Below are 72,089 nucleotides of genomic sequence, written 5' to 3' on the forward strand. Positions count from 1 at the left end.
GCTCCCTACACTTGAAAAGCTTGTAAAGTCACTATCATCTACATGTCAAGGTTATTTTGGCAAATGTGATTTTAAATAGTTTATTTGAAAATGAATATACGTTAGGGAGATAAAATGTAGGTTATCATTGGTTTGAGAATGACAACATTTTTACACTACAGAACCTAGTTTTACTGAACTATCAGTGTTTTGAAGCACTGAGGATCTTCCCAGTTAATGCTATTCTAAATTATATTTGACCTCTAAATCAAGTATTCCTAGCCTTGGTAGACCAATTATGTATCTATTATTACAGAAACTATTTTTGGGGGGTTTGTCCAGTCGTGGGGCCTGAACTCTGGGCCTGGGCACTGTCCCTCAGCTCTTCAGCTCAAGGCTAGCGCTCTACCACTTGAGCCACAGCGCCACTTCCGGCTTTTTTCTTTTTGCTTATGTGGTGCTGAGGAATCAAACACAGGGCCTCAGGCATGCAAGGCAAGTGCTCTACCACAGAGCCACCTTCCCAGCCCTACAGAAACTATTTTTTTGGCTGCACTGAAATCTTTCATTAATGATTAGGAGAGGAGTACTAAAAATAATCGTGTTCATTTGTGATTTTGTTCACTCATATTACAGTACTTTCAGATTTTGTGATCTCATCTTTCATTTTAAGTTGCCTTGCATTTCACAATTGATTTCTGCTAATTCTTGTAAAGAATTGGGGTCCTGAAATAATGTAGGAAATGAGAAATTGAGATGAGTCTTCAATTATTTTGTAGAAAGATTCACTGTGTGAAATTTAAAATCAGCACCTATAAATATAAGATATATAAGCATATATAAAATAAAAATTGTTTTGCATTATTGTGTTGTGGTTAGGGAATCAAAAGAAACTCTGTTTTAAAATATTATTCGTTTATCTCTACCTCAGTTTTTGGTAGACTTAGACTTAAAGCTTTAACATTTGTAGATTTACAGCCTAGAGCTAAGAGGAAAAACTATGATTGAAACATTACCAATTTAAGGCCTAATATCAAGGAGAAACATATGGTCTTCTCCAGGAGCTATGGAAATATTTGGTGATAGAAAGTCAGTAGTGTAAATTCCTGCCAGGTTGGATGATAGACAGGCTAGAACAGTAGGTAATCATGCATATGAACAATTTTTTCACCTTCTTGGCTTTAGCTACTTTTGAAATGATAAGTATAATAAACAATTATATTTTGATAAAATACCTTCCATTCTGAACAATTCTGTCTGAACTGTTCATCTCTCTATGATCCCTTGTAACTAAGATTAGTTTTGTTCCAGTAAGACAATCTATGCTGTCAGGGTAAGATATTCTGGTTGGTCTGTTCCTACATGGAAGAAGGGTAAAGGTTCAGGTAGATATTTGTCCCAGCAAGACCTCATTTGGGAAATTTTAAGCTGCAGAAGTTTAGAAGTAGCTCTTAAGTAAGGCTTACTTTGAATCCATTAGCTCTACAAAGCTAACTGAGTTGATAAATAAGTACCTGAAAAGCCATCACCTTTGGACTTAGTTGAAAAGGTTTCAAAGTATGATCAAATTTAAACTGAAAATGACAAAATAGACACTGAAAAAAATTGTAAATGTGAGTAATTGACCAAACGATATGTTTTTTCCACTATACACAGAATTTTAGAGAAATAAGATCAATAGCATTTTTAGGAACATTAAGAGTTCCTAGTTACAAATAGGGAACCATGGATATATGACTGTATAAAGATTGCAACATTAAGTACTTAAATTTAGAGGGTACTGCATGCTTCAGAAGCAGGTCTACCCAAATTACGATACAGAGTTTAACATGGCACTTGCACAAAGATGATATGAAAATTTGTGAAGTATTCCATAATTTTCATTATTCTGATGCAAGAAATGAAAAACAGTTATTAAAAAGTTAATTACAAAAAAACAAATGTAAAAATACATGTAATTTATAGAACTAAAGGTTAGTTTGACATCAGTGTATTAATTCTTCACCTTAGAAAGGCCTTTACATAGCATAACCTTTACAAAAATTGAAATTAGATAACATTGTAATTTTATCCCAAAGAAATAAAATAATTTAAGGACCTAGGAAAAAAAAGAAATCTTAAATTTCTTCTATATGGAATGCAATGTGAAAGGACACATTTATTAATGAACCTATACATTATATAACAATGTAGAATTCCAAGTATTATATCTAGGAGCGAATGAAATAGATTATGGATATTATACAAACATAGATATACTTTTTTCAGAAAACTACGAGGAAAAACTTTAGTTTCTATACTATTCATTTCAACAGATAAGTTAAAATTATTTCTGATTTAAAAAAATCACAAACTGCAGAAATCATTATAGATGTATACAAACAACTCTTGAATACATTTTGACATCAAAGTCAGGCAATTCACTTGGAAGAATACCATGGAATCCATGAATTTTTAAAGTAAGATACTGCTGTTACTTTGTATTGTGAAAAAAAATTAAGGGACACAAAGGATGGACTGGCATTTTTGAAATTTAAGAAACTTAACCAAACCATTATGACTTAGGAGAACAATTTGTACAGCCTTCCACAACTTCAAAGAGGTAGTGATACATACTTATCCTTTTGGCAATATTAAATGCAGTTTCTTCCAAGTTTTTCTTCAGACCTGGTTTGATATAATGGTTCAAGAGAGTATCTTTTCTATTTCTATTCCCAGCAGCAAGATGCAATGCAGTCAAGAGGCCTTATTTTGGGTATTGGTATCTGCATCATGATGAATTAAGAAAGAAGCCACTCTAATATTATTGTACATATAAGCACTGTGCAGGGTTGTCAGCCATTCAGAGTTATTGCATGAATATCTGCCTTGCGCTACCAACTCATGGACAATGTCTAAGTGTCCACTCTAGGCTTACCAATGAAGAGGGTTATACTCATCCTCATCCCTAGTATTCATCTGAGTGGCCTTTTTGGAAAGTAGTCTACACACGGTAGTAAGCCAATTAATTTCAACATCCCAAAGAATAAATTTGCTTGGATCCTACACCATATTTTTTTTTTCTTGCAATTGATACCATTTCTCACTTTTTCATCTTCTTCCTTGTCTTCGTCAAAATTTCCTAACCAGGGACTTTGAGTGCAAGTGGGAATGAGATGTCCACGTATTTCACCAAGAGTTCACAATGGTTGAACTGGTCAGAAAAATCTGGTGAATTTCCTGCATATGATTTTTCACCATGATTTATTTTCTCTTTTTCCATTTTTACTATTTTAAATTATTCGAACTGCATAGTAGGGAATTGATAGAGAGCAGAGGAAAGATTTTCCTCAGTATTCAAAAGTAGAGGCTGAAAATGAGGACCAGTGGGGTCTTCATGTGTAGCTTATTTTAGGAATGAGAAAATAGGAAACAATGCCTTCTATGTCAATGATTTGGGAAATACCATGTTATAGTGTAAAAGAACTCACTATTCAACATAAAGGCTTTAAGAGCTTTCTAATAGCTTTCTAATGTTGGTATCCAACATTAGAAAAAAATGTATAATGCAGTAGTAAAATAGAAGTCCTTTGTATGACTACCTAAATTCTTGTTTTTTTTTTAAATAGCTATACAACTCTGAATTTTTTAAAAAATTTTTATTGTGAACATACTGTACAGATGGGTAACAATTACATGGGCAAGATAATGAGTACATTTCTTATCAAGCATTGTAGCCTCTTCTTTGTTTACACTTCACATCCCTTCCCAGCCTCCCCCTGCCTCCCACCCAATCCTCCCCCCACAGCAAAGTTGTAAAGTTCATTTTCGACATGACAACATGTACTTCTCATTGTTGCACCTGATCCATCTGTATCCTTATTTAAACGAATTGTTTTTCCCCATCCCCTCCTCAAATTATACCAACATCAAATAGAGTGAAAGCAAGGGTTATACTGTAGGGGAGGGACATACAAAGCAACAAAGAAATAATCTTTTATATGCGTTAGAAACAAATGCATGAAAGAAAAAAAATTTTAAATATATATCTAAGGGTTCATTTTCCTAACATCACACTATCTGACCTCTGCTTGACTCATACATATACTAGATATTGAAAATAAGGGAAACCATGGGACCTATGTTTATTTGAGCTTGGCTTATTTCAGTTAATATAAATATTTCCAAGTCTTTCCATTTCCTAACAAATGGGGAAATGTCATTCTTTCTGATGGAGGCATAGAATTCCATTGTTTATATATACCACATTTTCTTGATCCATTCATCTACTGAGGGACATCTGGGTTGATTCCATATCTTAGCTATGATAAATAATGCTGCAATAATCATAGTTGTGCAGGTAGATTTAGTGTGGTCTTGTTTGTAAACATTTGGGTAAATGCCCAAAAGTGGGATTGCTGGGTCATAGGGGATCTCTATGTGAAGTTTTTGAGGAACCTCCATACTGCTTTCCAAAGTGGTTGAACAAGTTTACATTCCCACCAACAATGAAGTAAGGTTCCCTTCTGTCCACATCCCCTCCAGCATCTGTTGTTGTTAGAGTTCTTGATTTTTGCCATTCTAACTGGGGTGAGGTGGTATCTCAATGTTGTTTGGATTTGCATTTCTTTTATGGCCAGGGATGTTGAGCATTTCTTCATTTGTCTATTGGAAATCCTTCTTTCTTATTCAGAGAAGTTTCTCTTTAAGGCTTTCGCCCACTTATTTAATGGGCAGTTGTTTCTTTGAGGATTTGTTGTTGGGGGATTTAATTTTTTGAGTTCCAAGTATATTTTAGATATGAGACCCTTGTCTGTTGTATGGCTAGTGAAGATCTTCTCCCAATCCGTGGGCTTTCTGTTGATCTTGCTAGCTATGTCCTTTGCCATGCAGAAGCTCTGCAACTTCATGCAATCCCATTTGTCCAACCTTTCTTTGATTTGTTGTGTTTCCAGGTCTCTATTAAGAAAAATTCGGCCTGAGCCAAGGAGACCTAGGGTTTCTCCTATTCCATCCTGTAATGTTTTCAGAGTTTCTGCACTGACTTTGAGGTCTTTGATCCATTTCGAGTTGATTCTGGTGCAGGGTGATATATAAGGAACTAGCTTTAGTTTTCTACAAGTAATTAACCACTTTTGCCAGCACCACTTACTGAAGAGGCTGTCCTTCTTCCATTCTATTTTTTAGCTCCTTTATCGAAGATTAGATGGCTATAGGTCTGTAGGTTCATTTATGGGTTTTCAATTCTATTCCATTGGTCCTGAAGTCTGTTCTTATGCCAATACCAAGCTGTTTTGATTACTATGGCTTTATAGTAGAGTTTGAAATTTGGTATTGATATTCCTCCAGCAGTGTTCTTTCCGTTGATGAGCGTTTTTGCTATTTGGGGTCTTTTATTGTTCCATATGAATTTTTGGATTGCCTCTTCTATTTCCTTGAAGAATGAGGTTGGAATTTTGATAGGTATCGTGTTGAATTTGTAGATAACCTTGGGAAGTATTGCCAGTTTCATGATGTTAATCATTCCAATCCAGGAGCATGGGAGATTTTGCCATTTTTTAAGTTCTGTGTTGATTTCCTTTTTCAAGATTTTGAATTTTCATCATAGAGGTCCTTCACTTCTTTAGTAAAGTTAATTCCTAGGTATTTTATTTTTTGTGGGGGTATTACAAATGGAGTTGCTTTCCTAATTTCAGCCACACTTTCCTCATTGCTGGCATACAGGAAAGCCATTGATTTTAGGGGATTAATTTTATACCTTTCTACTTTGCCAAAGATTTGAATCAATTTGAGTAATTTTGGAGTGGAGTCTACGGGATTCTTTAAATACAAGATCATGTTGTCTGCAAAGAGGGAAAGTTTTATTCTTCTTTCCCTATTTGGATACCCTTTATGTCTGCATATTGTTTTACTGCTGTAGCTAGAAGAGAAGTGGAGAGAGTGGAGATCCTTGTCTTGTTCCTGAGTTAAGAAGAAATGGCTTTAATTTTTCACCATTATGTATAATGCTGGCTGTAGGTTTGTCATATACAGTCTTTGTTGTGTTGAGGAATGTTCCATGGATTCCTAATTTTTCCAAAACCTTCATCATAAAGGGGTGTTGGATCTTGTCGAATGCTTTTTCTACATCTATTGAAATAACCATGTGGTACTTACTCTTGCCCCTGTTGATGTGATGAATAATATTAATTGGTTTGCGTATATTGAACCAGCTTTGCATCCCTGAAATGAATCCTATTTGATCGTGGTGTATGATTTTTTGGATGAATTTTTGAAGTCGATTGGGCAAAATTTTGTTGATAAGTTTTGCATCAATGTTCATCAAAGAAATGGGTCTATAGTTCTCTTTCTTTGATGAGTCCCTGCCTGGTTTTGGGATGAGGGTTATGCTGGCTTCCTAGAATGTGCTTGGTAGTGAACTTTCTCTTTCAAATTTATTGAAGAGTTGGAGGAGAATTGGTGTGATCTCTGCTTTGAAGGCCTTGTAGAATTCCGCTGAAAAACCATCTGGTCCTAGACTTTTCTTAGCTGGTAGGTCTCTTATTGCTGTTTCTAATTCAATGCTTGATATGGGCTTGTTAAGCTGGTTGAATTCATCTTGGTTTAGTTTTGGGATGTCAATATTTTCTAGGAAAAGGTCCATTTCTGTCAAGTTCTCAAACTTATTAGCATAAAGTTTTGAGAAGTATTCTCCTATAATGTTCTGAATCTTGGTTGTTTCTATGGTGATGTTTCCATTCTCATCTCTGAGTTTATTTATTTGGGTGTATTCTCTTTTTTTTCTGATAGATTTTCTAAGGGTATGTCATTTTTGTTAATTTTTTCGAAGAACCAACTCTTTGTTTCATTGATTCTTTCTAAAGTTCTTTTGTATTCTAATTCATTTAATTCTGATTTAATTTTAATTATTTCTTTCCATCTAATGGATTGGGGTTTATCTTGCTCCTCTTTTTCATGGAGGGTTAAATGTGTCACTACTTTGTTGGTTTCAGATCTCTCCAATTTGATGATGTAGGAGTTCAGAGCTATAAAATGGCCTGAGTACTGCTGTGTCCCAGAGGAGCTGGTTATTTGTGTGCTCATTTTTGTTGAATAGCATGAACATTTGAATTTCGTTTCTAATCTCTTCCATGACCCACTTGTGATTCAGCAGTGAGTTGTTCAGTCTCCATGTGATACCGGACTTTCTTTGGTGGCATTTGGTGTTGAATTCTAATTTTATTCCCTTGTGGCCTGAGAGAATGCAAGGTATAATTTCAATGTTTCTGAATTTAGACAAGTCTGCTTTGTGTCCTAAAATGTGGTCTATTTTCGAAAATGTTTCTTATGCTGCTGAGAAAATCGTGTATTCTAATGCTGCTGGGTGAAATATTTGGTAGATATCTGTTAAGTCTAGTTGATATATGCAGCTGTTTAGGTCTGTGGTTTCTCTGTTGAGTTTTTGCCGAGTTGATCTATCTAGTGGAGAGAGTGGTGTGTTAAATCCCCAACAATTAATGTCTTTTGATTTATATGGGATTTGAGGGAAAGTAGTGTTTCTTGCATAAATGTGGGTGCTCCATTGTTTCGCGAGAAGATATTTAGAAGTTAATATCATCTTGAAGGAGAGATCCCTTAATTAATATGTAGCAACCTTCTTTATCTCTTCTCACGAATTTTAATTTGAAGTCTATTTTATCTGATATTAGGATTGCAACTCCCGCCTGTTTATGGGGGCTGATTGCTTAGTAGATTTTGTTCCAACCTTTAATATTGAAAATTTGTTTGTTTTTACGGGCAAGATGTGACTCCTGGAAGCAGTAGATAGAAGGATCTTGTTTTTTATTCCAACTAGACAGTCTATGTTGCTTAATTGGAGAGTTAAGTCCGTTAACGTTAAGAGAAAGCACTGAGAGGTATTTGGGAGTTCCTTCCATGTTATCTACCTTCTTGGGGGCTGCAAATACTGGATTCTTTCTATGGTTCTTGGATTCTCAGTTTAGGTGCAGTTTCTTGGCCTTTATTGTGGTCTCCTTGGTTTTCTATGTGTAGGACATTTTTAAGAATCTTTTGTAGGGCTGGTTTGCTAGAGATGTATTGTTTCAATTTTTCTTTGTTATGGAAGGTTTTTATTTGGCCTTCAATTATGAAGGAGAGTTTAGCTGGGTACAGTATTCTTGGTTGATAGTTGTTTGTTGTTAGGGCGTGGCATACAACATTCCAAGCTCTTCTGACTTTGATTGTCTCTGCTGAGAAATCTGATGTGATTCTAATTGGTTTCCCTTTATAGGTGATTAATATTTTTTTTGACAGCTTTAAGGATCTTTTCCTTGGTCGGTGTTGATCCTGTGGATTATGATGTGATGGTGGGATGTGCTATTCTGGTCTGGTCTGTTTGGAGTTCTAAAACCTTCGTGTATCTGAATAGGCCTATCTTTTTGTATGTTTGGGAAGTTCTCTGCTAGGATCCTGTTAAACAAATTTCCTAGGCCATTAACTTCTGTTTCTAGGTGCTATAATATCTAGGCTGTCTTCAATCCCTGAGATTCGATCTTCAGCATGGTATAACCTGATGTCCAGACTTTCTAATTTGTTTTTTTATTTCTTTTGCTTCTAGTTAGTCAGCTTTGATGGCTTCAAATTCTTTGTTGAAGCTTTGTTTTAGATCTTGTATGAACTTCTTTACCTCCTTAATATGATGTTCAGTGTTTATTCTCAGATAACTTAGTTGTTTGGTTATGGTTTCCTTGGATTCCCATTCCTTCTGTTGGGTTCCATTGAGCATTCCCTTTGTGGTATCCCTGACTTTCTTCAGCTCTTTGTTAATGGATTCCATGTATGCCTTTAGTGATCTTTTGTATTCTCTTCCTGCTGTCTCAATTCCTGTATTACTCTTTGATTAGCTTCCTCCTGTTCGTGCAATTCCTGTAGTTCTCTTTGAGTGTTCTCAGCCTGCTAATGCCGTTCCTGCCTTTCTCTTTGAGTATTCTCAAGCTGCTTATGCAAATCCTGTATCAGTTTTTGAGTAGCTTCCTCACGCTTATGATATTCCTGTTTGAACTTTTGGATTGCCTCCTCTCTCTCCCTACACGCTCATACAGAGTCCTTTCTATGCTTTCAATCTTTTCATTTATCATGTTGCCAGCAGTGTTTGTAGAGCTATTTGTGAATTCTCCTCTAGATTATTCATTATCTGTTCTGTCCCCTGATTATCACGATTGGGAATTGAGATAACCGGATTTGCAATTTTTCTTGTTTTTCCGGTTTACTCTGCACATGTGAGATAAAAATAACACCAGTTTTGTGCTAGAACACTATGCTAAGGCAAGCATCAACCCAAGTCTGAATTTGCACAGTCAATAGTCTACAGATACAATCTAGTTCGATAGATCCATCTATTCAGCATCAAACAACTATACATTAATGGGCTACGAACCGCAAAGAAGAATTTGGAAGACCTGTAATTATTAAGGATAGGGAGAGATGTGGATAAAAAATAGGAATAGATTGATATGGGGAGGCTCAGGGAGAGTTAACTAAGTCCTAATCTCAAAGCAGGAAATAGGTTGGGTAGGATGAAAGTAGAGAGAGTGAAAGGGAACGGGAAAAGAAAAGCCAAGAAAAAATAGAAAGGTAAAAATTAATAACATTATGTAGATGCGATAACAATCTATTTAAATATGAAGGTGAATTTATTGAGAGAAGGGGAGGGATATAAAGGAGATGTGAAAAACTTAAAAATAAAAATGCTTCAAATATTATATAGGTATTAAGAGGTAGTACTGCTATTAAGGAATTTAAGTCTTAATGGTTTTGAATTCAGTGATAAATTTGTGGATTAAGGGTGTACACAATGTGGGTAATGTCTAATAGTAAACTCCGGGTTTATCTGAGGATGTGCGGGACAAGAATTAAGTCACATAAAGAAGAACGAAAGAGAGGAGAAGGTAAAAAGGATAAGAAAGGAAGAAGAAAAAGATGAGAAGTTCAGTAGAGCTAAGCAAAAAACAAAAAGATAATTTAAAAAGACAAAAAAAAAGAAAAAGAAAACCAAAAAAGAAAGAAAAATGCACACTCACTTATTCGTAAATTAAAAATTATATGAGGAAAAAAAAGTTTCTGGAAAACAATTTTTTTTTCAAAAAAGCTAAAGATTGAACATTTTAAAAAAGTTTTACAAAAAAAAATTTATATAAGGTACCAAATATTAAAAAAAAAATGAAAAAAGAAGAAGAAGAAGAAAGTAAAAAAAAAAATTCTTTGATTTTTTTTGGAGGAGTGGGAAAAGTCCTGTATCTCCCTTGGGTCTGTAACCAGCCTCTTGTTGGATTCTCTGGTCTGCATGTGGTCCTGTGGCTTGGTTGGTTTCTTAAGTCAGTTTGTTCAAACAGGCAGAAAAATGCTCTGCTATACCCAGGATTTGGCGATCCTCTTCCTAGGCTGGTTCATTGGGAGGCAAATCTGCTTTGAGTATCAGAAAAGAGGGGGAAGCAGTGATGAGGCTAGGTTCTGGGTAGAATTGAGGCCTTTCAACAAACAGTAGCTTTTCCCTGGGGCTAGTTTGTGAAAATTCACAGAGCCCAGCCTGGAGCCATTATCATGGTTTCTGTTTACTGAATTTCAATTGATTGCCCAGGCTGCTAGAGGGAGGGGCAGCCTCTGGCTCTGATTACCCAGTGGAGAAAGCCACTCCAAGGGCTGTTGCCAGAGCTGGGTGACTTTTCACTGGGTGGATCTGGGTCTGGCAGGTCACGCTGCCATTAAGTTCTTGTTACCTGCTAAATGACTCATTTTATTCGAAGGCCTGAGTTGGAGCTAGCAGCTCCTCCGACCTTTGTCGGTATCCAAGATGGAGATCTCCAGTGCTGGGAGGGGTGGCCTTCCCTCCTCTGCTCCCTGAGAAGGAGTGAGGATGTCAGGCTTCTACTCACGCTAAGTCTTGGTTCCTGGCTCGTCTCTGTTCTGCAAACTGCAGGATGAAGATGTTCGCTCTTTGTCGGTTCTTGCTGGTGTTGAGAAGAATCTGCTCGCCTGCTGTGTCTGGCTCCTTTGTTCTGGACACTCTGTGGCTCAGGTAGGCTCCTGCGCTTGCCCACCGTCGCCACAGCTGCTGCCCCCGCGGCGGCTGCTGGCAAGAGCTCAAAAGTGTCTCCTTGCCTGGGTTTCCCCTCTCTGGCCTAGCTCTCTGTCCTGTGATGGCACACTTCGTGTAATTCTCTGGCTTAGGACTGTTCACTGGAACTCTAAATCTGCTTTTTATTGGAGAGCTCACTTAGACTCCAGGTTCTCCTCCTCCATCTTCCCGGAACTCCCCAATTCTTTTTTTTAAAGACACTTGTTTTCATCTACAAATAGTCTTGTCTATTGTCTTCAGGTGATTTTGATGATTGAAGATGCTTAATGAGAAGTCAAAATGTATTAGTAGTCCTTTGCTATCAATTAAATTTTACTTTTTCTTCTTGGAGAATATAATGATCAAAGCAATAGTTCACAATCAGCAAGCAATAGTTCAGAATCATGGTTCAACTGCAAGTGAATCACCAGTAAGTAATCCGCGATTCCATTTTCCACAAAGTTTTGTCACAGATACAATCTGCCTGCCTTCTCTAGCTGATTTCCTAGCCTGGACCTATTACTTCATTGTACAGGAAAAGTGTAATTCACCTGATTTCAGTCAGATCTGTTAGTAGAATTATCAAGTATTTAGATTTTTTTTTTTATTAAATTAGTTGTGGGGCCTGAACTCTGGGCCTGGGCACTGTCCTTTAGCTCTTCAAATCAAGGCAAGTGCTCTACCACTTGAGCCTCAGAACCACTTATGGATTTTTCTATTTCTGTGGTGCTGTTTTGTGAAATGGCAGAGCAGAAAGTGAAATGATGCAACCAAAAATATAAAAGCAAAATAAATTAGGATAATTATGGAGCAACCATTTTGTCTATGAGAACCATGAAAGAGAAAGAGGAAGAGATACAGATGTGCAATGACCGAACTAGCCACAAAATTCATGCTTCTAATCAATTTACAGAGCAAACAATTTTTTTTATTTTTTAAAAGAGAAGGAAATAATATTTATATATAGAAATTAGTAAATACGTTTTAGTCGCCTACATAAAGAGAATAATCTTAATCCTTGGGCTGGGAAGGTGGCTCAGTGGTAGAGTCCTTGTCTTGCAGCTTACTACAGTGCAGAGACTACTTTCCAAAAAGGCCACTCATATGAATACTAGGGATGAGGATGAGTATACCCCTCTTCATCTGGAAGCCCAGAGTGGACACCTAGACATTGTCAATGAGTTGGTATCTCAAGGCAGATATTCATGACATAACAGTGAATGGCTGGACACCCCTGCACAGTGCTTATTTGTGGAACATATTGCAACAGCACACACACACACACACACACACACACACACCATCATCAGATTTCTTCTTAAGTATTTTTTGTGTATGTCTTAAGAAGAAATTTACATTACTAACTTGAATTTCTGACAGGATAATATCATCACTGTACATCTTGCTTCTATATTCTCAGTTTTAAAATAATATCTAAGTATGTGCCTTACATAAGTACAGGAAAAAGTAGGAGCCACACGGGTGGCTCAGGTCTTTAATCCTACCTAATCAGAAAGATGATATCTGATGATTGTGCTTTGAAACCAGACAAAAAACGTCCATTACATTCTCGTTTGAAAGTAACCAACAAAATATAGACATGGCGCTGTAGTATAAGCAGTAAAATGCTAGCCTTGAGAAAACTAAAACAAAAAAAATAACAAATACTGGGACAGAGCCAGGCCCTGAGTTCAAGCTCGTGTATTACCACCAAACTAATGAATGAAAGAATGAATGAATGAATGAACTAAAAATAAATTAAGTGGTCACATGTGGAGAGACAGGTAAAATGTAACAACCGTGGTGACTGGATTATGTATTATTTTGTAATAAGTCAAATTATCATTTTTCCTAATCACTAATATTTTATTTGAACTTTTTTGTACAATAAGCCCTGAATTTCCATGTATGTATATGTGTGTGTACATGTGCACACTTGTGTGTGTATGTGTGTGTGTGTGTGTGTGTGTGTGTGTGTGTGTGTGTGTGTGTGCTGTTGCAATGTTCCTTGCCAATGTAGACAGAGTGAGGCTAAAAAGAGCTGTGTTGCAATGTTGTTATTTATCAGTGTTCTGTCCTGTCATTTCAGTGGAACCACCCTTCTGTACATTTTATTTGTCAAATAATAACATCATCATAATCAAAGCATTTACATCATTAAGTTAGATAAAAGAGATCACTTTCAGCTCTTAGTATATGTTAGGTAAGAAGATACACATATAATTATGTGTAAGTTATTGCTGTAAGTTGACTGTCAGTACAAAATATGTATTTGACCTCTTAAATTGGATATACTTTTAAGAAATACTCATGGAGTGATTTTGACCAACTTGACCAAACAGGTATTACAAGATATGTATTTTAAATGTTTTTTTTTCTTTTATGCATTTGTTTCTAACACATTTATAAGATTATTTCTTTGTTGCTTTTTATGTCCCTCCCCCACAGTATAACCCCTGCTTTCACTATATTTGATGTTGGTATAATTTGTGGAGGAGAAGGGGAAAAACAAGTCTTTTAAGGATACAGGTGGACCCGTTACAACAATAAGTACAAGTTGTCATGTCGAAAACGAACTTTACCACTTTGGTGGGGCGGGGGAGGATTGGGTGTTCGGGCGGGGGAGGCTGGGAAGGGATGTGAAGGGAAAACGAAGGAGGAGGCTGCAATGCTTGATAAGAAATGTACTCATTATCCTGCCCATGTAATTGTAAGCCCTCTGTACACTATGTTCACAATAAAAAATAAAAAATAAATATGATTCTCACTTGTCAGCGTCCTTAGTAGCTAGGGTTACAAGCATGAGCCACTGGCGCCTAGCTATATAATTAATTTTTACACATTTATGAAGTATGGAGTGGTAATCCCATTTATTTATATGTTGTTTAATGATCAAGCTACACCATATCCATTAATTTCTGCATGTAACACTTCTTTATAGTGAGAATGCTCAAAAACTTATCTTCTGGCTATGATGATATATCTATTCTTAACTATAATAACTTTGCTTCTTGTAGTATAAAATTAATATATTTACTTTTAGTCATGGAAGTCTGCTAATTAAAGTTATATCAAGCATGAATGGTAAAGTGAAAGAAATTCATAGTTCCATTACATGTTTAAAGAAAATGATTATGCACTTTTTCAATTATATTTCTTTGGAATGTGTAATATTCTTTGATTTCACTTAAAATTGGTAACAATTATATTATATCAAATTGATTTAAACTTGTATTTGAAAATTGCACACAGCCCAAATATACTTCCACTTTCTTCTAACACATAATTAAAATAACAGTATAGGAAAGTTTGGTGTTAGCTGTTCAAGTGTAGAATCATACAAACTCAGGATGCTAAGACCTGAATATTTTAGTTCAATACCAGTTCAAACAGACAAAAATGTGAAAACTTATCTCCAATTATCTAGCTGGAAGCAGAAGGTGAGGATGTGGCTCAAGGAATGGCGTGTCATAAACCATGAGCACAAAATACAACAGAGACCATTAAACATTGAGTTCAAGCCCTAAAAATGGTATATACACAAAAGACAACAACAAAAAAGTAGTATAAACATCAATAATAAAGACAAAACTAGTAGAAAAGATCATGAGAAATGTTGTGTGAACATCTGGAAGTCAGAAATCATTTGCCAGAATTTTGATTCATTAGAAGTAAAAGTCACAGTATAATTTTAACAATCTCATTGAAATCATTTGTGATGAAACCTGGCTATTGAGTAACATGTGGAAGAGCAGACTGGATTACCTGACATAGTAGACATTGCCTGAAACTATACACCATCCCACTCTGCAAAAATCTAAAATCGTGCCTGTTAATTTAAAAAGAACCTCATGCTAGAGACTTTTTGGTCCACACAGACTGGGGTCCTTATTTTGTGGCTTCAGACCAGTGCTTTTTAAAATAACCACTCTTGTTTTACTCCCCTTCACTGGTGAAGCTATACCCTAAGCTGGCACCAAGCAACTCCCTAGAATAGGACAAGAGCATGTGCTGATGCTCTTCCAACTTCTCTCTGTGGCTCTGGATATCCAGACTCTTGTAGCTAGGATGGGTTACTTTGATGTCCAGGTTGCCTCAAACTGGAGATAAACATGTAATGGATATGTCAACCTGAGTTAGTTTCAAACTATGATCTTCAGATCTGAGTCAATATGCTCAGCCCAGTATTTCCAGTAAGTTACTTAATCTTTCTGACACTCAGGTTCTTCCTGTGTGGAAAGTGAAAAGAATTACTTTGTGGACCTATGAATCCAGTGGAAGTTATGACTAAGTGCAGGAAGTATAAGTGTTCAGGATGAGTGGACAGAGTCTGACACTCTCATAAAACTAGGTATTTATATTGAAATGAATTCCATGAATTGGAAACAAGAGGCGTTTTCCTGTTCTTGTTTATCCTTTTATGGACATTGAAGGTGCCACAGAAATTCAAGGAGAAAAGGGAAACCAATGCAGCAGTTGTACTCTGTACATATTATATTCACAATGAGCTAAACTTGTGGACAGGGACAGGATGGAAAATCAGAGAGAGAACAAAGTGATGAGATTGTCAAACAAGAAGTGAACTCATTAGCAACTTATAAAATGGTGATCTGTATATACACTACCTTAACAGAAACCATTTGAAAAATCCAGGTTGATGATTCTCTATTCCAGTTTTTGTAGAGGTCCTTAAGACTCAGGTTCACCTGGAGTTTTTGAAGGTCACATTATATGATAATTAATGTAGAACCAGAATCTCTTAAGAAATGTTATAAAAAGTATTTCATTCTTAGTACCTCTTTCTCTTTGAGTGGTGATACTATATGTTGTTGTCAGATCTCAATTTTTACTTTTTGTTTTTAGTACTTGTCAGGTGTTGAATCCTTCTTAAAGCTTTGTGACAAAGGTCTGCTATATCTTGGCACCCTGCCCCTAACTAAAATGGTAATTAATCTTTGAAATTAATGTACTTGAGTATGAGATTTATTTATTGATTTAATTTGTGGGTGGTGATGAAATCTGGGCCTGGTTGCCATCCCTCAGCTCTTCAGCTCAAGTCTAGTGCTCTACCACTTGAGCCACAATACCACTTCTACCTTTTTCTGCTTAGGTGGTGCTGAGGAATCAAACCCAGGGTCTTGTGCATTCAAGGTAAGCTGTCTACAACTGATCCACCTTCTCAGCCCTTATGAGTGGTATGTTTGTGCACAGGTCTATCAAGCAAATCTATTGAGCAAATGTATTCATTTGCCACTGGACATATTCAAAATTATGAATTATCTGATATTTTAATGAATAAAACTCTTATCATTGATACTAGGAAGTGTTTGTCTCCATATACTAAAAACATGGAGGAGGGTTTTTTAAACTAAAACTAAAAAATAAATTTTAAGATCTTGTTGCTAACAAATGTGTCCAGGTGTTATTACATTAAACAGAAAATTCAAAATGTTTTTTTTTTCATGAATACAGAGATCAAAGGTCTTATAATTCTTATTTCAAGATGTAAATTAAAGGGGAAAAACAGTCAGGAGGTAAAATTTATATTGACTGTTAATGTTAAAGAGGAAAAGAACATCCTAGATGACAAATTAAAGACAAAGCAATATCAGACCACTATATGCTCAAAATTAAATAAGAAGTTTTAATTGAAAAATTGAGCTGGAATGTGCACATCAGGCAAAAGCAAGAAATCAGAGTTTACCACCAACATAGAAACACGATAATGCATATCTCAGAAAAAGGAAAAAAGTTCCTTGTCCTTAATTTCAATGATACATATAACCCCCCCATACATGCGCGCACACACACACACACACACACACACACACACACACACACACACACACACACGAATGTATGCAACATCTCAACCTACTCACATCCATTCAACATGAATCAAAGATCTTCCTATAATATTTGGAACTTTAAAAGTTTCTAGTCTTGGAAATAATTGATAACAGATGCATAAGCAAATATTTTCTGAATAACACTCTGTTATGTAAATGAGAATTTCTGATGGCTATATCTATTTAAAATATCTCTGAATCTCGGAAGAATTAAACAAGAGACAATACGAATTTGGGACTATACTTCTACTAGCTATTCTGCAAAGGCTTAATAAGAAGTTATGAGAGCCAATATTAAATACCAAATTAATACATTAATACATGTGTAAGTGAAGTGAAAGACAGTTATCAGAGACCTATGCTGCCTCCAATTCTCAGCAGGCTTCATACTGTGACACCTTTGATTCTGCTGTGCCAGGCCCACAGTTCTTTTCCCTAGAGCAGGGGCCCTGCTGGGCTTGGGAATGGGGTCTGTGTGGAGAGGGAGGAGGCCACAGGGGAGGCCGAGCTTTGGTTGGGGCTAAGGGCGGTGGGGAGAGGATGGTGAGGAGGCCCTGACAGAGGCTGTGAAGGGAGGAAGAGGCAGTTGGGTAACAGCTCATGCAGCAGCAGCCCTAAAGGCAGATGGGTTCTGGGGAGTGTCTGTTAGGTGTTGAATTTGGGGTGAATTTGCTAGGGCTTGTTTGTTTGGTGAGGAGAGGAAGAAATCTCCAGTCCCAGCCAAACAGATAATGAAAAATGAGACAACCAATGCCTGAAGAATTTCAAGAACAAAGGCAGGGACTTATAGGTAACCTCTAGGGGCAGTGAGGACAGCAAGGTTGGGCCTGTGGTCGTCATGCCTCCCTAGATGCCCTTGGAAGTGAGGGCGAGCTCTGCTGTGGGCTAGGCCTGGCTCTTGCCTTGAAGCAGGCACCAGGAATTGTCAGCACAGCCTCAACCTGCCCCAAGGAGGTGGCCTGTTGTGGGTTCTGTAGCCTGGGCAGTTGTTAGGAGGCTATACACAGAAGGGCAGAGGAAGTATGGCTGGTAGGCTCTGCTCCAGCCCAGCCAAGCTCAGGGCCACTTGGGAAGTTCCAGCTCTGGATCATGATCAAGCACTGCTCCAGACAAGTAGGGCCTTTGCGGACCTGTGCAGTGGCTGCCACTGGTGGGTTGTGAACCTCCTTAGAATGGCCGAGGAGTCTCAATGGAGAGGTACATATGCTTCTGTGCCTCTCCCATCTTCTGGATTCCTGCTCTCCTCCTGCCTCCTGCCATGTCCAACTACAGGAGTCAACTTCTCCAAGCCAATGAGAGGCCATCCCGGAGATGTTCACAGGGCTTTCCAGGCTGCTTCACCATGAATGCAGGGCTCACAGGGTGCCATCTTCCAGGCAAAGCATACCCCCATTTCAGCTTGGCGATCCCTGCCTAGAGGACCACAAACTGTATTCTTACACAGAAATCCAGGGGTACACAAAGGTGTCCTGCAGTCTAAGGCATCCTTTCCATCCTCCTGCTCAGGTGTGGAGCAGCTTTGGAGCCAACTGCAACATCATGATTGATTATCTAAAAAGAAGAGGAAAAAAGCTTCATTGTCCCAGATACAGCTGCCCCTGGGGTTCTCTGTGTACACTAGTCTTGTGCTTAGATAACGATCCCCAAAGACCACCAAGAAGCCAGTCTCATGTGACCACGTGGGAGACATTTATTGAAAGCTCGAGCCTGGACTCACAACTGTCACCATTGCAGTGGGTCAGAGTTGAGAGCCCGACCCTACAGTTAACTGGGTAATCTTATAACAATATTATTGGCTATCGAGTGCAGGCTAAGCAATAAACAATAATTTGTGGAGGAGAAGGGAAAAAAACAAAACGTTTAAATAGGGATACAGGTGGACCCATTGCAACAATGAGATGTACAAGTTCTTATGGAGAAAAACGAACTTTACAACTTTGGTGGGGTGGAAGGGGGGAGGACGATTCGATGAGGGGGCAGGGAGGAGGATGGGAAGGGATGGGAGGTTGAAACAAAGGAGGAAGCTACAAAGCTTGATAAGAAATGTACTCATTATTTTTCCCATGTTATTGTAACCCCTCTGTACAATGTTTTCACAATAAAAAAGTAAAAAAAAAATTAAAAAATTAAAAAACATCTGTAGCTTTAGGTACTTCCTGTCATCCGCTGATGGCTATTGCTAGGGGACTTATGGGCAGAACGTTATTGGGACATTTCACGTTTTTTCCAGGAACCTGAGTTCTAACTTTCAGTAAAAGTCTACTTGCAATGGGTACTTTTAGTAAAGGTCTTCACAATGTATACTTTCAGAGTATTCGGGGTCTAAATCTAGAATGCCTGTACTTTGGCAAAAACTTCTCACTAGGCCTGTTTGTGTGTGTGTGTGTGTGTGTGTGTGTGTGTGTGTGTGTGTGTGTGTGTGTGTTATGTGAGAGAGTCAGACACAGCTGAGGTTTGGGGTAAAATACTCTTGCCCTTCAGCATTGAGTTTTGGTAGCTATTGTTAGTCCCACCTCCCCAATTTTGAGTTCTAATGTTGTCCTTCTAAATACTTTTATCCTTTGATCTTCTTGATATTCAGATTCCTAAGGTCTGCTTATGAACTTCAACATTTGCTTCATGAAGGTGATGTCTTTATTCTAACTTTTATGAAGCACTTTGCTCTCTTTAAATGCAGTTTGTGCTGTGTTAGTGGTTTTACTTAGCCCAGACTGTGGTGGCCCAGGCTGTGCCTGTTAATTCTGAGATCAGTTTAGGCCAATATGAGATACTATACTTGTCAGTATATCAGTGAAAGAAGTTCAGCATCTTTATTGAAACGATTTCCTGGCTGAAAATACAAAAAAAATCCAGTGATAAAAATGTACAATCCGTTGTTTTTAGTTAATTGTGCACAACTGTAATGAAAAAAATCTTTTTACTAAAATGAGTATTTGTAATGGGAAAAAATAAAATGTTATAAATCTTAAAAATCGATCAAATACCAAAGAAAAAGAAAGACACTAATCAGGAATGAAGGAAAAATGTAGTGTTTAATAAATAAATGAAATGTTTGAGATTCATATCCAAATAGAAAATAAGAAGGAAAATAAAGAGGAAAGTCACTGAGATCCTATCTTACACACCAGAATAGCTATCACCACTCAAATATATAAAATGCTGGAGAGGCTGAAATAAATCAGGAACTATATTTGGTTTTGTGGCATTTTATACTAGTGCAAACCATAGGGATATCTTAATGGAAGTTTACACAATATCAAAAAGACAGATATGTTGATGTCCTTTACCGCATTTGGATACATATTGAAGGAATATAGATCAACATGAGCATCCATGTTCATGGCAGCAATATTCACAGCAACCAAGCTGTGTAATCAACCTAGATGCACCAGAAAGAGGGAATGAAGAAAATGTGCTATTCATAGCTGTGAACATGTTCTGGTATATGAGAAGTGAATGTTTCTACTGTATCATTGCTAAATATTTTGAATATATTCCTAATCCTACTTTCACTCCGTTTTGTGGCATTGTGTTTTGCTTTAAATCAGGAATGTCCATATTGATTTTCAGACCAGTTTCAATAGGGTGAAGATATCCTATAATATGTGGATATTAGATCAAAATTTAAATATATCAATGAACTCATAGAGGACCATCATATATAGTTTATAATTTGAACCAATTTTAAGAAGACAACGGTTGGGGGAAAAGACGCTGTTAGAAGCTTAACAAATACACAGACATGGAAAAATACAAAAACATGTGAAACTAATTACTGCTAATAGTAAATCATTTTCCTCAAGTTTTAACAATAAAACTATTAAAATAATACTTAATAACATCAAATAAATATGCCATGGAAGAAAATGTACCATAGATATACGTTTCCCCATAATTTGTTTTACTTTATAACAAATGGATTAGAAGAAAGTGTAATTATATTTCTGAAGATGCTAACACTTTCAAGTGTCATTGATTGAATCCAGCAAAGGAAAGTAACAAAGAAGTAGAGAGTAAGAACAACCTGGGGTATGGATAAAGATACTCAGTAGAACTTTGTGAAGAAAGAATGTGCTCCGTTTTCCTGATCAAAATAGAGCTAGGACAGCTAACTTTTGACAGAACACTTGTAATGTAGAGTAGTGGAGTTAGTAAATTAGGTAGTAATTTATTACTTTTATTCCCTAATCTTATGATGTGATTCCCAAATGATGTGAGTGATACTAGATTTTCTTTTTTGGGGGGGGGGTCCGGTTGTGGGGCCTGAACTCTGGGTCTGGGCGCTGTCCCTCAGCTCTTCAGCTCAAGGCTAGTGCTCTAACATTTGAGCCACAGAGCTATTTCCACCTTTTTCTTTTTGCTTATGTGGTGCTCAGGAATCAAACCCAGGGCCTCAAGCATGCAAGGCAAGCTCTCTACCACTCAGCCACCTTCCCAGCTCCCTGATTCTAGATTTTCTGAGCCCTTTTTTTCACCAAAAGTTTCTAATTCCTCACACTGCCAATGGTTCTTCTGTTACTCTCATTTCTCCTTGTTTCTGAACTAAACTCCTGTAACCTTTTGGTTCATGAGAAAGAGCTGGAGAAATATGAGGATGGCTTGGAGTCTGAGCTAACGTCCACTCCAGTTTGGAAGACCTGGTAAAGAACTTCCACCTGGGTCTCAGAATCTGATATTAATTGACCTCATTGGAAATGGAGAAACTCACTCCCTCAGGCAGAATCTGTCATTCCTTGACTTTCTCTGAAGAGATTTGATACTAGGGCACAATTCAGAGAATGAGCTTTCCCATTGTCAGAAGGAACGGGTTGAAAACTAAAAGTGGCCTCAGGTCCCAAAGGGCCAATCAGAAACCAAGAGATCACACTTTCCTCCTCATCAAGGACCTTCTGGTAGGAATAGAGAATGAGCAAAGTCTAAGATGGAGATAAACTGAGACTGTGCCTAAGAAGTAAACAAAAGATTGAGCCTCTCTTTGATTACAAGGGAGTTATGTAGTGAGACATGAAAACTTCCTTCATAAAAAAATTCACCAGGGAAGTTATCTCACTGCCACTTTGCAGGAGGTCAGTTTCCCCAAAGGAGAAGTTGTTAAATGTTGTGACTGCCAGTTTGCACTCTAGGCTGTTGTCTCTCTCACCCCTTCTCATGCAGGAATGCATTGCTTCTTTCAGGCACTCAGCTACCTGTCCTGACTCCTATGCAGGGATACTGTAGGCTGTTCTTTGGCTAACCTCTTGCATTTAAGGTACAATAGGCCCAGGTTATGGTCATGCCAAGAGGTAGATTCAAGAGGTGAATATAAGCTCAGATTTGTACAGAACAACAAACATATTGAAAAAATTAAATTAAATTAATAGGTAAGTAATTTAGGGTTTATAGCCAGAAAATTAGGTAATTATTATTAATACATCTAGAATCACGGATTAGGAAGAGAACAGTGAAGTAGGTTCAGGATACAATGGAAAGATACACCATAGCCATAACAGGAGATGAGAGTATGAAGGAACTATTGGCATAGGTCCATTTAATATCTTAGGAGTAACCTTGGATAGGAGGATTTTAGAATAATACCTAAAATAGAGTGACTTTCTGGGCACTGGTGTCTCCCACCAGTAATCCTAGCTACCCAGGAGGCTGAGATCTGAATATTATGATTCAAAGCAAGCCCAGGAAGAAAAAGCCAGAAGTGGTGCTGTGGTTCAAGTGGTAGAGCATGAGCCTTGAGCTCAGGGACAATGCCTAGGCCCTGAGTGCAAGATTTAGGATCAGCAAAACAACAAGAAACAATAATGATAGAAGAAATAAAAGGACTTAAAGACATGCTATGGAATGATGATCATGTGTAACTGTTTAGCGATCATAAAAGGAGACAAAATTTGGAGCAAAATGCTATCTAATTTTTACTAATCAAGGATGCAAAGCAAATGCCAAATTCCTCTTCTCAAAAACTTCTAAACTTGGGCTGGGAATGTGTTTCAGTGGTAGAGTGCTTGCCTTGCATGCATGAGACCGTGGGTTCGATTTTTCAGTGCCACATAAGCAGAAAAATCCAGATATGCTGCTACGGCTCGAGTGGTAGAGAACTATCCTTGAATTGAAGAGGTGAGCAACAGTGCTCAGGCCCATTGTCCGACCTAAATAAAAACAAAAAAATAAAACAAAAGAAAAATCTTCCAAACTTATCTTTTCTCATAATTGAAGAGAGGCTCCTTTTACATAAATTCTCCTTATCTAGCTCAAGGTCATTAGAACTTCAGTAGACTTTTCCTGTTGAGATATAATGCCTCTAACTCTACTGAACCTAATCATGGCTAGGAAAATATGGACATTGATACGTTTGTTGTATTTTTCCTTATAAAAATTTAATACTGTCAGTTATTATATAATATATTATAATATAGAATATATTATATATTGTATTATATATTAAATGTATTATAACATGTATTATGTATTAACAGACTTCCTAATTTTAGATGTAGGAACAGGCAACATATTGAAAGAAAAATGATTGAATCTCTGAGTTATTTCTCTACCACAGTACAATACCAGGTTTCCTTCTTACTACCCAGAGAGCAACATAGGAAAGCGATGCCCATGGATGTGGTTCTCTGGATTTTGGAAATTGTGATCATATATATATATATATATATATATATATATATATATATATGAAATAGATCATATATATATTTAAATATATATAACATATCGTTTAATAATAGTGAATATGTAAAACTATAACAACAGATACATAAGTGAATACCTATGTGCACACACTCCCAGTTACCTTCATGTATAAGAATTTCTTTTCTTGCTCCTATTCACCAACACAGGGAGCATATGAGTTGCCCTTGAATTGACCTGGACGTTCTTTATCGGTATACTGTAGCTTCCCATCCTTTGTTCCCTAAGTAGCCAGAAGCTATGTATTCAATCACAAAACTGTTACAGGCAAAATTATCCACCCTGAAACATAGAGGAACTTGGATTTCAGAAATGGCACAAATAAGTGGGAGGTACAGCAGTACTTTTCAAAATTGAATAGATTATATATTTATTAGAAAGCTTGTAAGAAAAAAACTTCAGTGTAGAATGATACACTTGAAGAAAACTACAGTTTAAATTACATATAGCCGGTGCTGCAATAGACAATAAATAAGAATTAAAAAATAAATTCTATATGACATCAAATTACAAAGTTCCAGGGCATTTCCCTACACTTGAGAACTAGAGAAATTCATATTAAAAATAAATAAATGAAAAGACGAATATTTTATACCAAATTTCAAAACATACTATATGTTATACAAAGGAAATGCAATAAGCATGCATTTTACAGTCTAATAACATCATATGGTATGAAGAATCTGATTAACTGATTCATAAAAACCAATACAATGCAGTTAAAACATCCGATATCTCAAGTGTCAACTTAGCAGAATACTTTCAATCTATGATGTCTATTTTGCATATTATTCAGCCCTATCCATCCTACAATGGCATAAGGATCTTCCTGAGAAAGTCCAGAGATCCTTCTACTGTGAGTGCTCAATGTAGACCTATTCCCATTCTCTTTTATTTGGGCATGTGATAGAGTGACTATCTGTTAATTGCCAAAGGCACAATTTAGACAGGCTTCCAGTAATGATATTTTAGCTCTCAGATTAAAAGGGAAATTGAAGACAGAAAGACAGAGGGAAAATCTACCAGATCCCTGAAAGATTTCTATCATTGCGTTAAACCTGTAGTTTTCTATTGACAGTTGAACAAACTGCAGTAATTGCCACTCCAACCACATGTCCAAAAAGTGGCTTTCCAAATATTGGCCTATTTTCACTTTGGTAAAACAGGACACACTATTGTGGCCCCGTTTTACTTAAACTATCAGCTATGGTTGACCCAAAGGTTAGTTGACCTTAGCAATTTCTTAAATTTTAGGTCATCACACAATCACTTCATAGCCCTTAAATATTAAACTACCTACCCATATAAGTCTGCATTACATATTTATTACTGTTTTTTCTTCATTTGTCATGTTTTACATATTTGTGTATCCCAGGACTTAGCTCTGTAATATTCCTTCTAATGGTTGTTACCACTGAGTACAGTAATTATTTCTGTATTTTTTCTCCAGTTCTGTTTTCTTTAATTCAAGTCCTTAATAGCATCCTGTCTACTGACAACTCCTAACTACTGATATTAGCAAACTCAAAAGATCCCAAAGTGACCTTTGATCTCTATCTACAAACCATTCCCTCATTACAATTTGATTAAGTAATAAATCTTCCAGCTGTCTTTTCAAAATACCTTGGAGTCATTTCAGACTTACATACTTTTTCATGCCTCATATTTAATCTATGACCAGGTTTCGACAAATTAACTCACTGTATATTTTAGGAACTATATATATATATATATATATATATATATATATATATATATATATATATATATATATATATATATATATATATATATATACCATATACCATATATATATACACTCATATACCATATATATATATATATATATATATATATATACACATACATATATATATGGTATATGAGTGCCAGTACTATGACTTAAATTTGGGGCCTAGGCTCTTTTATTTTTCTTTTTTTGGGAGGAGGGGTCCAGTCATGGGCCTGAACTCTGGGCATGGGTGCTGTCCCTCAGCTCTTCAGCTCAAGGCTAGTGCTCTACCACTTGAGCCACAGCGCCCCTTCCAACTTTTTTCTTTTTGCTTATGTGGTGCTGAAGAATTGAACCCAGGACCTCATGCCTTCAAGGCAAGCGCTCTACCACTGAGTCACCTTCCCAGCCCCTTACTTTTCTTTTTTGCTTAGGCTTTATTTGGTATAAAGATCACCTACAATGTCATTACGCACACACTTTTCATTTAAAAATATGGATATTTTGTAGCAATGTTATTGCCATTATAACCATAATTAGGAAGATAATGTAGGTTCATCTGCTCCATACATCTTGAAAGGTAATGAATGTGAATCTTACAGAATATCCTCAGATATGCCTGGTGGAAACCTGGATTTGAATTAGGGGTCGACAGCTGATCAGTATTAGGTACTTGGGAAATTTGTTTGGCCTTCTTTCCTACTTCTGTTTTCCATAAAATAATTCATTTCCTAACTGGAGGAACTATCATGAGCACTAAAATTACCCTAATGCAGGTGCAGTTCTTGGAATGGTGTCTGCACATTTGTACTAGGTCCCAGAGAAGTCAACTTCCATCAACATGGTCCCAGCATCCTTCCTGAAGGCCTTAAGACATATATGCCCAATTGATACTAATATCGGTGAAAATTTTTCTTTACTAAAAAACAGTCTTTTCTTCATATGAAACAATGAAAGTAATGTTGGGGCTGTCCTGTGGCTTTCACTCTGAAGGAGTTTTGCCTAAATTTTTTTCTTACTCTATTAGTGGTATCAGTAGCATTCTTTAGTGTTATCCTTCATTTTTCTAGTTCTGTGTTCCATTTGGAATACTATTGTAACTTAATTTATAATCTTTGTGATCAGAATAAATAAACTACAACTGCTGAAGTTTTAAATAAAGAGACAATTTTAGGTGTGCATTACATTTTATGTGCTTAGTACTTTCCTATAAGTATTAAGTTTTCTTATATGATTTATATATTTATTATGTGATTCTTATATGATTTCTTTGAGATCCATAAATAAAACATTCAGAACAGGAAAAGAGTAGGTAAGAAGTCATAAAAATACTATTATGGTGTCTTAATGGCGAAGTGTAAAGAACATGTAACAAAACAGTTGGAAGATTCGTTTGCTCTTTTTTCTATTCTCTCATCCTTCATTGTAGAAACCTTCTCACTATGAAGTGCCAAGTCGTCTGGACCTTTCAAGCCTCGTCTCAGTGACAGAAGTGATGGGATTAGGACATGTGCTCCAATGACTGGCTTTTAGGAAGTTCACAATAAAGCAATACCAGTACATATAAAGAAAATTTTGTGAGTGATGTGGATTGACTTCCTTAATTGCCAAAATTAAATTCATATGTCAAAACATCAAATTAAGTACATTATAATATATGCAGTTCAACTGGCATCACTAACACTTCCATAAATCAAATGCAAACTAAAAGCTCTATATCAAAAACCAACATCTAAGGCAGTGTTGGAAATACAAGAAGGAACACAATAAATCTAATGGAATGAGATCTTTAACACTGGCAATGAGAAATGATAGCTGAATTTTTAACCAATCTTGGAAATTTCAGGTGTCCACTAATGATGTGATTGTAGTTGCGGAACTGACCTTGGTATTAAGATTAAAGGTAAAACTCAAAGGAAGCTAAGGTTGCTGCACTATTGTAGCTCCATAGTGTGACCCTCCCTGATAATGGTATAGCACAGAGTAGAAGCTACGTCAGTAAAATGTATAGGAAGGATTTTCCACTGAGAATAATTGCAGGGGGTGATCATCACTCTTGTATTGAAAATGTACAGCCCATATTTCTACTTTAAATTCTAGAGTATTTCTGATCTGAAGACAATTATAACACACCAATTTTTTGTGAGTACTGAGCCTTTAGGTGTGTATTACTGTAATATTTGTAAAATCTTTAGAGGCATGGAGTGGCCTGACCCTCAAATTTCATTCTGTTAAGTATCATGGAGAAATGTTCATAATGATGCAATTCACACTCATCTAAGTCGGAATCAGGCAACTGAGATAAGACATTAGGCTCATTACTCCAGTGACGAGGTTTGTGAACTATGAAAAAAATACAATGCTTGATAATAAATGTACTCACTATCTTGCCCATGTAATTGTAACCCCTCTGTACAGTATTTTCACAATAAAATAAAAAAATAAGAAATAAAAAAATAAAAAAGAAATGTACTCATTACCTTGCCCATGTAATTGTAACCCTTCTGTATATTATTTTCACAATAAAAAATAAATAAAAAATTTAGAAACCTCCCCAAAATAAAAAATAACATTATTTCACAATGTATATGCGTTTCTGAAAATTTATGCAGTATCAGTTATCAAATGTAAAAATGGGACAATTGTCCATCGCTTATATTATCAGAAGTTAAGATACTCCTGAATTATACTTTCTTGCTAGAGGATCATAGGGAGACTGCTGATGGATGGTACCTTTTCAGGTGCTCCTATACATTTGTAAATTTTCTTTGAGCAAGTGTTTTTCCATCGTTTGTTTTGAGGTATTCAAAATATCAGTACTGTCACTAACCACAAACATAGAACAGCAAAGATGATGGGACACCTTGCCAAAGAACTCAGAAATCACAGGAAGTGATAGGAAAGAGACACCAGAGGACCCAAAGCCTCATTGCTGTCTTCTGGATCGCCAAATCCTGTTTAAAATGCTTTATATTTATTCTACTACAGGGGTGAGATAGTGAGTGGCTACAGGTATGTCCACAAACTAAGGCATCAATCTAGCTTGTGGTTACAAGTATTAACTAAGGTATTGTTTGTATACATAGTGATAATTGAATCCCTTATTTTTAGGGAGCAGAAGGGAACAATAGTCATTACAACCATAGCACAGACATCCATCTTGTCCCCAAAGAATTAAACTTTTAGTGTACAACAGCTCTAACTTAAATACTTTTGAGGTAATAACCCATACCCCTGTCTTCCCTTAACTGTTTGACCTTTCCAGAGCAGAACTCTCAGGCTTTTGATTGCCATTTGAGATGGCTTCCCAATATATCCCTTTCCAGGTATAACAATTTGACTCTAGAATCCCTCACAAGTACTATTACAGATCGGTTATTTTGAAAGGCTATTTTTTTCTAGGGTAGGTTCACTTTTTTAAATTGTATTTTATTTAAAGGTACTGCATAGAGTGGTTACAGTTACATGAGTAAGGTACATTCCATGTTGAATATTGTTACCCACTCCATTGTTGCTCTCCTATCCTTTCCCACCCCCACCCTTACCCCCCCCACCCCAAAGTTGTAAAGTTCATTGCCAGTAGAGTGTATTGTGAATGTCATTGTTGCAATGGATCACTTCTTTCATCATTATGTTATTTCCCTTTCCTTCTCCAAATCAGAAAATGTATATACAAAATGGAAGGTATCAGAATCAAGACAGAGATGTCCAGGGATACATCAAAGACAAATGAAATAAAATAAGATCTAGATACACTACTTTCCGACATCATGGTTGATACCTGAAAAAAAAAGTACTTGTTGTTTCCATGTCTTGGAGTTCATTTCAATTAGCATCATTTTGTATGGTCAAATGTACATAGCTCTGGAGCCAGCAATCCCACTCATGGGCATTTGTCGAAATTATCTCTAGATACTTAATGGATGAAAAATGAATTGAAAATAGCAGAGAAAAACAAATCATCATGCAGGTATTCTGATTTTGTAATTCTAATATGAAAGAACTGAAGCTTTTGTTTCATGAAGAAGGAAGTTTAGCCTGTAATTTAAATGCAAGTCATCAGTTGTAATGAGTCTAAAGTCTTTTCCTTCAAGATAATCAAGAGTACTATACTCATCCTCTGAAGAGGATTGTTTTATTATTATTTTATTTTATTTTATTTTAATTAGCTTTGCTTAATATTAATTTACTTGTAGAAAATAAGTTAAAATATCTTCTCTCCGGCTGGGAAGGTGGCTCAGTGGTAGTATTTGCTTTGCATGCAAGAAGCCCTGCGTTCAATTCTTCAGTACCACATAAGCAAAAAGAAAAATGCCAGAAGTGGTGCTGTGGCTCAAGTGGTAGAGCGCTAATCTTGAGCTGAAGAGCTGAAGGACAGCGTCCATGCCCTTAGTTCATGCCCCACGACCGGACTCCAAAAAATAAAACACTAAAACTACAAGCAAAAGTCTGTTTTTGCAGCATTATTACCATATCTAAGATATGCAACCAGTCCAGATGCCCCCTCAATAGATGAATGCATCAGGAAAATGTGGTATATATATATATATATATATATACACAATGGAATTTCATGCTGCTATCAGAAAGAATGGCACAGCCCCTTTCTTAAGAAAATGGAAAGACATGGAAAAAATCATTATGTGAAGGAAGCCAGACTCAAAGAAACATAGGCTCTATGGTTTCCCTCATTTTTATTAATTAATATATGCTTAGGATAGTCCTGGCAGATAGGTTCATTTTCTTACACTCTTAATGGTCGCTGTATGTGTGTGTGTGTGTGTGTGTGTGTGTGTGTGTGTGTGTGTGTGTGTGTGTGTGTGTTTGCAGTAATGAAACTTGACTCGGAGCCTCAAGATCTTGCGTGTTTTTTCACTCATGACTGACTGAATCTGTGCTATTTTAACCAAGGTTTCACTCTGTGTTTGATTGAACAATTGAACATAAATATCTCATGGATTGCTACCCCAGTCATCTGTGAACCATGGTCTTCCAATTTCAGCCTCATGAGATGAGATTCTGAAATCTAGCTCTATTGCCAAGTGTCTTTTGCTTTGTTTGGTTTGGTTTTGTTTTTGTTGTTTTTGTGCATCCAAAATCTGTATGGAAAACAAATAATTTATAATCAGGACTATTCACATAAAATGTGTGTTGTTTAAAGATTACCTTAATAATGTAATCCTTTTGCATCCACATTATGTGATTTGATTTTTTGAACTCTATTGTTGCAGTCAAGTGACTTATATATAATTTGAATCTTCTTGTCTTGGTTTTATAGGGTGTTAGGTGTTTAAAAACAATTTATCAATGTTTAACTCTGCACTACTGAAACAAGACCTTCATGATTATTCAATGCGCTGTAAATCATAAGTTTATCACTACTTGAGGCACCATATGAGAACAAATAGTTTCCTATAATACCTACACATATTTTAGACCTCAATGTCATGCAATGCACACTTCTGCCAAATATGCAAGGGCATCCTTTGTAATTCTCCATGGATTTTCACTGTTCTTCTCTCTACTCTCCAGTGCTAAGTCCTGTGATGCTCATGTTGATTTCCTCCCCTGTTACATTCATCATTGCATCTTGGGAACTACTGGTATGCATTACTGTACTTCTGTTCATTCTCCTTGTGCTTCGGCTTGTACCCCTCTCACCTCGAAGGGGATAAAAATTGGGGATATTGACATGACATTTTGTACTTCTCATTGTTCCAACAGGGAGGGGGGTATAATTGGGTAGGGGTAGGGGGGTAAAATTGGGTGGGGGGAGGGGGGAGGCGGGGAAGGGAAGTGAAGGGTAAACAAAGGAGGAGGCTGCAATGCTTGGTAAGAAATGTATGCATTATCCTGCCCATGTAATTGTAGCCCCTCTGTACAGTATGTTCTCAAATAAAATAAAATACAATTAAAAAAAATTGGGGATATTTGCTTTACTCTTTATCTCAGACATCTATCTTTACTTTCTAGAAATACATTCATTGAATACCTTCTGTAAATTCTAGTGTCTTGAAAATTATTAGATCAGTACTGTAACTTAGGTAAAAGATTATTGCAATCATGCTTTAATAGATGCTGTTCATTGGATAATGTTTACTTCAAGGTCTGCCTGCCTGCTTCCTTTTCACTGTTTATTTTTCAATGTAGTCTTTTATTCTGGAAAATATTTATGGGCCTAGTGAAGATCAATTCCTACTGTAATTAGTCATTAATTTTATTCCAACCTCATTTCACACATCCTTCTGAGTTTCTTCAGGGTCTGTGTAGTGCTTCATATTTTTAGATATGTTTTAACATTGATGCATCCAATGATGAAGACACACACCTTAAGTCACCATTTTGATGACTGAAAAGAAACCATGCTGCAATCTCACTATATGGCAATTTTCTGGTTTTAAATTCTTTTAGATTAAAATTGATCCTGAACAACAAACATTCTGTGTACAATTTTATATTTTCCTAATTATTTTAGTATACTTCCCAATATTATATAAAGTTAAAACATTATCACTTAGTTTTAGGATTTCTAAAACAGTCAGAGTAAAAGTTCTATTCATTAACAATTTTAAAATAATAGAGTATCCATTATGTCCATTATGACCAAGTGAGATATTTTAAAATTTTTATTTGTAGTCCTTAAAGGTTTTGCTGGGGAATCAAGTCCAGTGCTTCATGTGTCTTAGTCTACTGTGGGCCTCTGAGCCTGACTTGACCTGTGGTTTTATTTTCACTCAACTGGAATAAAGAAATATTTCACTAGGAATTATTACTTGCTTACTTTCTCCAATATCTCTCGCATACATAAGAGTAATATAATTCTACACGGACTGAAAATGGTGTTTCTATTAGAGTAATTGTTTCTTTTTTTGTATCCCCACTCTTCATTGTCTTGTCCTTTTCCTATCATCCCTTCCCATAAAACTTGACTGGATCCACTGGAAACCCACTTGCAGTCAACCTCATCCTTAAAAGCCCAACCTTAACTAACCTACCCCCTGGTAGTCTTGCTATAAACTTTCAAAGTCCTGACTGCAACCAGAATCCTTCCTGAAAGTCCTCCTCTGCTATAGGGAAAGCCTTCTTCCACTCCACCCCTTCCTGGAATCCCTGTTCTGCACCACCAAAAACCAGGCCACATCCACATCTCCTCCTATGATCCGCCTTAGTGCACCAAGAACCCCGCCTATATCAGGCTCCTCCCTCTAATCCTAACTTCATCCACCAGATACCCTGTTCCTAACTATTCTATTCCCTCATTGTCCCATTGCTCCCATATTCAATTACATCCAAGCTCCTATCGCCCTTTCATACACCACTCCCATCCAGACTTCTCCTTCGACCCTTCCTGGTTTCATCAGAAACTCCATCCATAACTAGTCTACTTCTAAGTGGCCTAATGTCTTAAACCCAGTCCTGAACCTGCCTCTTCCCACAAAGCCATTCATGCAACACCAAAAACCCTCCACCTCTCTATAACTGCCCTTGTAGCCTGCCTTGGTTAACCAGAAGCTTCTCACACAGCCCATCTTCTGCCTGGAAAGCCAGCCCTGCTCCACCACAGCCTTCTCTACCTCCATATCTACTCTCTCAATGGCTGTATTGTTCCCGAGATGAATCCTCCCCTTATTGGATCCTCCTGCAGATCCACACTCTACTCAACCTGTTACCCTGCCCATAATTACCCTACACATTTGTAGACCTTCCACTCCTTCTCAAAGTCCCTCTTCCAATTAATCCCATGGCTCCAAGCCCTGACCTGCTCTAGAAAACCCCCACTAGACAACCCCCAACACACTATCCCATCTCTCGACACCCATATTGCCCCACTGCAAACCACTGCATCTGTTGGCCTCCCTCTGGAAGCCTCACCAGGCTCAACTGTAAATCCCTGTTCCTTCATAGTCCCTTTGTGAAGGTTGCCTTGCCCCACTGGAAACCCTGTCCAAAGTCTAATGTCTTGCCTTGCAACCCTGAAATCCCCACCCAACCTTACTACTCTTTTCGAAGTGGTGACTGGCTACACCAGAAACCCTGTCCTAACTAGTCTAGTCCACTGGATCTTATCCCTGCTATAACAAAGCTCTGGTCCTGAAAAAATTCCTCCGTACATTATTACTATATCCTGCTCTGCCAGAAACCCCACCTCCACCCTAACACACTTCCCAAAGGCCTGCTATTCTCCACCAGAAACCACGCCCATTCCTCTCCCACTTCTTCCCAGCACCGCTATTTCCTCTCACAGACCCTGAAAAGCCTCTCCCTCAAAGCTCCACATTCCTGCACTAGAATCCCCATCTTCTGTCAGCCTCTTGCCTTCATTCTCTTCCCTTCCTTATGGGAAATCTCACTCTACATATCCCACCGGGGCTCACAGTGCTACATCACAACCCCTCCTCTAAGTAAACTCCTCCTTTGTAGCCTTGTTCTTCCCTTTCAAAGCTCTGCCCCAAAAAGACTCCTCCCCAGTGACCCTGCCTTCTTCCACTGAAACCCCATCCACCTGCCAGTCTCCATACTAAAGTCCCACCTACTCCACAAGAGACACTGCTCCTAACAAGTCTAGTCTTTCTTGTCCCCTCCCTGCTGTCTCAAAGCCCTACACAGACTGGCTTTAACCCTCAAAGCCCCACCCTGCTCTACCACAGAGGCTGTGACAATACCAACACCTCATTTGAACCAGACAGGGCTCCACCAGAAACCCCACACCAACTCATCCTTGAAGGTCCCACCTAGTAACTTTTATTACAAATGTGATTTTATAATGGTTACAGAATTCATACTAATCAATATGATAAGAAAACAATATTGCCAAAAGACAACAAAAATTAGACAGCGATTAGATGCCTTAGTCAAGTTTGGGCTTCTGTTACCAGGCAGATACACATTGTGTGAAAATGTGTGAAGATGATTCCTCTAACTGGAAAGCATTCTTTGAAGTATCAGTAAAGTTTCATGAGTGATCATTTTATTTCTAGAATTTTCGTGTACTTTTGTGTCCATTAATTTAAAAATATCAGTTATTTTAAATCCTCTGGTTTGGTTGAGTAAAGCGTATTAAAATGCAAAAAAAAATGACTTTCAAATCATCCCTCTAATGAATAATTTTGGACTTGCTTACTTTACTATGTACCAGAGGTTTTAGTAAGAGAAATTCTCTACCAAAGTCCACTTTGAATTTCCTCCTTCCACTAAAGTGCCCTTTGGAAAATATTGAAGTCAGATTATACAAGTAGAATGCTAGAAATAAAAACGTATTTGAGATCATAACAAAATCATGATGAAGACCCTAGTCAATATGTTTCAAATTTTCTAATGAAAGAAACTTAAGCATATTTAACTGCAGACTTTCTGAAGACTAGAAGACAAAAATATAAGAAATGCTCTCTTATACCATGGTTCTGAAAACAAAACAAAACCAAGGAAAGACATCATAATGAGACAGAAGGGAATGATGAACTTGTACATGTGATATAGAATGTAAAAATACACTGAATCAGGTAAAAATAATTTTGGTCACAATACCTGCTTGTTCAATATATTTCATTGTATATATTGTTCATTGTTAATCTGTGACTTAATATAGGTCTCAGCAGGGATCTACCAAGGTAATTGTGTAGTTAGTCAATTTCGTCATTGCAAGATCATCAGGATGATAAACTCCCACATGCCTTAACATGCCTGCAGCAGCACTAGACATACATTCCTATTGGTCAAACAGTGTAAGGCAGACCTGTATTTAACCCAAGCTATGTATGTGGTATGCTATGCCTTTTTTTAAGCTTGATACAAAATGTCTCTGCCCAGAATTAAATGATGGCATTTATAGCTAAAATGATTTAGGGTTATTGTTAACATCTTACACATGCTGAGGTTTTTATTTATAACTCTCCTTTGCCTTTTCTGTCTTCTTCCCTTTCTTTCTTTTCTTTTTTCTTTTCTTTCTTTCTCTCTGTTTTCTATCTTTCTTTCTTCCTTCCTTCCTTGATTTCTTTCTTTCTTTCTTTCTTTCTTTCTTTCTTTCTTTCTTTCTTTCTTTCTTTCTTTCTTTCTTTCTTCCTTCCTTCCTTCCTTCCTTCCTTCCTTCCTTTCTTTCTTCCTTTCTTTCTTTCTTTCTTTCTTTCTTTCTTTCTTTCTTTCTTTCTTTCTTTCTTTCTTTCTTTCTTTCTTTCTTTCTTTTTCTTTCTTTTCTTTCTTTTTTCTTTCTTTCTTTCCATCTTTCTTTCTTTCTTTCTTTCTTTCTTTCTTTCTTTCTTTCTTTCTTTCTTTCTTTCTTTCTTTCTTTCTTTCTTTCTTCCTTCCTTCCTTCCTTCCTTTCTTTCTTCACTTTTCCTTCCTCTTTTCGGAAATGAGTATGAATTTAGATATTTTGTTTGCTGAACAAGTTTTCTACCATTAGAATAATCCTTTTTCGATTTCTTTACTTTTGCTCATAGGTTATCCATTTTGCTGAGGGCTGAACACAGGTTAAGTTCCTCAACTCTGTCTGCCAAGTAGCAGGGATCACAAATGCATTCCAAAATGCGAACAGTTAGGAGGATATGAGACTCATTACTTTTCTTGCACACTGGTTCTGATCTGTGATCCTCTCAAATTCTACCTCTTCAATTAGTGATGTGAGTTCCAGTAGCCTGCCCTCAGTATAGATCATCCAAATGAATTATTGAAGGCAATTTCACTTTAATCTCTTTTTTTTTTGCCAGTCCAGGGGCTGAGATGGTTTTATTTCGAGACAAATTTTGTGTATATATGCACATTAGCTTTAAAATATTACTTTTTCCCCCTTTTTTTCTTTTTAATTTTCTTGGTCAAGAGGCTTGAATTCTGGGTCTGTGCGCTGTCTCTGGGCTCTTCAGATCAAGGCTAGCACATTAACACTTGAGCCACAGTGCGACTTCTGGTTTTCTGGTGGTTAATTTGAAGTAAGAGTGTCATGGATTTACTGCCAGGGCTAGCTTTGAACTATTGTCCTCAGATCTCAGCTCCTAAGTAGCTAGGATTACAGGCATGAGCCACTGGCACCCAGCTAAAAATGTTACTTATTTTAAGTTCTGTTATTTAGTTGGTGTAGTAACATGAGTGTAAAGAATGGTAAAATTCAAGTTACCTCTCTAAATAATTTCAGAGTTTAATTTTCATATTTATTGCAGTTATTAATAACAGAAACTCCAAAAGTAACAGAATAATCCTTCATTTTCTCCTTCCCATAGGTACTACTGGAAAAGAATGAGTGAGATCTAAGACAATATGTACTTGAAATTATAAAAAATTTTTTTGATGATACATAAAGAGCCAGATATCACAACATGCTTCTCGTTTTCTAAAGAAAGGAATGTCATGAAAGTGTATTTATTGGTAGGCTTTTCACCTGAAAAACAAAGAAAAAACAATATCATAAAAAAGCTGAAAGGGATCAGCAACCATGTAAGTGTGATATAGCATTGGAGACTTTAAGACATGAACTGGTTCAGGCAAAGTAATACTTTGGAAAAGTTATCTGTAGACTAAATTCATTCATTAATTTTTTTTTATTTTTACTTACATGTCACTTAAAATACAAATGCATACATGTGTGCGCAATATATATATATATATATATATATATATACATATAAGCAGTATCTGTCCAGTGAACTGTATGGTTATGTATGGTTAGGTAATTTCATCATGTCAAGTTCATCAAAAAGAAGGACTTCCATATACCTTAATAACCCTGCAACACCACTGCACACGCAAACTTAAGTGTTCACCATTGTAAGCTAGACTTCTGTTTTACCAAAGCTTTATATATATGGTGTTATTTTTTTATTTAGTCTTGACACAAAATGTGTGTGCTCCTAGAAATAAATTATGGCATTTATAACTACAATAATTTAGTGTAAATCGTTACATTGAACACATGCTCAGTATGAGTTTTTCTTTCTTTCCTTTTCTTATTTAATCTTTAGGAAGCTGATTTGAGTTTTGATGTTGTGTTTCCCAGACAAGTATTCCATCACTGGAGTCACTCCACCAATCCTTTCTAGTTTAAGTTACTTTACTTATAGAGTAGCAATTTTTGCACCCATCCCAAAAAGCAGGGATCATGATTGCATTCCAATATCCCTAATTGTAGGTTGATATGGGTGATACTTTCCTTCCTAGACTGATTCACAACTGTGATCCTCTCAAATTCTACCACTTTAGTTAATTGTGTGAGCTCCAGTTCTCCTTAATTCTAGAAGATAGGACAGACATAAATGATTACAGGTAATTTGAATGACTCATTGGCTAATATAGGTGATTTGATATTAAAGTGTAAGGTAAGTTTGAAAGTATAATCACAGTAGTGAGATACTTTGCTAAGTAATTTTGTTTCACATTAATAACACATCTTGACCAGGAGTAAGGACTTATTTTACTGTCTGTCAACTTGTATGTCATTTCGTAAAATAAACTTCACTTCTTCCATGTGGGATAAAGAACTTTGAATGGTCTGATGTGCTGGTTGCCCTCCACCGAGGGAAAAGTCACCCAGTTAGGGCACCAGCCCTAGGAGTGGCTTTCTTCACTGGGTAATCAGAGCCAGAAGCTGCCCCTCCCTCTAGCAGCCTCGACAATCATTTTAAAATCAGTAAACAGAAACCCTGAGAATGGCTCCAGGCTGGGCTCTGTGAGTTTTTCACAAACTGGCCCCCAGGAAAAGCTACAATCTGTTGAAAGGCCTCAACTCTACCCAGAACCTAGCCACATCACTGCATCCCCTCTTTTGCAATACTCAAAGCAGATCTGCCTCCCAATGAACTAGCCAGGGAGGAGGATCGCCAAATCCTGGGTAAAGCAGAGCAGTTTTCTGCCTGTTTGAACAAACTGACTTAAGAAACCAACCAAGCCACAGGACCACAAGCAGACCAGAGATTCCAACAAGAGGCTGGTTACAGACCCAAGGGAGATACAGGATTTTTCTCACCCCTCCCCAAACAAATCAAAAAATTTTTTTCTTCTTCCTCTACTTTTTTTAATTTTTTGGTACCTTATATAATTTTTTTTCTTTTCTAAAACTTTTCTTAATCTTTAATTTTTGCCTTTTTTGAAAAAGAATGTTTTCCAGTAACTTTTTTTCCTCTTATAATTTTTATTTTAGAGATACGTGAGTGTGCGTTATTCTTTCTTTTTTTGTTTTCTTTCTCTTTTTTTATTCTTTTTTAATTACCTTTTTGTTTTTTGTTTAGCTCTATTGAACTTTTCATCTTTTTTTCTACCTTTTTTATCCTTTTCACCTTCTCCTCTCTTTTGTTCTTCTTTATGTGACTTAATTCTTGTCCTGCACATCCTCAGATAAAACCTTAGATGACTATTAGACCCTATCCCCCATTGTGTACACACTCAATCCACAAATTTATCATTGAATTCAAAACCGTTAAGACTTAAATTCCTTAATAGCAGTACTACATCTTTATACCTATATAATATTTGAAGCATTTTTATTTTTAAGTTTTTCACATCTCTTTATATCCCTCCGCTTCTCTCAATATATTCACGTTCTTCTCTAAATAGATTGCTATTGGTCTACATTATTTTATTAATTTTTACTTTTCTATTTTTTCTGGTCTCTTTTCTTTTCCCTTTCCCTTTCTTCTTTTTTTATTCCCTCTATACTTTCATCCTACCCAACCTATTTCCTGCTTTGATATTAGGACTTAGTTAACTCTCCCTGAGCCTCCCCACATCAATCTATTCCTATTTTTTACCCACATCTCTCCCTAACCCTAATAATTTCTGGTCTTCCAAATCCTTCTTTGCGGTTGGTAGCCCATTAACATATAGTTGTTTGATGTTAAATAGATGTATCTGTTGAACTAGATTATATCTGTAGACTATTGACTGCGGAAATTCAGACTTTGGTTGATGCTTGCCGTAGGATAGTGTTCTAGCACAAAACTGGTGCTATTTTCATCACAAATGGGCAGAGTAAGCTGGAAAAACACAAGAAAAAGGGCAAATCCAGTTATCTCAATTCCCAATCTTGATAATCAGGGGACAGAACAGATAATGAATAATCAAGAGAAGAATTCCCAAATAGCTGTACAAACACTGCTGGCAAACATGATAAATGAAAAGATTGAAAGCATACAAAGGACGCTGTATGAGTATGATAGGGAGAGAGAGGAGGCAATCCAAAAGTTTATACAGGAATATCATAAGTGTGAGGAAGCTACTCAAAAATTGATACAGGATTTGCCTGAGCAGCATGAGAATACTCAAAGAGAAAGGCAGGAATGGCGTGAGCACGCTGAGAACACTCAAAGAGAACTACAGGAATCAAACGAACGGGAGGAAGCTAATCAAAGAGTAATACAGGAATTGAGAGAGCAGGAAGAGAATACACAAAGATCACTAAAGGCAAAACATGGAATCCATTAACAGAGAGCTGTAGAAAGTCAGGGATACCACAAAGGGAATACTGAATGGAACCCAACAGAAGGAATGAGAGTCCAAGGAAACCATAACCAAACAACTAAGTGATCTGAGAATAACCACTGAACATCAAATTAAGGTGGTAAAGAAGTTCATACAAGATCTAAAACAAAGCTTCAAGAAGGAATTTGAAGCCATCAAAGCTGACCAACTGGAAGGAAAAGAGATAAAAAACAAAGTAGAAAGTTTTGACAGCAGGTTAGACGATGCAGAAGATCGAATCTCAGGGATTGAAGACAGCTTAGATATTATAGAGAAAGAACATACAACAATCCAAGACAAGTACAAGAAATATGATAGATCTATCCAACACTTGGAAGACACCATCAGAAGGTCTAATCTAAGGGTAATGGGTGAAGAAGACCACCTAGAAACAGAAGTAAATGGCCTAGGAAATTTGTTTAACAGGATCCTAGCAGAGAACTTCCCAAATAGATAGGCCTATTCATATACACGAAGGTTTTAGAACTCCAAACAGACCAGACCAGAATAGGACATCACACTGTCACATTATAATCCACACAGGATCAACACACACCAAGGAAAAGAACCTTAAAGCTGTCAAAGAGAAAAGATTAATCACCTATAAAGGGAAACAAATTAGAATCACATCAGATTTCTCAGCAGAGACAATCAAAGCAAGAAGAGCCTGGAATGATGTATGCCATGCCCTAAAAACTAACAACTATTAACCAAGAATACTGTACCCATCTAAACTCTCCTTCATAACTGAAGGCCAAATAAAAACCTTCCATAGCAAAGAAAAATTGGAACAATACATCCCCACCAAACCAGCCCTACAAAAGATTCTAAAAGATGTCCTACACATAGAAAACCAACAAGACCACAACAAAGACCAAGAAACAGCACCCAAACTGAGAATCCAAGAACCATAGGAAGAACCCACTTTTCGCAGCCCCCAAGAAGATGGATAACATGGAAGGAACTCCCAATACCTCTCAGTCCTATCTCTTAACGTTAATGGACTGAACTCTCCAATTAAGCGACATAGACTGTCTAGTTGGATTAAAAAACAAGACCCTTCTATCTGCTGCCTGCAGGAGTCACATCTTGCCCATAAAAACAAACACATATTCAATGTTAAAGGCTGGAACAAAATCTACCAAGCAAATGGCCCCCATAAACAGGCAAGAGTTGCAATCCAAATATCAGATAAAATAGACTTCAAATTAAAATTTGTGAGAAGAGATAAAGAAGGTCTCTACATACTAATTAAGGGATATCTCCTTCATGAGGATATTAGAATGCTAAATATCTAGTCGACAAACAATGGAGCAACCAAATTTTTCCAAGAAACACTACTTTCCCTCAAATCCCATATGAATTCAAGATATTAATTGTTGGGGATGTTAACACACCACTCTCCCCACTAGATAGATAAACTGGGCAAAAACTCAAAAGAGAAACCGCAAACATAAACAGCTGCATAGATCAACTAGATTTAATAGATATCTACCGAACATTTCACCCAACAGCATCAGAACACACAGTTTTCGCAGCAGCACATGGAACATTTTCTAAAATAGACATCATTTTAGCCACAAAGCAAACCTGTCTAAATTCGGAAACATTGAAGTAATACCTTGCATTCTCTCTAACCACAAGGGAATAAAATTGAACTCAACAACAAAAGCCACCAAAGAAAGTTCAATATCACATGGATGCTGAACAACAAACTTTTGAATCATAAGTGGGTCATGGAAGAGATTAGAAAAGAAATTCAAATGTTCATGCTATTCAACAAAAATGAACAGAAACTACCAGCTCCTCTGGGACACAGTAAAAGAAGTACTCAGAGGCAAGTTTTTGGCCCATCGACTTCAACAATTCATCCAAAAAATCATACACCACGATCAAACAGGATTCATTTCAGGGATGCAAAGCTGGTTCAATATACGCAAACCAATTAATATTATTCATCACATCAACAGGGGCAAGAATAAGAACCACATGGTTATTTCAATAGATGAAGAAAAGCATTCGATAAGATCCAGCACCCATTTATGATGAAGGTTTTCGAAAAATTAGGAATCCCTGGAACATTCCTCAATACAATGAAGTCTGTATATGACAAACCTACAGCCAGCATTATACTCAATGGTGAAGAACTAAAGCCATTTCCTCTTAACTTAGGAACAAGACAAAGATGTCCACTCTCTCCACTTCTCTTCAATCTAGTATCAGAATGCCTAGCTACAGCAATAAAACAAGATGCAGACATAAAGGGTATCCAAATAGGGAAAGAAGAAATAAAACTCTCACTCTTTGCAGATGACATGATCTTGTATTTAAAGAATCCCATAGATTCCACTCCAAAATTACTCAAGCTGATTCAAAACTTTGGCAAAGTAGGAAGGTATAAAATTAACCGCCCCTAATCAATGGCTTTTGTGTATGCCAGCAATGAGGAAAGTGTGGCTGAAATTAGGAAAATAACTCCATTTGTAGTAGCCCCACAAAAAATAAAATACCTAGGAATTAACTTAACCAAAGAAGTGAAGGACCTCTATGATGAAAACTTTAAAATCTTGAAAAAGGAAATCAACACAGAACGTAAAAAATGGTTAAACCTCCCATGCTCCTGGATTGGAAAGATTAAAATTGTGTGAAAGGCAATACTTCCCAAGGTTATCTACAAATTCAACGTGATACCAATCAAAATTCCAACCTCATTCTTCAAGGAAATAGAAGAGGCAATCCAAAAATTCATATGGAACAATAAAAACCCCGAATAGCAAAAACACTCCTCAACAGAGAGAACACTGCTGGAGGAATATCAATACCAAATTCAAACTCTACTATAAAGCCATAGTAATCAAAACAGCTTGGTATTGGCATAAGAACAGACTTCAGGACCAATGGAATAGAATTGAAACCCAGAAATGAACCTACAGACCTATAGCCATCTAATCTTCGATAAGGGAGCTAAAGAAATAGAATGGAAGAAAGACAGCTTCTTCAGTAAATGGTGCTGGCAAAATTGGTCAACTACATGTAGAAAAGTAAAGCTAGATCCTTATATATCATTCTACACCAGAATCAAATCCAAATGGATCAAAGACCTCGAAGTCAAAGCAGGCTCTCTGAAAACATTACAGGATGGAATAGGAGAAAACCTAGGTCTCAGTGGCTCAGGCCAAAATTTTTTGAATAGAAACCCGGAACCACAACAAATCAAAGAACGTTTGGACAATTGGGATTGCATAAAGTTGCATAGCTTCCGAATGGCAAAGGACATAGCTAGCAAGATCAATAGAAAGCCCACTGATTGCGAGAAGATCTTCACTAGCCATATAACAGAAAATGGTCTCATATCTAAAATATACTTGGAACTCAAAAAATTAAATCCCCTAACAACAAATCCTCAAAGAAACAACTGCCCATTAAATAAGTGGGGGAAAGATTAAAGAGAAGCTTCTCTGAAGAAGAAAGAAGGATGGCCAATAGACACATGAAGAAATGCTCAACCTCCCCAGCCATAAAAGACATGCAAATCAAAACAACATTGAAATACCACCTCACTCCAGTTAGAATGGCAAAAATCAACAACTCTGTACAAGAACAGATGCTGGAGGGGTTGTGGACACTAGGGAACCTTACTTCATTGTTGGTGGGAATGTAAACTTGTTCAACCACTTTGGAAAGCAGTATGGAGGTTCCTCAGAAGACTTCACATAGAGCTCCCCTATGACCCAGCAAAACCACTTTTGGGCATTTACCCAAATGTTTACAAACAAGACCACACTAAATCTACCAGCACAACTATGTTTATTGCAGCATTATTTATCATAGCTAAGATATGGAACCAACCCAGATGCCCGTCAGTAGATGAATGGATCAAGAAAATGTGGTATATATACACAATGGAATGCTATGCCCCCATCAAAAAGAATGACATTGACCGATTTGTTACGAAATGGAAAAACTTGGAAAACATTATATTAAGTGAAATAAAGAAGGCCTAAAGAAACATAGGTCTCATAGTTTCCCTTATTAGCAATATCTAGTATATGTATATGTCAGTATATGTCTAGTATATGTATGAGTCAGATATTGTGATGTTAGGAAAATGAACTCTTAGATATATATTTTGATGTTTTTTTCTTTCATGCACGTGTTTCTAACGCATTTATAAGATTATTTCTTTGTTGCTTTTTATGGCCCTCCCCCACAGTATAACCACCGCTTTCACTATATTTGATGTCAGTATAACTAGTGGAGGAGATGGGGAAAAACAGGTCGTTTAAGGATACAGGTGGACCTGTTCCAGCAACTCAGGAGGCTGAGATCTGAGTATCGCGGTTCAAAGCCAGCCTGGGAAGGAGAGACCAGGAGACTCCTATCTCCAATAAACCACCAGAAAACCGGAAGTGGCCCTGTAGCTCAAGTGGTAGAGCGCTCACTTTGAGCTGAAGAGCTGAGGGACAGCACCCAGGCCCAGAGTTCAAGCGCCACTATCGACAAAAAAAAAAAAAAAAGAAACATAGGTCCCATGGTTTCCCTTATTTGCAATATCTAGTATATATATGAGTCAAGCAGAAAAGGTCAGATAATGTGATGTTAGGAAAATGAACACTTAGATATGTATTTTATTGTTTTTTTCTTTCATGCATGTGTTTCTCATGCATTTATAACATTATTTCTTTTTTGTTTTTTATGTCCCTCCCCCACAGGATAACCACCGCTTTTACTATATTTGATGTCAGTATAACTTGTGGAGGAGATGGGGAAAACCAAGTCGTTTAAGGATACAGGTGGACCTGTTCCAACAATGAGAAGTACAAGTTGTCCTGTTGAAAACGAGCTTTACAACGTCGGTGTGTGTGTGGGAGAATGATTGGGTGGGGGGCAGGGGCGAGGCTGGGAACGGATGTGAAGTGCAAACAAAGGAGGAGGCTGCAATGCTTGGTGAGAAATGTATGCATTATCCTGCCCATGTAATTGTAACCCCTCTGTACAGTATATTCACAAATAAAATAAAATAAATAAAAGTAAAAATAATAAAATAAATAAAATAAAAATTTAAGATAAGTTTCCAAAAAATTTCTTTTGGATTTTTGATTTTTTGTTTTTTTTCGGGGGGGAATGGGAAGACCCCGTAACTTCCCTGTGTCCATAACGAGTCTCTTGGGAGAGTCTCGGGTCTGCTTGTGTTGTTTGGTTTTCCTATGGCTTGATTGGTTTCTTGTCTGTTTGGGCAGGCAGAAACTGCTTTGTGTTAGGCATGTTTTTTGATCCTCTTCCCAGGCTATTTCAGTGGCAGGGAGATCTGCTTAGAGGATCACAAATCAGAGAGATGGCTGTTTCCTCTAGTTTGGAGATGCTGTGATGCACCTAGGTTCTGGGTATGGTTGAGGTCTTTCAGAAAACAGTAGCTTTACCTTGAGTTGCTAACTCCTGAGACACTCACAGAGCCCAGCTTGGAACTTTTCTCGGGCTTTATGTTTACTGAATTTCAATTGTTTGTCTAGGCTGTTGTAGGGAGAGGCAGTCTTTGGCTGTGTTTACCTGGTGAAAAAGTCACTCTTCTGTGGGCGCAGTTTTTACTGCCTGGGCTGGGTGACTTTCTCCTGGGTGGAACTGACATCATAACTGACATCATAACTGTCTTCATAAGCCTGTTGTGTGATCGTGATATTTCCCCTGCCAGGTAAGTATGGGAATGGATGGGAATGGGAAAGAAAGGAGGAGGCTACAATGCTTGATAAGAAATGTACTCATTGTCGTTTCCCTGTAATTGTAAACCCTCTATACAATATTTTCACAATTAAAAAAAAACCTATTGTGAATATTGTAACATCGTAAACCTATTGTGACCTCATCCCCAGTATAGTATCACCATCTAAGTATAACATCAAAATATTATTATCACTCGATATTGTAACATCATGTTGTCATTGTGATATCACTGTTCCTTTAGGTTTTTCAAACCTATTATGACCTTATAATATTTTACAAAACTCGTGGCCTTTGAGCCTATTAACTTGTTAACTTGCATAAAACACAAGAAAATCCAATGAGGCACATTGAAGATAACTTTATTTACACTAGAGATGGGCCTGCATTTACCTTGTCCTGGCCTGTACACTCAGTGACAGCCTAACCCCAACCACCAAACATAAGACCTCCAATAGGCATAGTTAATTGGTTTGCAAAACACCAACCCCCCAAATTATCATTTCTACCCTCCAAACTTCAATAGGTAAGGCTTTATCCTTTTCCCTTATTCCCTCCTTCTTTATAGACTTTTCCTGCATTTCCCTTTTTCCCTTCTATCACTTCTTTCTTCTCTTTAGGTCTCTCAACTACACTTCTCTGGACATGTGGCCAATTGGCTTCCGTCCCCTCCTGTTCTACCTCAAATTCCACTTCTCCCAGGTCTTTCGCCTCCTGCTGTCTCACCACTTCCTTCCTTGCAGGTCATTCTTTGATTTTCTCCAATTCCATTGCTCTGACCATATAGCCTATATATAGGTTGAACCCCTCCATCACTCCAGTGGGTCTCCTACCTAACAGTTTTCAACCACCACTTCACAAACTGCCCAATCAATTCTTCACAGTTCATCATGTGAGGATGACATCCTACCCCCTCTAGCAGCATGCAATGCTCACTTTGTGTGGCATGCCACATGCACTCCAGTGGGCCAAGTCATGAGCCAACATTGCTTAGTGGGCCCCGCTCATTATTAGGACCATGCTGCTTTATATATCCCCCACTGTTTTTTCATGTCCAATCAAATCCTTGATTCCTTCTTACCAAATCCTAAAAATTCTCTTCTCTCCACCCAATGAACAGGCTTAAAAGGTAAATTTAATAGAAAACAAGTAAATTATAGAAACACACTAGTTAGCACTAATTAACCCTTAGTAAGTCATATCCTTAACAGTCCATATTGCAGCCTTCTCTGTATATTGGTCCACTACCTATTCCACTATAGACTGATGGATCCAATGCTGTTTTTGTGCTAATTCAATAGGCAACTGTGAAGTTAGCACCACCAAGTATGTTCCTAGCCACTTCAGTTTCAATTCAGGAGCGTGATGAATTTTTACCCACACCAGCTGTCCAGGCAAGAAAGAGTGAGTGGAGTTTCCTATTTTATTTTTTCAATTCCATTTCTTAGTTTATTTCACTTACCTGGGGTCTAGTTTTTTAATTTATTTCTGAAGTGAGACTTGCTATAGAATAAACTAAACTAATCTCCTCAAAGGAATTTTCCTTCCAACTGGATTTAATTTCTTATTTTATATTTGAAATTTTTATTTTCATCCTAATGTTTATTTTTAAATACTTTTTATTATTATTATCTTTAAGTATTTGTACAAAAAGTTCCCATTCTACAAAACAGTACACAAATACAAGGTGTCTGACAACATTGTCACTCATCCCTCCTAAACCTTCCATTCTCACACATTTTTGTAAAAATTGAGGTAGGTGATTACATATATTTCTCGTATTTCACAGTATTATGGAATTGTGATACTTAGTTAAAGTCACAAACATATTTTAACCTTGACAAGGCAAATTATTGTTATCATGATCCAAAGTTTGTTAATTCTATGAGCTTTTACAATCCAAATTATTTTTCCCACCTCAGGTGATATTTACATTTTTTTTTCCTTTTGCTTAATGTAGGCTATTCCCTCTTGCCTTCTTTCCCTCTCATTCATCTCTTCCCATTACTGTGTTTGGGTTGCTTAGTTATTTTTCTTCTATGTCCAGTGCAGCTGATGGGCCCCTTTGTTGTATGTTGTTCCATTTTCCACTGATTGTGTTTCTCCTCCTGGCTTCCCTCCATTGGGTGCATATTTCTACCGTCTACATAGTCAAGAACATGTAGTCATTAATGGTGATAAAACAAAATGAGTGGCTGTCCGTTGTTTCTTGAGTTCTGTTTACTTTGTCAAACCTTCTTGCATTTTGGCTTTAGCATCCACGTATCTGGTAGATCATATGCCGTTTGTCTCATTGTTCTTGGCTTACCTCACTCAAATAATTTGTTGTAGTTCCATCTATTTCCCTGCAAATACCATCATTTTGTCCTTTCTAAAGGCTACATGGTATATTCTATTGTATTTAGGCCCCACAATTTTTGGGTCCACTTATCACTTATGGCTCATCTGGGTTGTTTCCAAATCTTGGCTATTGTGAACAGTGCTGCAATAATTATAGACGGGTGCGTGTGTGTGTGTGTGTGTGTGTGTGTGTGTGTGTGTGTGTGTGTCTTTGTATACTGGTTCCTGTTGTTCAGAGTAGATATCTAGGAGTGGTATGGCCAGATAATAGGAAGGTCGATATTAAGCTTTGTTAGGTACCTCCAGACTGCTTTCCAAAGTGGTGGTATTAGGATACATTCCCACTAACAATGTAGTAATGTTTCTTTCTTTGTATCCCTTCCAGCATTTGTCGTTGGCTGAATTTAGGTTGTGGGCCAAGGTTGTATCTCAGAGTTGTTTTTATTTGCATTTCCCTTACAGCCAGGGATGATGAACATTTCCTCATGTATTTCTTTGCCATTTTTATCTCTTCTTCTGATAAGTCTTTCTTTAGCTTCCTTGACCATTTCAATATTGGTTTGTTAGGTTTGTGAAGAGTTCGTTTCTTGACTTCACCATATATAATATAATGAATATTATAATACAATGGATATTACACACTTGTCTGTTATATTCCTGGTAAATATTTTTTCCCATTTCTTCCAATTTCCTGGTAATGTCTATGATTCGTTTTTTAAGGCTTTTGTAGTTTTCATGAAACAGACCCTCTATATCTTTAGTTGGTTAATTCCTAGATACTTTTTATTTTGAGGTTATTGTGGATGGGGTTGTTTCTTTGATTTCCCACTCTATTTGTACATTGTTACTATACAGAAAGGCCCTTGATTTCTGTGGGTTAATTTTGTATCCTGCTTTTTTGCCAGATTGGTTTATAAGTTCTAAGAGTTTGGGGATGGAGCTTTAGGGATCGGTAATTTATAAAATAATGTCATCTGCAAAAAGATTCTTTATATTCTTCCTGTCCTATGTGGATCCGTTTAATGTCTTTTTCTTGCCTTATTGCTCTGGCTAAGAATTGCAGAACTATATTCAAGAAGTGTAGATAAAGTGGGCATCCTTGCCTTGTTCCTGTTTTTAGGGGAATTGGTTGAATTTTGTCCCTATTAAGTATAATATTGGCCTTTGATGTGCCATCTAAGGCTTTTATTATCTTATGAAATGTTCTTTCTATTCTTATTTTATCCATAGCGTTTAACATAAATGAGTGCTGAATTTTATCAAAAGCCTTTTCTGCATCAATGGAGACAATCATGTGGTTCTTGATCTTGGATCTGTTGATGTGATGGATTAGATTTATTAACTTACATATGTTAAACTATCCCTGCATGTCTGGAATGAAACCCACTTGGTCATAATGTATGATTTTTTTGAAATGTTTCTGGATTCCTTTAGCTGAAATTTTATTGAGGGGCTTTGTATCTGTCTTAATCAAACAGATTGGTGTGTAGTTCTTTTTTGTTGGTCTTTGCCTGGTTTGGGGATGAATGTTATATTGGCTTCAGAGAATGAGTTTGGGATTACTCCCTCTGTTTCTATTTCTCTGAAGAGCTTGAGGTCTTATAGAATTCTGTAGTGAATCCATGAGGTCTTGGGGTTTTCTTGTTCGAAGATTTCTGATTATGTCTACTATATCATTGTAGGTAATTGACATGTTTAATTGATTTCTGTCTTCTTGGTTCTGTTTGGGCAATTTGTTTTTCTTATTTTTCAGGCAGAAAAAAAGTTTATTTACTGAACTGCTTCCTACACCATGTATAGTGGAGAAGCATGGCTTAAAAGGAAGGGGGGCAACCCACCTCTGGGAAAGGACTTATCTAGGCTAGGGAAAAGAAGAAGTGTGGCCAGGTGGGGAAAAGTGTGGTCGCTATTACTAATAGATACCAATACCCATACTTCCAGGCTTTACCTCTGTGAAGTCCATTTTCCCAAATTCACCATCTGAGGTTCCTCACGTATGATTTCTTTCCATAGGTACCAGCTTTTCAGCATTTACCTGTTGGAAATTACCTACAAACCTTAAAAAGTATTGTCAGATTAATGCCCCACTGGTTTTCAGAAGAGTTTTAGGTAGTAGCCTCAGAAAATTTACCAGGGTACAAATATCTACACGTAAACTGACAGAAAGCTTGAGCCTGTATGAATTTTTTACAAGTTCAGTGTCAACACTTGCACACTTATAAAACTGTTTTTGCTTGTTCCTTTAATTTTAACTACTAATAGCTCTAGAGACCCCACTGGTTTTAGAGTGATCTCCCAAGTTACCTGATCAGCTCAGATGGTTCCCTGTATCTTAGGGTCTCTAGTTTCTTTACCTCCTGTACAGTACTCTGAACCTTGGAGACTTCTTCCATTTTTTTTCTCCTCCTTTTCTCTCAAACTTGATTTCAAGATCCCACTCTCCTTCTCAATGTGCTCCTTAACCTCTAACTGTTTTGGCAGGGTCACAAGAGAGTTCCTTTGACTGTGCTTTTAACCTCTTGGTTGCTGCTCCTTCTCACAACACCTTTGCTTGCTCTTCAGCTCCTCTCTTAAGTTCGCAAAGTTGCTATTGTGAGGTATTTTTTCCCACCTCCACCTGTTCCATTGGGACACGATGCTTCTGCATTACATTTATAATGAAGATCTCAGCAGTGTTTTGGAGATTTTACTCTAATAGTTTCTCTTTCTAGTTTTCCACTTCAGTGTATTTTTGTGACAGATCTTTCAGCTGTTTGTTTAGCTGTTCTGTTTTTCTTCCTAATGCTCTTCCCCTTTTCCCAGCATTCCCTATCAGAGCATGTGGTCCTTTAACTCTTTCTGAAGAGTAACAATCTATTTCTTGAGCCTGATATTTTCCTGTTCACTTTTCTTGGCCTCATCTTCTATGACACAGCACTTCCCCGTCTTCTCTGCTAACTATTCTTTCCTTCTTTCTCTAATGTTTGAATTTCTGGTGACACTCTTCAAAGCTTATAACTGACATGTACTTCAGCCTAATACATTCTTATATCAGGCCCAGCTCCTTTTTCATGTCCACGATTTCTTAATGCAGCATCAGGATCTCTTCTTTGTCTCTCTTGTGTTTAGCAAGGATGGCAGTATTGCTGTCTTGTGCTTCTGTTGGCCTGTGATCCCTTAATTTTCCTCATACTCATCCAGACTAATAAACTTGAATTTCATTTGATTCTGAGTGTTTTCTGGGTTCCTTTTGAAGATTTTCTTCTCATTTTTGACTCTCACAAGTTTATATCTTCAAATATTTTCTTCACGTCAAATAATTCTTTGTTTTTTCCAATGTGCTCTTCTATGTGCTTTTAACCTCTCGGTTGCTTTTGACTGGCACATATTGGAGATTCAGTCTTTTATAAGCCTGTGTTTTGAGATAGAAGTCTGTGAATTTTTCTTTGCCACATTTCTTCTTAAGTTCAGAGGGCTTCTTTTTAAATTGAACACAGTTGGAATTCCGAGCCCCAAGCTCCTTTTCATGTTACTCCAGAGCTATGAACACATTTTCCAGGTGTTTAATGTGATTACATAACCTGTCGTTTTCTGTCTTTCTCCTCCTTAGAAATTCCTTTTCCCAATGTCCATTTCGCTTGCAATAAGCTCACTGATCTAGTCCTAGAGGTTCCCTAGTGCCATTTGCAAATGAATTGTACTGTCTTTGCCCAAGGTTTCTTGATCCCTATTCTGGTGCTCCTATCAAAACTCAACCCCCTTTCTTAGAGTCTTTTTTTAAAATTTATTTTATTTTACTTTATTTGTGAACATACTGTACAGAGGGGTTACAATTACATGGGCAGGATAATGCATACATTTCTTACCAAGCATTGCAGCCTCCTCCTTTGTTTACCCTTCACATCCCTTCCCAGCCTTTCCCCTCCCCCCACCTAATCATCCCCCCCCAGCCCGCACCGACGTTGTAAAGCTCGTTTTCGACATGACAACTTGTAGATCTCATTGCTGCAACAGGTCCACCTGTATCCTTAAACGACTTGTTTTTCCCCATCTCCTCCACAAGTTATACTGACATCAAATATAGTGAAAGCAGGGTTTATACTGTGGGGGAGGGCCATACAAAGTAACAAAGAAATAATCTTATAAATGCGTTAGAAAAACATGCATGAAAGAAAAAACATTAAAATATATATCTAAGAGTTCATTTTCCTAACATCACAATATCTGACCTTTTCCGCTTGACTCATACATATACTAGATATTGCTAATAAGGGAAAACATGGTACCTATGTTTCTTTGGGCCTGGCTTACTTCACTTAATATAATTTTTTGCAAGTTTTTCCATTTCCTAACAAATGGGGCAATGTCATTCTTTTTGATGGGGGCATAGAATTCCATTGTGTATATATACCACATTTTCTTGAGCCATTCATCTACTGAAGGGCATCTTGGTTGGTTCCATATCTTAGCTATGGTAAATAATGCTGCAGTAAACATGGTTGTGCTGGTAGCTTTAGTGTGGTCTTGTTTGTAAACATTTGGGTAAATGCCCAAATCTTAGAGTCTTTTTTATCCAGGGTATCTCTGTTTTCAAACACCTACTGGGTAACCACTTCCAACTTAGAATACACCTTTCTCTCAAAACTTTCTAACTTTTGAAGCTTTCTTCTAATATCTGGGGCTGACTGGCTAATAAAGGCCATATTTAGGGCTCTTTGATTCTCCAGGGCTTCAAGATCTATAGGCCTATATCTCCTATAGTCTTCTGGGAGAAGTTCCAGAAAAGCATTAGGGTACTCACTGGGGAACTGTCCCATCTCACTCACCTTAGTTTGATGACTTGGCTTTCTAGCCACTGCGGTATCCCTGCTAATCAAACCTAGCAATAATAGGTAAGCACTTCCATACCTCGATCACTGTTACTCTCAGCTTGGCTAAGTCTGTGGAAAGACTTGCTCCAAATGGTTTGGTTCAATATTTGGGCTACTGTCTGGTCCAAGTACTACTTTCAAATCACCAACAGGATTCATTCCCTTTTCTACCAGGTGAAAAGCACCTGTTAAATTTGCTGACACTCATTCCGGATGTGCTTGTGTGTGAAAATTACTGTCTCTAATGAAATAATGAGTCCCTGTTTTTTTTTTTTTTCTGAAAAGGATGGAGTTTGCTGTTTCAAGTTATACAGGTCACTAGTTGTAAAGGGACCATATATTCAAATGGGGTCCTGCCCCCCCATCTCCTCCATGTTCCTCTTTCAAGGGTAATAATGGTAACATACCACATTGTACCACCTCAGGCTGATAAAAGTAACCACTTTTGGTATAGGAGGACTTAACATGACAGGTGCTGATGGCAAAGAATAGGAGAGAGTACATCAATGCATCTTCCTCTGAGGGACTCTATAACCCTGGGGGAGAATATTTTTTGGATATGGCAACTTGGATATGGCCTTGTTCTCCAATCCTGAGGAAAGGAGTAAACAGAGATGCATACAGGACACAGGTAAAACTATCAGCAAACAGACCAATAGCCACAGACGCTTAACTTACATGTCCTATCCGTCTCAATGTTGACGACGACAAGAGGTCCCAGATGACAGAGAGAATGTCCCAGATTGCCTCTTGAGGAGGCCGCAGATGACCCCTGGAAAATGTTACATATGTCGTCCCTAGGAGGCCCTAGATAATCTCTCATGGAGGTTCCAAATAGCTCCCCAAGGAAGTGTCAGATGACCTCCAAAGGAGGTCCAAGATGTCCTCTCAATGAGGCTGAGATTACCTCTCCAATAGCTCCCAGATGGCCACTCAAAGAGCTATATGTGAACCCCAGAGGAAGGTCCAGATAACCCTCTTGAGAAAGACACACATGACCTCCAGAGAAGTTCTTATATGGCTTCTCAAGGAAGTCCCAGATGATGTCTGAAGACGGTCATACATTTGTCATCAAGGTAACCCAAGCTGACCTCTCAAAGAAGTTCCAGATGACCTCAGGAGGTGGTCCTAGATTGCCTCTTAAGGAAGTCCTAAAGCCTATTTTTGAAGAGTTCTCGGGTTGCCTCCCGAGGAAGCCCCAGATGACCTCTGGAGAAAGTCCAAGATGGCCCCTGGAGAAGGCCCCAGACGACTTCCATGGTAGGTTTCAGATGGCTTCTCAAGGAAGTCGCAGATGTACTCTTGATGAGGTTCCAGATTGCTTCCCAAGGAAGCCCTACATGACCTCTCAAGGAGTTCCCAGAAGCGGCAAATGACCTCCAGAGGGGGTCTCCAAAACAGGCTGGGAAGTTTTCTTAGACACACCGCTAAAGGAACCTAAATGACTTTTGTCAATGTTGGTCCTCTGGAGACAAACACTCAAGGAAGACTCTTAACGCTGAGGGTTGACACTTTCACCTATGAAGATTTTTCCCTTGGGACAAGGCCTGATGCTATCCAAATGGATTATCTCGATGGGGTTTCTGAAAATTAGGAACTCTGTAGTTCAAGAGAATCCATCGAGACACATTTAACATAATAAATGTTCTCCAAACCACCAACCCCCAAAATTATGATAGCCAAAGCTCCAAACAAAGGGGAGAGCAAGCCTTTTTCCCCTTTCCCTTTGTCTCTCCTTGGCTACAGAACTATACATCCTTCGATGTCTTTCCATTTTTCCCTTCTACCAGTTCCTTCTTCTCTTCAGGCCTCTCCACTCTCCACATGTCTGAACGGCTTTGCCTGCGTCGTCAGTTGCCATCCTTCACCTACTGCCCCCCCTCAACTTCCTCTCCTCCAAGGTTCTTTCCCCTTCTGCTATCACACCACTTCCTTCCTTCCAGGACTTTTCCTTTTTTCTCTTTCCTTCTATTTCTCTGAACATGTAGCTTATATAAAGTCTGTAACACTTCTCTACTCCAACTGCCTAACAGCTTTCAACTGTCACATCCCAAACTGCCTACAGCCCAATCACTTAACAGCTAAACACCTGTTGATTAATGCACCAGCCCCTCCCACAGAATGCCCCACCTTCTTTGGTGGCATACTTTGTCCTTTCGAGCTGCCCAGGAGATGGTGCCTGGCTGATTATGGGACCCTATAGATTATTGGGGCCCTGCTGATTATTACAGTATCCTCCTTGTGAACTAGTAGCTATTGAAATTGGACATTTGATTTTGATATTACAAACGCGTTGTGACATCACAAACCCATTTTGACATCATCTTCAGCACAACATCACAAACCCATTGTGACAACATTGTCATTGTGACATCATGATTCCATTGTGACATCTCAAATCTATTATGACCTCTTAGCTCCTTTGAAAAACCCATGCCCTTTTCAACAGTACAGTCCCTTTGTGTACCCATATCCTTGTTAACTGACAGTTGAGATCAGGCATGCCTTTATAACATCAAAAAGTGTTTGTGACACCCTCAACAGTGTCACATCAACTCGTTGTGATATCACCAAACTCAATGACATAATCCCATTATGACAATAATTCTCATTGTGACATCATAGACACATTGTGATTGCTTATTCTGTGATTTCATTGTATTTCAAATGTGACATGAGAGTTGATATCAGAAACACATTTTTGTGCCTACATAACCTACATAACCATTTTGAAGTCATAATTACATTGCGATATCACAGTGCCATTGTGATATCACTAACACAATGTGATATCACTAAAATCTGTCCTCATAACTTTTGTGTTATGTTAACATTGTGATATGTTAGACCTTTCTGCCCTCATTTTTCAACCTCACATTTCATGTAACATGAAATACCAGAAATCCACTGACATCATGACAACTGTGACATCACACTGACCGATGTCATGAACATCATGTCACATTGTGATATCACAAAAGTTTTGATGTCATAATTAGTTGGTGATAACATACAGGTAATGGGTCACAGTAGGTCTATGATGTCACAATTGGTTGGTGATATCCAAATGGCATAAAGGGTCTCATTTGTCATGAAATCACAGAGAATATGAGTTCACGAATGTATTGTGTTATCTACAAAGGCAGGTGTCCTTGCAAATTTGTTGAAGTCCTAGGAGGATTATGATATCACAGTGTTCATGATGTCTGTCAGTATGATGTCACAATGGTCATGATGTCACAGTGGATTTCTGATATCACATATCATAACTGAAATATTATAAGGTTTAAAACAGATTATGAGTTCATAAAGGGCACGACACAAGACTTATGAGGACAGTGTGGGTACACAGGCATCAAACATTGCCCTGAGGGGAAGTTGAGTGGGAGAGCCTGATTTGTTTAAGTTCAGTGTGTAAACAGCTTGTGGAAGCTTAAGCGCATGATAAGGTGTGACCTTTACAGTGATTGGTTGTTTCCATTTCCTCCCCTCCCACGCAGTCTTTTGCTTTAGAAAGGGCTTGATCTGTGTTAATAAACGAGTCCTTGCTTGACTTGAATTCCTGCTGTGTCTGATTGTCTCTTGGGCTAAGGGAGGCTGGGGAACAGGCGAGCGGCCGCACTAACCTTTCCTTGGACCCCATCTGTCTTTCTTGGGTCAGACAAAGACCCGACATCTGACTCCCAACGTGGGGCTTGAAAGGAAAAGTTACTGGCTGAAGCTAAACGCTCTCTCAAGGTAAGTGAAACCCTTAGTATGGGTAATTTTATTTCACAGAAGAAGGAGGAGAAGGCAGCATTAGGCATAGAGGGAGTAAAGGAGGACTTGGGAAGTATGAAAGAAAAGGAATGGATCAAATTCCACCAAGAACGCAGCAAGACATGTACAGTAGAAGTCAAAACGAGGGTGAATGTTACCCCCTATGACTTGGGTGCCCTTGAGAGTCCTAGGCCCACACCCTACTCCCCTTATTGGGGGGAGGTAAGGTGCCCTATGTTACCTGCAAGAGGAATCTGCAAGACCTGGACCCTTACCAATCTTCTATAGAGGGGCCGAGGGCTGGGGAAGTAACATATAGCAAAAAATCCAAATAAGTATCTCTATACTAATATACAAACAACCAAAGAACATATTGAAAGGTCATAACATATCTAGACATTGCATACATATAGTGATTAGTGGAAAAAGAAACAATAAGAGAGCACTGCACAACCACTATGTAGAAATTGGAATCCTTATACATTGGTTCTTGGCACTTAAAGTGATATTGTCAGTTTGTTAAACATAGAGGCAATCTTTTAGATATTACACATAAAGTTGCTGCTATGATACAACATTTTGAATCATAACTTTATATACAAAATATATTTCAACATATGTCCCATGAGACACATATACAGGAATATACATAGCAAAACCTTTTACAATAACATGTAATAACATATTGACATGTCCATTGAGGGTATTACACAAGTATACACATGCATATAAAACAATACCACTAAGTCTACATTAAGCCACATTCCCAGCCCAATATACTGCATCTTGATGATCATTATCTCTCATCCCTCTCAATTCTATTTCATCCCACAATTTACATAATTTTGTAGAATATTCACTGATTCACAATGTCATATGTAGTCACTCAGAGGATATATCACATAATATTTTATTGAGAGTCTTATTCATCAACATACTAAAACTATACCTTTGAGAATTGTGTGATATTAAATTCTAAATTATCACTCAGATTCACCCACTACTAATCTAAAATTTTTCCTAAGGTTAAAGCAAATGTAATCTGTATTTCTTCAATAAAGTACAATTCTTAGAAAGTTAAAGATTTGGACTATGAATATCACCCTCAGTTCTAGAACATTTTATCATCACTACCCTCTCAAAATACTCCAATATTTATTAGTAGTCATTTCCAGTCATAATTTCAATTTAACTTCCACTTGAGCAGCAATTATTTCATATTCTACCTCTACAGATGGGCCAATTTTAAAACCTCATATAATTAGATAATGTACTTTATTTTACACATTTATCCCATGTAATATTAGTGTTTCCAAAGTAAGTCCATGTAAACAACAATAGCAAAAAGAATACTGACTCAAAAACAATAGATTTAAGCAGTCTAAAGATAGGCTCATGTCTAACATTTAAGTATTATCTTAGATACCAACAGACTTTTAATCCAGTGAGCCATAAGCCCTCAAAATATTGAAGAAATTTCTTAATTTACACAATTGCTACGTTTTCTCATCTATCTTTCTTTCATTTCAACACAACATCTGTTTATATCCTTTATGTCATACTTGAATACCAATGCCTTTGGAAGATATTTATTAGTTGGTGTATATTATTTGTAAGAAGTAATCTTACTGAAATATTTTACACTCACATATTGATCAAGGGCCTTATTAAACTTTTCTGTCTTTCTCCATTACCATTGCCCCTTAATTTTCAACTGTTTTCTTAGAATATCTTTGTGCTAGCTTCACACATCATCAAAATGTATTTCAGTGCTATTCACCCACTGTCATTGAAAATTATACAATGCTGAATGTAAAAGCAAAAATCTAAATAAATGGAGACATATAGTGTTTGTGGATTGGAGGATATAATTGAACAAAGATATTAATTGTCCCCCATACCGCTAATTTTGGTCTTTCATGGGGCTTGAAATCTGGCCTGGGCACTGTCCCTCAGCTCTTCAGCTCAAAGTGAGGCCTCTATCCATTGAGCAACTGTGTCATTTCTGGTTTTCTGGTGGTTAATTGGAGATCAGATTCACACACACATTCCCGTTCCAGCTGGCTTTGAACAGTAATTTTCAGATCTCAGCCTCCTATGCAGCTAGGATTATAAGCATGAACCACCAGTACCCAGTTTCACAGTTTTATTTATAATTTTATGACAATTTTTGAAAACACTTGATCAGCACTTTTTGACTCATTGACAAAGAAAAACCAACTGGAATATATATCTCTGTACAATATTAACACTCAGTGTAAAATTGTTATACAAATTGTAGAGGAAAGATTATACAACTCAATGGGTCTGTAGGGCACCAGATTAGAGCCACACACATATTATCAAGGTAAATTTAATGAGTGTAAAACAAACATTTGGGGAATGACATTCTCCTTAATAAGTGGTGATAGGGTAGAGAGTATTGGGGAGAATTAAAAAGTGAACATTGATTTAAACATAATTTATTCAAATATTAACTTCAATCAGGATTAAAACGTGGCATATAAAACAAAAATAGTGATGTAAATGTAAAGCACAGAAAGATGTCTTGACAATTTTTGAAATGAAGAATTCTTAAATTTGGCATTAAAATTATAGGAAAAGAAAGCTTGATGTAGTAGAAAACAATAAAAGTGTAAAATAGTTTAGTCTGTGAAAGCTCATATGCAAGTAGTGAATAGAAGTTGGGAGTAAGGGGCTCATGTATCTCATCCTAGCTACTTGGGAGGCTGTGATTTGAGTATTGCTATTTGAAGGCAGCCCACAAAATGAAGTGCCTGAGAATTGTACCTCTGATTAATGGCAAAAAGGCAGAAGTTTGGCATGAGTCAAATGGTAAATTGTTAACAAACTGCAAGAAATCTCAAGGACCCTGAGTTCAAACCCCAAGAGGATATGTACATGTACAAAAATAATAATAGTTGTACTAACAGTGATGATGATATAGATGATGATGATGAATATAATGATGATGAAGGGTACCCATAGTCAAGGATAAAATATTTGCAAATCCTATACCTGAAGAATGACTGAAGTCTAAACTCTGCCTAGAACTCTCAAAACCTAATGTTAAAATAGAACATCAATTACAAACCAAAACAATACATCTTGTGGGAAATAAGCACAAGAAAAACATCATTAGTCATCAAATGTACATTGAAACTAAAATTACATCATAAAACATGTATGAGAATAACTTCCCATAATACAATAATGACCATACTAAATGCTATCAAGAAACAGAGAAACTGGAAACTGGCAGGATGTCGAATAGGAAAGCCACTTCTGAACAAATTTTGTCAGGTTCCTAGAATATGAAATATACAACCACTCACAGTATAGCACAGGAAGATCCCTTCACGCATTGTCTTATAGAAATAAAATGTAACGTTCACCCAAAGGCCAAAACACAGAGGTTGATAGCAGCATTATTTCCTTTAGTCTAAAAAATTGAAATCAATTCAGGCTTTCTTCAGGTGAATGGGAAACAAATTATGCTAAATTTTATAATGACAGAACCAAAAAGCAACTCGAGTGAACACAATACAATATTAAGGCATCCAATACCTGGGAATAATCTACCAAAGATAAGAACGCAATCCTAAAAGCTTATTTATTGCATGATCGAGAAATCAGAGGAAAAAATGCGTTGGTTGCCAGGATAAAACAGGTTTGGGTTGGAACAAAGAGAAGTAGTGTGTTTACTTATAAAAGTGAAGAACGAGACAGACTTATTTTTGGTAAGAAACGTATCTGTAAATATGGTATATTCATATAGAGTTGATAAAACTATAATAGACTTAATATTTGCACAAAATAGTTTAAAGAACTGAAGTCTGTATAAGGTACTTGTGAAGTATTAGTGTGCTACTTGTGATGTCATACTAGAAATATATAAATAAACTGGAAAATATTCAAGGGATTTCTCTGTGTTCTTTTATTTGTGTTTTTTATTGTGAAAATACTGTACAGAAGGGTTACAATTACATGCACAAGAGGTTGAGTACATTTCTTATCAAGCATTGTAGCTTCCTCCTTTGTTTCCCCTTCCCATCTATCCTCCCTCTCCCCCCTGAACCAACCCTGCTCCACACCACCACATTTGTAAAGTTCGTTTTCGACATAACGACTTGTACGACTCATTCTATCAATGGGACCACGTGTATCCCTCTTTAATCGATTTGTTTTTTCCCTTCTCCTGTACAAATTATAACAATATCAAATACAATGAAAGCATGGGTTATACCATGGGGGAGGGACATACAAAGCAGCAAAGCAATAATCTTCTAAATGTGTAAGAAACAATTGCGTGAAATAAAAATAACATTTGAATCCTTATCATAGGGTTCATTTCCCTAACATCAACTTATGTGACTTTTTCTGCTTGACAGACACATATTAGTTATGGAAAATAAGGGAAACCATGGGACCTATGTTTCTTTGGAACTGGCTTACTTCACTTAATTTATTCCAAGTCTTTCCATTTCCTAACAAATGGGGAAATGTCATTCTTTCTGATGGAGGCATAGAATTCCATTGTGTATATATACCACATTTTCTTGATCCATTCATCTACTGAGAGGCATCTGGGTTGGTTCCATATCTTAGCTATGGTAAATAAGGCTTCAATAAACACAGTTGTACTGGTAGCTTTAGTGTGGTCTTTTTTGTGAACATTTGGATAAACGCCCAAAAGTGGGATTGGTGGGTCATAGGGGAGCTCTATGTGGTGTCATTTATGGAACCTCCATACTACTTTTGAAAGTGGTTGAACAAATTTATACTCCCACCAACAATGCAGTAAGGTGCCCTTCTGTCCACATCCCCTCCAGCATCTGTTGTTATTAGAGTTCTGGATTACAGCCATTCTAATTGAGATGAGGTGTTATCTCAATGTTGTATTGATTTGCATTTCTTTTCTATTAATTTAATTTAATTTTATATTTGGACATACTGTACAGAGGATTTACAATTACATGGGCAGGATAATGCGTACATTTCTTACCAAGCATTGGAGCCTCCTCCTTTGTTTACCCTTCACATCCCTTCCCAGCCTCCCCTCTCCCCCTCAATCCCAATCCTTCTCCTTTCCCCCCCTTCTCTCCCCCCCCCCCGCACCGACGTTGTAAAGCTCGTTTTTGACATGACAACTTGTACTTCTCATTTTTGCAACAGGTCCACCTGTATCCTTAAACAACTTGTTTTTCCACATCTCCTCCACAAGTTATACTGACATCAAATATAATGAAAGCAGGGATTATACTGTGGGGGAGGGACATACAAAGCAACAAAGAGATAATCTTATAAATGCGTTAGAAACACATGCATAAAAGAAAAAAACATTAAAATACACATCTAAGGGTTCATTTTCCTGACATCACATTATCTGACCTTTTCTGCTTGACTCATACATATACTAGATATTACAAATAAAGGAAACCATGGGACCTATGTTTCTTTGGGCCTGGCTTTCTTCACTTAATATAATTTTTCCAAGTTTTTCCATTTCCTAACAAATGCCCCTCAGTAGATGAATGGATCAAGAAAATGTGGTATATATACACAATGGAATTCTATGCCTCCATCAGAAAGAATGATTTGCATTTCTTTTATGGCTAGAGAGGTTGAGTATTTCTTCATGTGTCTATTGGCCATCCTTCTTTCCTTTTCAGAGAAGTTTTTCTTCACGTCTTTAGCCCACTTATTTATTGGGCAGTTGTTTCTTTGAAGATTTGTTGTTGGGGGATTTAATTTTTTGCGTTCCAGGTATATTTTAGATATGAGACCCTTGTCCATTGTATGGCTAGTGAAGATCTCCCAATCCGTGGGCTTTCTATTGATCTTGCTAGCTATGTCCTTTGCCATGCAGAAGCTCTGCAATTTCGTGCAATCCCACTTTTCCAACCTTTCTTTCTTTGATTTCTTGTGTTTCTGGGTCTCTATTAAGAAAATTTCAGCCTGTGCTAAGGAGACATAGGTTTTCTCCTATTCCATCCTGAAATGTTTTCAGAGTGTCTGCTTTGACTCCGAGGACTTTGATCCATTTGGAGTTGATTCTGGTGCAGGGTGATATATAAGGATCTAGCTTTAGTTTTCTACAATAGTTAACCAATTTTGCCAGCACCATGCACTGAAGAGGCTGTCTTTCTTCCATTCTATTTTTTAGCTCCCTTATGGAAGATTATATGGCTATAGGACTGTAGGTTTATTTCTGGGTTTTCAATTCTATTCCATTGGTCCTGAGGTCTGTTCTTGTGCCAGTACCAAGCTGTTTTGTTTACTATGGCTTTATGGTAATGTTTGAAATTTGGTATTGGTATTCTTCCAGCAATGTTCTTTCTGTTGAGGATTGTATTTTTTCTCTGTACTTCTTATAACATCATAAAGATGTATCCTAACCTCGATTGAATTTAATGATATCTAGAAAACAGAAGTCAATATTGAATGTTTACACTGAAAAATTGTCTGAGTCCAACCTGAGATGAAATTTACCTTGCTAATTAGAAGGACGAATTTTAGAAGATTGATATCCAGGGCCAGATCTAATAATAAATTCGTGAGAGACAACAAAAATAAAGAAAGCTAGATATAGTGAAATTTCCCTGTTATCTCACGTTTGTGGAAGCCATACTTAAGAGATTATTGATCAAGGGAGGCTTGGCCAAAAGCAAGACCTCCTTTGAAAAATAATCTAAAGTGTCAGAGCTTTAGCTTCATGCACCAGTAGTGCCAAACGAAAAAGAAAAGAAGAAAGCAGAAAAGGAAAGGAAAGGATAGAAAAGGAAAACCATTTCCTCTTCATTCTTGTAGTTTCATGTCATTGTATACAAGAATTGAAAGTATTTTTTTCTTACTGGTAGGATTCAGGCCTCTCTAATATGAAAGTATTTATTTCAAAGAATTATTTTATTGTTGCTATTTATTAACTTATTATTTGGCTTTCTTGGATATTGAATCCATGTCTTTGTATATATTAGTCTAGTCCTATGACTGAGCTGTACCCCAACTCTCTTGTATAGTTTTGGAAAATGTTTATGAATTCTTCAATAGATAGCTACTCTCATTTTCATCTTATCTTTTCTCTCTTACATTTTCCCCTATGTATTTTAGTATATGTGTTGAAAACTTTCCTCAATTTTATCTTCTGAACTTAAAATTTTGCTTTTGAGATTACAGAGAAGTCAGTTAATTTTATGACATCTAATAAAATTATATACAGATATATGTATTTCACATGTATTATTGATTCTTAGAGTTCATTGCAATAATCATCACTTTATATGGTCATATGCACATAGCTATTGAGCCATTTTGATTCTCTCCTAAGAATATTTTCCCTTGTTCTTGCCATGTGAATGCTTACAGTGCTGTTAGTTAATTATGTCCAATTGTAATTATGTGTCCTTTACTATCTATTGGATAATTTGTAGATTTATGGACATATCTAGTTATTACAAATGAGGAAAACAATGCAACATATATTTATTTAAATCTAGCTAATTTCCAGTCTTTCCGTTTCCTCCGGAATGGTGTAATGCCATTCTTTCAATGAAAGCACAGAATTCCATCAATGCAACAGAATTGAAGGCCCAGAAATGAATCCACTCCTATAGGAACATAATCTTTGATAAGGAAGCCAGAATCACAGGAGGGTAGAAAAACAGTCTCTTCAAAAATGTGTGCCGGTAGAATTGGCTGTACACAGAAAAATGAATTTAGTTCCTTATATATCCTCTTGCACCAGAATCGATTCCAAATGGATCGAAGACCTCAATGTCCAGATATTTTAGAATGTTACAGGAAGAGTTAGGGGAAACACGAGGGCTCCTTGGCACAGGTCAAATCTTCCAAAGTAAGTCTGGAAAAATTGGATTACATCAAACCGAATCAATCACTTGTCTGACTCAAAAGCCATGTAGAGAAAAGTGATAGTGTAGCACAGATTTATTAGGGAACAAACCTACAGATGAGAGCCTCAGCCAATGCTAAATCCTTACTCCTTTTTCTAATTAGGTTATTTATTGTAGGTTTGCATGAATGAAAGAGTTTTCTGGTGGGGATTAGAATGACAACAACTAATGCTAAGACAGAGATCGCATGTGAAATGTGTTGTAGCAGGTGAAAGGAGGAATTAAGGCAGGGGGCTCTAGTTCAAAGCCTTGGCTTGGTGCAGTTTAGTATGGTTTAGATGTACAAGAGAGTGAAGGTAAAGCAGGAGTGATGATAAACAAAAGCACTGATCTGAAGCCTCAAAATAAAGATCCTTATATATGTGAACCAAACACTCTCTTTCATGAGGTTTTATTTAAATTAACAAGCACAATTTTAGATTTCACCAGAGTGACATGGTGCATAATTACTGGCAATGTCTGCTATGTCAGGTCATCCAATCTACTCTTTCACGGGTTACCCATTAGCCAGGTTTCAAAACAATCAGTACAATGAGATTGTACAAATGAGACTGCGACTTTTCCCTCTCGTGAATTAAAACCCTGTCAAATGATTTCTGTCTTCCAGATGTTTACACAATATTTCTCATGATCTTTTCTACTATTTTGACATCATTATTCATGTTCATACTACTTTTTTGTTGTTTTGTGTGTATAAGCCATTTTGAAGATTTGAACTCAATTTTTAATAGTCTCCCTTGCATTTTTTGCTCATGGCTGATGACATTCTATTCCTTGAGCCATATACTCAACTTCTCCTTCTTGCTGGACAATTGGAGATAAGTTTTCACAGTTTTGTCTGCTTAGACTGACATTGAACAAAAATCTTCAGGTCTTAAGAACCTGAGTTTCTAGTATTCTACACATGAGCTGCTAACACCAAGCTTTGCTTTACTGGTATTTTAATATGTGGTAGAAAAAAGTGGAGGTACATTTGGGTTAAGTGTGCAATTTTTCACATTCAAGTTTGAATCAACTTGATATAATGTAACTGTTATCGATTTTAATAGTCAAATCAATGAATTTTACACATTCCCACAGAAATATAATTGAAAACAACAGGCATAATTGTTTTCCTAAAGCAAGTAATAGAACCATGAATTTCTTTCATATTAATTTCTTGTTTTATATAAGTTTAATTAACAGGCTTCCAAGACTAAAAGTAAATATATTAATTGTATAGCACAAGAAGCAAAGTGATTATACTTAAGAAGAGATATTTCATCACTGCCAAAAGATAAGATTTTTAGAAGTTTCACTAAAAAGGAATGTTACATACAGAAATTAATGAATATGATATAGCTTGGTCATGACACAACATATAAATGAATGTGATTACCTCTCCATTCTTCATAAATGTGTAAATAATAATAGTGTAGCAAGGAGCCAGTGTTTCATGTTTGCAACCCTATCTGCTAAGGAGTCTGAGAACTGAGAATCTTGGTTCAAAGCCAACCTAGGCAGGAAAGTCTGTGAGACTCTTATCACCAATGAACCACCAGAAAACTAGCACTGGTTCAAGTGGTAGAGCACTAGTCTTGAGATGAAGAGCTGAGGGACAATGTCCAGGCACCGATTTCAAGCACCACGACTCACAACAATTAAAAATAAACAGTGAAAAATAAACAAATAATTTGACATAAACATTAAAATATATATTCTAAAATTTTTAAAATCCTCACTAGATATACTAGTTTATATAAATGTCAAAAAGTGTTTTCTGCTTTTAGTTGACACTGAATCAATTGTGTAAATCAGACATTTCTCACTCAATTCATATTTGTATGTTTATATACTTATGTGCCATAAGTATAATGAACTGATTCATGATAGGCAGTGCTGTTTTAGGAATCTCCCTTGGCTTTCTAACATTAACACTTCTACCAGAAAATCGATATGCCCTCCAACCTTGACAGAGTTTTCGTCTCATTGGAGCAGAAAAGTATAAGCCATAATCATTGTTTGGAACAACTGTAACATTTTACATGCATTTCACTTAATTTAAGAACCACAACATTCAAGTCATCATAACCATGCCACTAACAGCAAGATGTCTTCTGAGCTTTTCAGTATCTTAAGAGATGAAAATTTTAATTATACATATCTTTTTTTCTGCCTAACATCCTATATCTTTAGAAGATCTTTTTGTGTAACCCTGTGTTCCTGATTAGAAGACCAGAACAAAGGCAATAATTAAAATAGTGGAGGAAAATACTTGGAAACAATTTAAAAAGCAATCACAGACACTCCTGTCTTCACCTGATGCAATGATAATATTCATTAAAGTAACACGTTTTGTCATCATTTAAAGAGCAATAATTAAACTTTAATTAGCAGTGAAGAAGGGAACAGAAATCTTTGTTTGGAGGAGTTCCAGGAAGATGGCAGAGGATAAGCTGGAGGCTAAACAGGCTCTCGCATAGAAAGCAGTTTTAGTGTTCCAGTGAACAATCCTAAGCCAGAGAATCATACCAAGTGTGCCATCACAGTACAGAGAGTTAGGCCAGAGAGAGAAATTCCAGGCAAGGAGATAGATCTGAGCACTTGCCAGCAGCCCCGGCTGCGGCTGGAGCTGCAGTGAGGGCGGCCATAACTGCCATACCTGCAGGACAGAGAGTCCCAAATGAAGGAGCCAGACATGGCGGGCGAATGGATTCTACTCAATACCAGCAAGAACCAAAAAGGAGCAGACATCTTCATCCTGCAGTTTGCAGACCAGAGAGTACACAGGAACCAAGACTTGGTGTGAGTAGAAGTCTCACATCCTCACTCCTTCTCAGGGGGCAGAGGAGGGAAAGCCACCCCTTCCCCCACACTACTGGAGATCTCCATCTTTGATACTGACAAAGGCCCAGTTGAGCTGCTAGCTCCAACTCAGAACTTGGAAGGAAAGTAGAGTTATTTAGCAGGTTATAAGAACATAACCTGACCTGCTACACTCAGCTCCACCCAGGGAAAAGTCAACCAGCCGGGGTCACCAGTCCAAGGAGTGGCTTTCTTCACTGAGTAAACAGAGCCAGGGGCTTCACCTCCCTACAGCAGCCTTGTCAATCAATGGAAAGTAAGTAAACATAAACCCTGAGTATGGCTCTAGGCTGGACTATGTGAATGTCTCACAAGCTAGCCCCTCAGGGAAATGCTACTGTTTGCTGAAAGGCATCAACTCTACCCAGAACTTAGCCTCATCACAGCATCTCCAAACTAGAGGAAACAGCCATCTCCCTCTTTTCTGATACTCAAAGCAGATCTCCCTCCCATTGAACTAGGCTGGGTGGAAGAACACAAAATCCTGGGTAAAGCAAAGCATTTTTAGGTCTGCTCAAACAGTCTGACTTAAGAAGCCAACCAAGTCACAAGAAAATCAAACACCACAAGCAGACCAGACACTCCAACAAGAGAGTGGTTATGGACAAATGGAAGATACAGGATCTTCCCATGCCCCCCCCCCAAAAAAAATCAAGAACTTTTTTTTGGTACATCGTATAAATTTTCTTTTTCTAAAACTTTTTTTAATTTTTAAGTTTTAAGTTTAAAAAATTATTTTCTAGTAACTTTTTTTGCTTCCTCTTACAATTTTTATTTTAGGGGTATATGTGTGTGTGCATTTTTCTTTCTTTTTTTCTTAAAAAAAATTTTTTTTGTTTTTTGTTTAGCTCTACTGAACTTTTGATCTTTTTTTTTCTTTCTCATTCTTTTCAACCTTTCTTCTCTTTCGTTATTCTTTGTGTGACTTAACTGATGTTCTGCACATCCTCAGATGTACCCATAGTCGATTATTAGACCTTATCCCCCATTGTGTACACACTTAATCCAGAAATTTATGACTCAATTCAAACCTCTTAGACTTAAATTCCTTAATAGCAGTACTACTTCTTTATACCTATATAATATTTTAAGCATTTTGTGTAAGTTTTTCACATCTCCTTTATATTCTTCCCCTTCTCTCATTTTATCCACGTTCCTCTCACAGCATTTTCTTTTCAATTTGCATAATTTTTAAGCATGGCAATTTTAATTTTTAATTTTTTTCTTTTCTATTTTTTCTTGTCTCTTTTTTCTCTTTCTCTTTATTCTTTTTCTCTATCTCTCTACTTTCATTCTATCCAACCTATTTCTGGCTTTGAGATTAGGACTTAGTTAAGTTAACTCTCCCTGGGCCTTCCCACATCCCTCTATTCCTAATTTTATCCACATCTCTCCCTAAAACTAATAATTTCTGGTTTGCCTAATACTTCTTTGCGGTTCGTAGCCCATTAATATATAGTTGTTTCATGTTGAACTAGATTGTGTCTGCGGACTTTTGACTGTGCAACTACAGATTTTGGTTGATGCTTGCCTTAATATAGTGTTCTAGCACAAAACTGGTGTTAATTTCATCCCAAATGGGCAGAGTAAGCCAGAAAAATGGCAAGTCCGGGTATCTCAACACCCACTCATGATAATCAAGGGACAGAACAGATAATGAATAATCCAGAGGAGACTTCCCAAATAGCTCTACAAACATTGTTGGTAAACATGGTAAATTAAAAGACTGAAAACTCAAAAAGGACTCTGTATGAGCGTGATAGGGAGAGAGAGGAGGCAAACCAAAGGTGAATACAGGAATATCATGAGCATGAGGAAGCTACTCAAAAACTGATACAGGAATTGCATGAACAGCTTTAGAACATTCAAAGAGAAAGGCAGGAATGGCGTGAGCAGGCTGAGAACACTCAAAGAGAACTACAAGGATTGTGTGAAGGTGAGGAAGCTAATCAAAGAGTAATACAGGAATTGAGAGAGCAGGATGAGAATACACAAAATCACTAAAGTCATTCATGGAATCCATTACCAAAGAGCTGAAGAAAGTCAGGGAGACCACAAAGGGAATGCTGAATGGAACTCAACAGAAGGAATGGGTGTTCAAGGAAACCATAACCAATCAACTAAGTGATTTGAGAATAAACACTGAACACCAAATTAAGGAAGTAAAGAAGTTCATACAAAATCTAAAACAAAGCTTCAACAAAGAATTTTAAGCCATCAAAGCTGACCAATTAGAAGGAAAAAAAATAATGAGATGTACAAGTCGTTATGTCGAAAACGAACTTTACAATTTTGGTGTGGGGTTGGGGGGGAGGATTTTGTGGGGGGGGGAAGATTGGAAGGGGTGGGAAGGAAAAACAAATGCGTATGCTACAATGCTTGATTATAAATGTACTCATTACCTTGCCCATGTAATTGTAACCCCTTTGTATAGTATTTTTACTTTGTTTGGAGACAGCTTGACTGAACAATCCAACATACACATGATAGATTTATCATGTTTTTCAATGTAATTGTCAAAATAATAGAGAGCAAAACCGAAAGGCTAGAAAACATCTAATCCAAAGCAGTAAACTTTTGTCTATAAAATAATTGTGAGGGTCTGTCTCTTTGAAAGTCAGGCCCCCAAAGTGTGAAAATGTACTTCCTTTAGTTTGAACAATAAAACACTTAAAAATCATCTGATAATGTTTTACATATCTTGCCTTGGACTTCTCATGTTGGAGAAGAAGAAAGGTTTGAAAAAGTTCAAGACTGACTATTCCCCAGTTCATTCTTATTAATCAGCTATAGCAATGGAAGTAGCCTTGGTTACTCCTAGTATCATATTTATTTACATTTAGAAGCATTATTTGTTGCTGGGTTATAAGCTGCAAACCCTTGAGTATTAATAAAATCATTTCCTGAGAGGAATGTTGCTGTGTAAACAAACCTAAAATATCAAAGACGGCCTAGTGGAAACTACTTTCTAGCTATATCACAATCTGAAGTTTCAGATTTTGTTTCCCATTGTATCAGGAAATTCATTTTTGTTATCTTCTTTTTCACCATCTAGTGATTCTATAACATCCTGGGATTGCTATATCTTTACTGGATTTTCTAATTTCTGTTGGAATGTTAGGAAAAATGGAAAATTGAGTTCCTGTTTCTGTTTTACTTTATTTTTTTTATTACTTTAGAAAGTGTAGCTTAAGGGGCTGGGAAGATGGCTCAGTGGTAGAGTGCTTGCCTTGCAAGCCTGAGGCCCTGAGTTTGATTCCTCAGCACCACATAAGCAAAATGAAAAAAGCCAGAAGTGGCGCTGTGGCTCAAGTAGCTCTAGCCCTGAGCTGAAGAGCTGAGGGACAGTGCCCAGGCCCAGAGATCAGGCCCCACAACTGGACCCCCCCAAAAAAGAATGTGTAGCTCAAAATGACATAAATTATTTTTTTTATAATATTAGGAGACAGATTTCATTTCCATCGTCTTACCCTAGCCTTCTACATAACTTTGGTACTTAGTGATCCACAAATGTGAAAATAAAGATAGGGAGCTTCTTATTTAGATATTGTTTAGTATTTCCAGACTTCATTAATGCAAGACCCTTAATAGTATGTACATCATACATGTGTACATCACCAGTGGCAACTTTTTCTTATTCTCAGAAACAAGGACATATGCTGTCCCTGTATTTGCATCAGGAAAAGGCAGTAGTTGAGTTAGTTTACTAAACTAAATGTGCTGTAACAAATTTCTACTAGTTAAGTGGATTGTACCATCTGTATTTATAATTTTACAGTTCTAAAGGACAGAACTCTAAAAGTAGTCTCACTAGATTAAAATCGAACCACTGACAGAGCTGAAATACTTTCAGATGATTTTAGTGGAAAGGCATTTACTTCCCCTTCCGCTTTCCAGAAACTTCAGAATCTGGAATGTTGTCTTTACCTTTATCTTCTGATGTAGCTTCTTTACATCTTTGTGCTGGTTCTTACCTTATCATGTCCCTTTCGAAATACAGGTGGGACTTTTAAGTAGCTATTTGAGTATGTTTCTCCCATCTGATAATTATTCAAATTGGCATTCCTTGGGTGATGAAAGGTGATTATATATATATATATATATATATATATATATATATATATATATATGTAAATCTACGTTTGATGAATTAGATATTTGGGGATGATAGATATATTGGGAAAGTATTTTGCTGTTTAGCATTCTTTCCACTATAACCTGCTATCCTGTCATTAAATTTGAACAACATATAAGCTATTTGCCTTAAAATCATCTGATAAAAATTTAGCCTTTCAATTCACACAATGTTAATAAAGTCTTATTTCATGCCTGCCAAAAGCAAACAACAAATCACTATTTATTAAAAATTATTTTTAAAAAATTTAAAATTTTCTATTTATTAAAAAAACTGTTTTAAAAAATTAGCCAAGGACAAGGAATTAGAGAACATTTGATACTGAGACAACATAAAATCTCAAAGAATCCTGGAGTAATTATTTCAATATTACATTTTGTTCTGCTAGGAGAAGAAAGCATTTTATCGACAATACTTTATACTTTCTTACCTAGTATGTTTATTTTTCCAGAAATGGAATTTGTTAAACATTGTGACTATCCACCAGAATAAATGCCTTCATATGCCTGCATCTTGTGCAGATTGCATAGTCAATTAGATGTAAATGAGAGTTTATCAGTAGCACTTTTAAAAAATGCAGAAAATGTGGACAGGGAGCCAATATACATATTAGTCCACCATCACCTTCCACATCCTCCTTCTTCCTTCCTAGGAAATATACCCAATCAATACAAAGGCTTAGATATTTGGCTCTTCAGATTGTAAATGGATGCAGAATATTATGGGTGTCAGAGATGACTGTTAATGATGTTTTATGTAATAATTTCACATGTAAC

General features: G+C 37.1%; 1 long non-coding RNA gene and 1 pseudogene across 1 annotated transcript; both read left to right on the forward strand.

The window, feature by feature from the left end:
- The first annotated feature begins 1,763 nt into the window (after positions 1-1,763).
- On the forward strand, positions 1,764-1,860 carry LOC138812017 (U6 spliceosomal RNA; annotated as a pseudogene).
- Positions 1,861-10,762: 8,902 nt separating this feature from the next.
- Positions 10,763-27,789, forward strand: LOC138812012 (uncharacterized). The gene is made up of 2 exons (XR_011367539.1): positions 10,763-11,011; positions 26,751-27,789. It is a non-coding gene; the product is annotated as an uncharacterized lncRNA (long non-coding RNA).
- The last annotated feature ends 44,300 nt before the right edge of the window (positions 27,790-72,089 follow it).

The sequence above is a fragment of the Dipodomys merriami genome, unplaced genomic scaffold, assembly GCF_024711535.1.
Source record: "Dipodomys merriami isolate MVZ:Mamm:240054 unplaced genomic scaffold, mDipMer1.0.p SCAF_557, whole genome shotgun sequence".
NCBI classification, from domain to species: domain Eukaryota; kingdom Metazoa; phylum Chordata; class Mammalia; order Rodentia; family Heteromyidae; genus Dipodomys; species Dipodomys merriami.